This window comes from Protopterus annectens, chromosome 1.part0, assembly GCF_019279795.1.
Source record: "Protopterus annectens isolate FY-2018-M chromosome 1.part0, PAN1.0, whole genome shotgun sequence".
Lineage (NCBI taxonomy): Eukaryota > Metazoa > Chordata > Ceratodontiformes > Protopteridae > Protopterus > Protopterus annectens.
Window position 1 is genome coordinate 486,830,596 of NC_056725.1, and position 72,089 is coordinate 486,902,684.

The following is a 72,089-nucleotide window of genomic DNA, read 5'->3' on the forward strand; positions in this document are numbered from 1 at the left end:
AAAAAAAAAAAAAAAAAAAAAAAAAAAAAAAAAAAAAAAAAAAAAAAAAAAAAAAAAAAAAAAAAAAAAAAAAAAAAAAAAAAAAAAAAAAAAAAAAAAAAAAAAAAAAAAAAAAAAAAAAAAAAAAAAAAAAAAAAAAAAAAAAAAAAAAAAAAAAAAAAAAAAAAAAAAAAAAAAAAAAAAAAAAAAAAAAAAAAAAAAAAAAAAAAAAAAAAAAAAAAAAAAAAAAAAAAAAAAAAAAAAAAAAAAAATTTTTTTTTTTTTTTTTTTTTTTTTTTTTTTTTTTTTTTTTTTTTTTTTTTTTTTTTTTTTTTTTTTTTTTTTTTTTTTTTTTTTTTTTTTTTTTTTTTTTTTTTTTTTTTTTTTTTTTTTTTTTTTTTTTTTTTTTTTTTTTTTTTTTTTTTTTTTTTTTTTTTTTTTTTTTTTTTTTTTTTTTTTTTTTTTTTTTTTTTTTTTTTTTTTTTTTTTTTTTTTTTTTTTTTTTTTTTTTTTTTTTTTTTTTTTTTTTTTTTTTTTTTTTTTTTTTTTTTTTTTTTTTTTTTTTTTTTTTTTTTTTTTTTTTTTTTTTTTTTTTTTTTTTTTTTTTTTTTTTTTTTTTTTTTTTTTTTTTTTTTTTTTTTTTTTTTTTTTTTTTTTTTTTTTTTTTTTTTTTTTTTTTTTTTTTTTTTTTTTTTTTTTTTTTTTTTTTTTTTTTTTTTTTTTTTTTTTTTCAAAATTTGCTTTGGATGATTTTATGAGAGCTCTTAGTTTTTACTTATAGTGATCAAGGGTGTCTTACCTTTTAAGGATTTTGCTCTATCTTGTAGTAGCTTCCTCCTTTGTTGTAGAGTTTGTTTATGGCTGGGGTCCACCAGACTGGGCCTTGCTTTGGTACAAAGAGTCTTTGTGTTGCTTGGGATTGCCTTATCCATGCAGTCCTGCAGGTGCTGGTAGAAGGCATTTGTAAGTGATTCAGCGAGCTTGAGTACTGTTTTCATGGCTCGGGGCCCTTGAGGAGACCACACTAGTCTTCCAGAAGTGTGAGTCGGCTTTCAGTTCTTTACTGTGGTGCTTTTTTATTTCAAGGGTGGGGTGGGATGAGGACCTCCCAGCCTGAGATTGGTTGTGATCTGATCCTCACCAGTGAGGGGTATACTTGGGGTGTTGAACATTGTGCTCCCATGTTCGTGATGATGAGATAAGTATGTTTTTCTCCTCTTGTGGGGATGGGCTGGTTGTTCCATGGCATTTGGTTTATAGTTCCAGGAACTTTTAGGCTGGGGTGTTTGGGCTTGGTAGTGTTTGGTCTATATTAAGTGCATTGAAGTCACCTGTGCTGATGGTGTTTGGTATTTATCCCCTCTAGTGTTTCAGGAAGGCCATGTGAGGTTCCTGAGTTTGTGAGTGTACATATTGTACCACAATTTGCAAGAGCAGTCTTGCCTATGGTTAGTACCTGGATGGTCTCCGATGCGCGCATCGTGCGTTGCCACCAGTCTTGAGGTATGGTGTCTTCCAGTGAATATGATTACCCCCTCCTTTCTTAGTATTGTCAAGTTTTAGGGCGGGAAGCATGATAGAGGTACACACAATGGTAGTGCTGAGGGTGCCTGGGACTAGACAGGGTTTCTCTGCACAGACATCGATGTTCTCCATGCTGAGAAGGCCTGGAAATTCATGCATTTGAGATTTAGACTTCTGGCATTGACATTTTGTAGTTTTTCCTTTTTGTGTTCTAGGGTGGTAGGTTTGAATTTGAGCCTTGCTCAAAAGGCACTATGGGGGTGTGAGCCTTTGCCAATATCCACGAATCCCAGGGTGACAGGTGGCAGGTCCCTTATGACAGCGTGGCTTGTCACAGCATGTCATCCCAGGAGCAGACAGACGATGGATCCCCCTTTGAATGACACAGAGTTTAAGCCAATTGTTAAAGCTGATCGTATCTCTCTGTGTTAGCATCATTCTTGGTGAAGGTGAGACCACTGCTCAGGAGTCAGGTCCTTTCACCTGGGCTACATAATCAGAGGAAGCTCCTCCAATGTACTCTTTCATGTAGTCCAAGGAGGTGAAGTCTCAGGTCGTTTTTAAGTGGACAATGACCCAAATTAGGTATTTGTGCCTGCTGTTGAGACACCGATTAACGTTATGTGAAGTTCTGGCGCCCGACAGGCAGCTTACTGTGACCTTCTCCTTACCGCCGATGCTGGTGGTAAAGGACGTCAGTGTGTCTGACTATGGAGTCACCAATGACTGGTGTGTCTAGCATTGTGTTGACACGGCCTTAAGACATGACTGTTTGACCTCTGACTGTTTGATTACCATAATGTTTGCAGGTGTTGTATGTTCTGAAATTGGTGGTTGTTTGGTGTGTCTGCTTTGGTGGCCTCTGCTGTTTTGGTAGATTTTGATGAAACCGCTTGGTATATCTGTGTGTTTATATGTATAGTTTGAGGTTGTGATGGTACTATGTGAGACTGAGTCTATCGTGTGTGTGGTAACCTTCTCCTCCTGACTGGTCTTGCCAGTCCTATGTTGAAGAGCTTTCATATTCTGGTTGTTCCACAGAATCAGTTATTTTCATTTCTCTGTTAATTCACTGTGATGTTGTCAGGATTCCTGTCGTTAAATGATGACATACATTTCAGTTTCAGAACTCACATCCTTCTGCACATGTATGTTGATACAAACCCTGTTACTGTAACAGCATTCTACATTTATAACTACAGTACTTATATTATGTCCCTAGTCCTAGCCCATTGCCCCCTCCCATTTTGACATCCTTTGTCCAGCATTCTCACAGTAAGAGGTAGAGAGGTATGGTACTGAGGTATGACTGCACTACATGCTATGAGCATATAGATATCTATATAGCCATATCTCCACCTCTCTCTCTCTAATATATATATATATATATATATATATATATATATATATATATATATATATATGTGTGTGTGTGTGTGTGTGTGTGTGTGTGTGTGTGTGTACATAATTCCTTTTTAAATATCTACATCTATGGTTCTATGAAAATATATTTGTATATATTCTATATGTATTTGTTTGATATGTATATCTCAATATATCTGATGTATATACATTTGCAGATTTATCTATCACCATACACATCTCTAGGTCTATATTTATATATACTAAACATGACTGAATCCACAGTGTTTGTTCCCTACTATTTTATATCTGTACTGAATGATATATTTGCAAAAACAGCCTTCATTATGTCTCCAATGCTGCAGTGGCAAATTCTTCTGACTATGCTATACAGGGCTCTGGGTTCAAGACGTGGCGGGCCTGACTATTTTGTTACTGGACAGAACAGTGGCTGATGGAGACAGAGTGATTAAGGCAGTTTTAAGCAGTTGCAAGCAAGTTTGCATGGGTTTGCACGATGGTAAGCGATGCCAACACATGGTTAAATGGTTAAACGGGAAATTGCTTAATCTGTGTAGTCATAGCTTAACATCATGCAAACCCACTTACTACTGCTTAAAACAGGTTACTCCTATGTACTCCCGTGCTAATTTCTATAAAAGAGAAGAAAAACAGGGTGATAGGAAAGTGGTGAAAAAGGGGGCACACAGAGGGGAAAACAATATGACAGATAGCTAGGGATGTGCAGGACGGGTGTAGGGAAGGTCCATAGCTGTCCATTTCTGATACAACAACAGCTGTGCATTTGTACATATTTTGGAGGATAATTTATACACTCAAACCCCTGAGAGAGGGGTGAGGACAACAGTAATGTGTTGTTAAACCAATTAGACCAGATTACATCTGTCCAGTGGACATGCATGTGAAATGGACAGCTATGTATTGGGTGACTTTTTTGGGGGAACAGATTGCCCTTTTTTTTATAAGGTGAGAGTGGGATGTTGGGGAAGGATAGTAGGTACATTTTCGGAGGTAAGTTGGTTGGGAAGACAGACAAGACAGACAAGATAGCAGATGGGGCAGTATATGACACATGAGTGGGTAAACACCTTGGACGGGGAGGGTGGTTGGGAATCAGATGCCCACAATCCCCCATATGGATACAGTGGGACAGAGGTCCCCATCCATGGGCAGTCACCACTGAACCTTCACGGCCTCGAAGGTGGCTGTGCTAGGGGTTGAGCAGGAGGGGCAGACTGACCCTCAAGATGCACCACCCAGCCTTCAAGCTGGTGTAGCTGATCTCCAAACTCCTTTTGGAGAACACTACGCACCAATCCCTGGACCTGTGTATGGGTGACTGTCAACGCCCACTCCAGGGGGTGGGATGGGCCCCATCCCCTGAGGTGGTTCCACCCAAAGGTGGTACAGGGCCAGCAAATGAGGAGGTCTCAGGTTTGGTCTCAGATGTGCTGGGGCCCGGTGCTATGGCCAGCTGAGACAGGACAGGCAGATGCGCTGGGATCGGCCTTCTCAGACGTGCTATGGTGTTGCAGTTTTATAAGATATGTTGGTTAGTCATGAAAAACAGATTCCAGGATTAGTTATAATAGCATGCACAGGTATTCCCATTAACCCAAAATAAGAGTTTGAACAGTTGCATAGCAAACAGAACACATGCATATATGGAACAACAGTGAGCTTTATAACAGCATGCAGGTTATTAATAGCAACAGACCACCGATGATAGTATTTGAACAGGGAACATTAATAGTAAAGTGTTTAAATATTTGTAGAACAATAGGACACATGTCCCAACAGTAGGTTTGATGGAAAATGTACCCATTGATTTATGTGTTTAGATTATTGATGCAGATAGGGTGGGGGAGAGAGAGACATGTCAATTAGCTGTATAGGCTTCAATTGCTCACAACTTTAATGATCATTGCTCTAATCATTATTCTACAGGTATTACCTCACTTTGCATCAACCTATGGCCTTGGGTTGGGCAGTGGTATGTTTCTACACAGTGTATAATTACAGCCTTCTTACAGCTCATTTATACCTTTTCTTACCTGCAGACCTGTGGAGGAAATATCTGTTAACACTACCTGACTGTTTCAACGTTTCAACACATATTCACATAGTCAAGGTTATATATGTGCAGTCATAACTGTGTGCTGTGTGTGTGTGTGTGTGTGTGTGTGTGTGTGTGTGTGTGTGTACTAGTGCCATAATCCACCTTCATTTCTATTGGTCACTCTGGGTGACCACTAGCTGTGACATTGTGACTCTTGAGGGACATTTCTTGGGGGGGACTACTTGGTGTACATACTTCTCTTGCTGTGATTTGCAGCCTTGGGGTTGGACAGTGGGTGTTGTACACAGCGTATAATTACAGGCTTCTTACAGCTCATTTATACCTTTTCTTACCTGGCAGACCTGTGGAGGAAATTTCTGTTAATAATACTTGACTGTTTCTACACATCTTCACATATTCTTCGATGAGATTATGCATACAGCAGGATTCGAACCATGCCGGTTTGTGCAAAAATAGAACACAAGGCTGTGTTTCCTCACAATGAGCTCCTGAGGAACTGCTGTTTCCTTCTTGACTGTTTTCAGTATAATAGTGTGTTGTTTGGACAATCTCCCTTGTAATTCTGATATTCATGCATGTCAGATGCTTGTTATAATCTGTAGTCAGACCTTGGCATATTACAGTATGGAAAACAATGGTTAACACAGCATTACTATTCAGGGACCAGATCCTGGTGCATGGAACATTTCTTATAGCTAATCTGTTAACATCAACATTACATCTACATTCAAACTGCCATATAACAAAGTACACACAACATTGTATTTGAGTTTTGACAGTATGTTGGGGAACATAGGTTCATAGGTTCATAGGTTCATACTAGGCTATCTGCGAGGGCATTTACAAGCCTAGCCCATAGTTGTGGCTACGCCACCACTTTAGTATGGGAACTATACCCATTATTTTGCTGTGCCTCTGTTGAGCAGTGACACTGAGGTAATCCCTGGGGTATATCTGCGATCTCCCATCCATTGGTCAAGATTTCTCTTGAACAAGGCCAGTGCTCTGCCTCACATATACGGGATTTTATTCCACAGCATGGGAGTCTTTGGGTGATGAATCTATCCCTCCAACGTCCTATTAATAGCGGTTTAAGTCTGCCTTGTGGCTCTGATGGATCTAGATTTTTGAGGTGAAGCATATTCATCAAATCTGGGTTTGACATGGCCTTGTATGTTAGGCAAAGGTCACCTCTGAGCGTGACTGAATAGAGCTGGAGTTCTTTCAGTCGGGCAGCATAGGACAGATGTTTGAGACCCTTTATCCTTTTGGTGAGGAACTTTTGTGGCCTCTCCAGCTGCTGCAAGTGTCGGGTCAGATACATTCGAATGGGGCATTGTATCAATCATTGGTCTGATGGTGATGAGTATGGGAGACTGACCTCCTTGATCTAGATGAGAATCCCTTCATGATAAGGTGGGCAATGTAGAAGGTCTTCCTAACTACTTTAGCTACATGGGTGTCGAATGACAGACTACTATCAACCTGGGTCCCCAGGTCCCTGATAACTTCTTCTGTGCTCAGTGGATTGCCACCTATTTGGTAGCTAGGGTAACCTTGTTTCCCGAAGGGTATGACTATGCATTTTTTGGCATTTAACTTTAGGCCATGGCTCTGGCACCAGTTATCCGTTTCTGTGAGACCCTTCTGAAGGATATCTGTGTCAGATGTGTTTTCTGTGCCCAGTTTGCAGTCATCTGCAAACTTTGTGCATAACCCTCCTGTGTTTGCTTGTACTGGAAAAGTAGATGCCAAAGTGGGCCCAGGACTGAGCCCTGTGGTACACCACTTGTGACAGGCTTTGAGTCTGACATGGCCAGCAACTCTGACCCTGTGGGTTCTGTCACTCAGCCAGTTTGCAACCCATCTTGTGATGTATGGGTTAACATTTAAGCTGATGAGTTTCAATGATACCCGAGTGGGGTATTGTATCGCCTTGCCAGATCGAGGTAGGCTGTATGGACTGCCTTTCTCATCAATGGCTTTGGTGACTGTTTAAAAAGTCAACCAAGTTTGAAGGCATGATCTGCCTTTGACAAAGCCAAACTGGGATGGATCCAAAGTCTGCAAATTCCTATGTCTTTATTTATGAGGTCCATTATGATCCTCTCCATGGCTTTGCAGATAAGGCTTGTCAAGCTAATGGGCCTTTAATTTGCACGTTCGGTGTAGGCACCGCCTTTCTGCAGTGGGACCACAGTTGCAGTGCCACCCTGTATCCAGAGGTAAGACTATGATTAAACAGCTGTCCTAGCTGTGGGTTTAATTTGAGTTGTGGAGCACACAGCCGGACACCATCAGGTCCCATGGATGCTGTGTTTGTTTGGAGAGCAGTTCTCACTTGGGCGTTGGAGATGTTTGGGGGCTGCAATCTGGTATAGATATCTCTCCTTGGGGAGAAGTTTGCACTGAACCTGTCAGCCAGTATGTTGGCAATGTCTGTAGGATCAGTAATCTTCACATCATTTTGAACTAGTTCTGAGCATATCTGGGAGTTTCCTCCCAGGTTTCAAAGCTAAAGGCCTTATGATTGTCTTTTGAGTCTTTAGCTATTTCTCTCAAAATTTGCTTTGGATGATTTTATGAGAGCTCTTAGTTTTTACTTATAGTATAGCATATGGAACAACAGTGAGCTTTATAACAGCATGCAGGTTATTAATAGCAACAGACCACCGATGATAGTATTTGAACAGGGAACATTAATAGTAAAGTGTTTAAATATTTGTAGAACAATAGGACACATGTTCCAACAGTAGGTTTGGTGGAAAATGTACCCATTGATTTATGTGTTTAGATTATTGGTGCAGATAGGGTGGGGGAGAGAGAGACATGTCAATTAGCTGTATAGGCTTCAATTGCTCACAACTTTAATGATCATTGCTCTAATCATTATTCTACAGGTATTACCTCACTTTGCATCAACCTATGGCCTTGGGTTGGGCAGTGGTATGTTTCTACACAGTGTATAATTACAGGCTTCTTACAGCTCATTTATACCTTTTCTTACCTGGCAGACCTGCGGAGGAAATATCTGTTAACACTACCTGACTGTTTCAACGTTTCAACACATATTCACATAGTCAAGGTTATATATGTGCAGTCATAACTGTGCTGTGTGTGTGTGTGTGTGTGTGTGTGTGTGTGTGTGTGTGTGTGTGTGTGTGTGTGTGTGTGTGTACTAGTGCCATAATCCACCTTCATTTCTATTGGTCACTCTGGGTGACCACTAGCTGTGACATTGTGACTCTTGAGGGACATTTCTTGGGGGGGACTACTTGGTGTACATACTTCTCTTTGCTGTGATTTGCAGCCTTGGGGTTGGACAGTGGGTGTTGTACACAGTGTATAATTACAGGCTTCTTACAGCTCATTTATACCTTTTCTTACATTGCAGACCTGTATAGGAAATTTCTGTTAATAATACTTGACTGTTTCTACACATCTTCACATATTCTTCGATGAGATTATGCATACAGCAGGATTCGAACCATGCCGGTTTGTGCAAAAATAGAACACAAGGCTGTGTTTCCTCACAATGAGCTCCTGAGGAACTGCTGTTTCCTTCTTGACTGTTTTCAGTATAATAGTGTGTTGTTTGGACAATCTCCCTTGTAATTCTGATATTCATGCATGTCAGATGCTTGTTATAATCTGTAGTCAGACCTTGGCATATTACAGTATGGAAAACAATGGTTAACACAGCATTACTATTCAGGGACCAGATCCTGGTGCATGGAACATTTCTTATAGCTAATCTGTTAACATCAACATTACATCTACATTCAAACTGCCATATACCAAAGTACACACAACAGTGTGATATTTAGAGTTTTATTGACAAGTACTGCTACACTTTTACTGATATATATCCTGTACATCAGTATTACTCTGCTAATGTCTTGTTTATTCAGTGCAAACAGTACACATTACTAACTACTGGCAGGTGACATCCTACTGCATTCTATTTATTTGCTCTGACTACTGCTAGCTAGATTAGTACTCACCAGCCTTGCGACGCAGCCTTGGCAGCCTGCTGGCATGGGCTTCCAAGTTCGCAGCCCTCTCTTATGCATACCTTTCCATGTCATACTTAGGCTGGACTTTGATACATGAGAATTAATAGTGGTACTTATACACTGTTGGGACATTCTGTGCCGGAGCATCTTGGACCCCCTGCTCCAAGAGGTCCCTCTTCCTTTGCTTCAAGTCAGCATAGTGATGCCGGACCTGCTCATCTGTTCGAGGGATGCCAGTTGCACTGGTGAGGTCACGACCGAGATGGTCCCAGGCCTCTGGTTTGAATTGAGAGCCCTGGTACTGGTCCTGCAGCAGTTGCCCCTTCATGTTTTTTTACAAGGAGTCCAGACATGACCCTGGACTCCTGAATGCCCCAGTGCTGCACCTGAAAGTACACACCTTCTCCAACACCAGCCATAGTGCCTGCAGTGATCAGCTACAACTGGTTATGGTTGTATTCCTGCCTGTGGGGTTTAAGTAGGGCTGGATTCCCACCTTTTACCATGATTGGTCTATTTTGATAATGCTGAGCTAAGCTAAATGACGGGCAAACCCATTTAGCAGAGATAAGTATTGCTTATAAAGGTAGATACTAAGCACTGTTTACCAGTGCACAAATCCACTTAGCTATGCTTATTATTGGTAAAAATAACAGTTTAAGCCCTGTTTACTCTGGGTAAGCATAGCTGAACATAATTAAGTGATGTTCAGCTTTCATTTTATGGACTATCAGGATTGTGGGATCAATTCCTTCTTAATGCCATCTTATGATATGTATGTTTCCCTTCCATGACATCTTCCTATGTGTTTTCATAGCATTACATTATTTTGTGGCTATACTGTATGGGACACTTGTGTCTATATGTGGATTTCACATCTGTACAACACTGGCAACTCACATTTGGACCTGCTACACTACCCTGGTCAACAGGTATATGTTATTCACTATCTATTTTTAGAAAATATATATATTAATACTGTTTCACATATGAAAATGGATGGAGTACATTGGGGCCCAAACCATGAATGCCTGCATGTTAAGTGAAAGCTCTAACCACTACGCTATTCTGCTTTGACAATTTTGGCTGTATATTTCTATTTAGCTCCTTTAGATGTTTACACTCTGCTATGCATAGCTGCTCGGTGCACACACCCACTCAGCTACGCTTAAACTTTATTGGGGACAGAAAAAAAATTGAAATGGTGTTCTATTTTCATTTTCCTTTAGGGTATGCAGATAGCTTTCTGCCTCTTAGGGCAGGACATCTGGATGAAGCGTGACATGATGGGGGGACAAATAAGGACAGATTTTAGATATCGCTCTTGCCAACCTAGAAAGTTGATAGAATAACAAGCTTTGCATTGGCATGACTTTTCTGGAGGGTATAATGTCTGGCGCTCAAATGTCTCTCAATATCTGCCAACTGCAGTCTTTATTGATTTTCCATTAGTTTGCCTGACACCCATATTTTATGTAGAGTACACCAAAAATATGAGGCATACATCTGGGACATTCTGTGGAAATCTGCACGGCTGAGGGTTATGTATGTGTGCATTTGCACACATTTCCTGCTTCTGCAGCATGCAGAAGTGCCATACAGTGCTTTAGCAATACAGGGGCTGTGTCACAGAAGCTGCGATACACCCCCTGTATTAGATTCCTCTTGCCATTTTTATTTCAGTGTCCACGGACACTGAAATTATCTTTTTTACATTTCAATGTCCGTGGACACTGAGATACTGGCATATTAGATCTCAGCTCTTATATTATGCCAGTATGGCTTAGACAGTGCCGTACAGCACTTTCTGTGTGAGGGGATGTGTTTAGCATCTGTGCACTGCTCGGACACACCCTCTGTGCTCGTACATAGACTGTGTCTGTGTAGAGAGTACAGCAGCGCGCCTTCATGAATATGCAAGGAGTGCTGCTGTGCTGCATGGACACCATCCATTCCGTGCAAGAATAGTTTATTCTTACACAGACCTTTGGTGAATCCTGGGGATTATTTTTAATAATGGTCATTCATTGCAAAAAATAATTAAGTTGGCAAATCAGGGTAAATGCAACTTGCTTTCCTGGACTTAATGACTCTGTTTCTATTTTTTTCTGTATTGAAGCTGAAATTCTTGACTACTTAATTATGTAAATGTTTGGTTGATGGGTTACATGATTTAAAGTGTGTATTTAAAGTTGGTAATTTTTTATTCAATGTGTTCTGATGAAGTTCCTTAAAGTGTTTGAAGGAACAAAAGTGATTAACTTTTAATAAAGAATACCAGGTCATATTTTATTTCACCTACCTTGAGCACCTTACTTTATTTCTCTATTTGTGTATGTGTTTGCCTGAACAGGTATCTGCATACTGAGGGTAAATTTGTTGTGTAGTGCAGACTGCATGCAGGATCACTTTTTTCACAGAAATATCAGGGCTTCAGAGTAGAAGACTACCATTACAAGGTAAGGTAGCTGTAATTATGTCCTACCATTATACACAATAGCATTCATTCACTGGGATTTAAGTAATGATGATGGGTTTTATTTATTCAGGGTATTTTCTTTTGGTTTCTTTACAGGTGACATTTTATTAGGCTTTTCCACCACAGATATACCTCTGTCTGATATAGATGACTCAGACTCTGACAATGATGGCAGGCAAATTTTGCCATGGCCCTGGGTCACTATGTCAGTGTCACATATAGGCAATTTGTAGTTCAGATCTCCACCCATGTCAATAGACAAGGCCTCTGTATCTGTGGAACCCATCCCAGGCACACACACAGGAAGAAACAGAAAGGCAGAAAATGCAGACCGAGCTAGCCAGGAAGGGATATTTATCTGTATGTTACAGTCTCATGGATTGTTGCAAGTGGCTGTACACACAATGAGTACCAGTCCCAACAAAGCTAGCTCTCTTGATGTCAATGAAGCAGTGGAGGTGTAGGACCAATATATCTGGGCAGGATAACACTATCAGTCTTTGCTGAAATGGTGGGTGTGTGTGATGATGTGAGGGAGTGCATGTCCTATATGTGTGTTATCATAGACTTGTTTCATAGGAAGGTTCCATGACCCAGGTATCCCTGTGTACACAGTCAGCATGATAGACATGCTTCATATAAGTCTGTCTCCAGTTGTGAGGCTGGCATGAAAGGAAGAGGCCTCAGTAAATCACATGTAGTGCCACCAGTTTCACTCCACCTTCCAGTGCAGAGGGGAATAGGATAAGTCATTGTCATACTCAAAGGGGTGGAGCTCATGCCACAGTGCTGCACAGTACAGGACATCACTCTCCTTAACATAGCACTTCTTCCTCTAGGCAAGGTTTGGATGGTGCCTATGAGCTTCACAGGGCAGGACACTGCTACGGACTGTGGCATGTACTGTCAGTACACGATTATCCAGTAGATGTCTTGGACTTGTCGGTATAATCTCACGAAAGTGCTACAGCACCTACTGAGGATTATCTCAGTATACCCACATACTCACAAGTCCACAAGGCCTAACTCCACACACATGCACAACAATGGTGTCAGTGCTTCCTTCCTGCCCGTTGTATCATAGCTCCCCATATCTGATTACCTACAATATCAAGTCAGTTTCAAGAGTACAAATGCACAGACATTTGTCTGGGAATGACTCTAGGCACTGTGATCCTCCACATCTGTGTAAATAATGAGATATATGCCCTGCCCTCTCGACAGTTGCATTTTGGTAGCCTATATCTGATGCACAGTGTGACCAGTCTCTGCAAGGAAAAGCACAATCTAGATGAGGGTTTGCATGCATCACTTTTAATATACACTGTTTTATTCTATACCATAGTTATGAACCAGCCTCAGCATCAAGCAGTGCTATCACATACTGCATCAGCCTTCTTTGGGCATTGTCAGCTCCTGCAACCAAATTCTGCACAGGCTTCTCATCAGGCTCCTTCTCCACTGCCTGGAGTGGAACATTTTCCTCCTGAATGGGTATACCCTGCTGCAGTGGTTTTCTTAAAATTATGTTGTATAACAAAACAGGCTACAAATATATTACATGTGCCAGGATTATATTTAATGTCAGTGCCAGATATCTATAGATAGCAAAAGTGGGACTTCAGTAGGCCACACTCATGCTTTACAATGACCCAGGCTTGTGTGCCATGGTCTTGAGATTTCTGATAGCTAACATTAACCATGAATCTGGGGAATATCTGGCATTACCAGTAAAATGGTCCTGGATAAAACCATCCCACTTAGATAGCTCTAAGTCACATGTGTGTCATATGGGGAGAGTTGTGTATATTGCCTGGGTGTCCTACAAACACATTATATATTATCCCTTGTGCATTGCAGACCACCTGACAGTTGATGGAGTAGTAACCCTTGCAGTTAATATACCTTCTTCCCTTCTACACAGATTGAGAGTTTATTGAATTGCTGGTGGTACCTGTTGATCCCCAGTGCTTCAAGGAAATGGGCTGAGTCGTACAAAGGCTACATGGTTTTGTTTCTCTCAAATGTGGTTTTTGGAAACTACATATGCCCCCCCATTGTGGCAAGGCTTTATCCTTGAGGAAGATTTCTGAGATTCACCCACTGTGTCTACCCACTGCTCACTGAAAGGTGCTGGTAGCTAGTATTTACAAAGAAGCAATTACCATGGTATTCACAGGGATAAGTCTTCCATGCATTCCATGGGCCTGCAAATGAAGACAACATATCCTGACTAGAGCATAAAATATTAGAAGTGGATGGATATTGACAATGTACAGCACAGTGACTACCAGCAGTGAATAGTGACTATTGCATATCTGGGTTTGTTAATCCTGTGGCTACCATAACCCAAGATGTTTTTTTTTTGTCTATCTGTATAAATATATATATATATATATATATATATATATATATATATATATATATATATATATATATATATATATATATATATATATATATATATATATAACTATCTTTTTATTTTAATCATTCTGGCTTATTGTTTGCCCTCATATACCACCATTATAATATTCTGTGGGCTGAGGCATTTCTCAGTCTTCCCTGCATATGCTTAGTGAATCTGTAAATCACCCATTCTCATCTCTGATTTACCTGAATCCACTCCACTCAGACTCCAGTTCCAGTTTCTTTTATTGGCTCAACTGAAATGCATTTGATTCAGTCAGAGAGAGATGTCCTGGAGCTTCAGTCAAAATGAAAAGATGATACAATGTGGTCTTTTTGGAAAAGCCATTGATATTGTGAGGTAAGTGACATGTGTGTGTTCGTGTGGCTCAGAATAAGACATCTGTTTGCCTTGAAATTGGACCACTTTACCCTCAAAGTCACAAGAACATCAGAATCATGCTTTAGTTGGAATCCATCCAGCTCAACTTGGAGGGTTTCCAAAAACATTGTCCAGTAAATCACTAACAACTATAGTAAATCAATAATGCCAGTCATTATAGTCTCAAAACTCTTATTGTTCAGAAAACAGATACGAGTAAACTTCCTGTTTATGTGTTTTTTTTTTATTTGTTAGAACAAAACCCCTACACTTGACTACAAGAAGCAGCTCATTTCAAGCTTAGAACATTAATCTTCTTCACTGTCTGCCAGACCATCATTAACTTCCTCATTTTCTGATAAATTACAGAGGTCTACACTCAGTCAGTCAGCCAGTCAGTCAATAATACCAGTTATTAGAGTTTCATAGTTCTTATTGTTCAGAAAAATGCATGTCAATATCTGTTCAATGTTCTGTTAACTTTTAAAGTGAATTTGAGTACTCTGCCTTTTACTTTTCCCCAGTTATGCAGAACATTACTGATTTTGTCTCATATTTCTGTCCTATTCCTCAATAAGCTCTTTCTTGTAGTAAATCACTGTGTCTTACAATCAGTCAGTAATATCATTTGTAAGAGTTTCATAGTTCTTATTTCTGAAAATGCAGGTCCATGCAACACCTGATGTTCTGTTAAGTTTAGGTGAATTAAAGCCATCTGGCACTTAAGGCTGTTTATGAACTGCTTTCTGTAGTCAAAGCACAGGGTTTGAATACTTCCACCTCCATTTGAGTACTTTGGAGCTGGATTGCCACTAAAAAGGGGCACTTTATCCTGTAATTAACAAACAGAAAATATTTGAAATTTGTCCCTTTATAGATCTTTGCCCCCACACCCCACCCCAATTATATTTGGCTTTTTCTAAAATTCCTGAGAAAGAAGTTGAGTGTTATTTTGGTATGTCCTTTGTAAAATTTGTGATTTTCTGGCAAATTGCTGCAGGTTGCAGTTACTAAATAATGACATAAGATTCAGACATTGCATCCCTCAGAAAATGCTTGCTAATACAAAACTTGTCATTCTAACCTACAAAATATATGACAAATATTTAAAATCTCTGATTTTTGAGTTACTTTCTGTGATTCATGAGCTGATAAACTGAGAATGCAGAAGGAAGCTGTGATGGGTTGCACTTTATGATCCTGACAGCAATGAAGTGAAATACACTGACTTGGGGATTTTTCTCTGATTCCTGAAATAACTTGAAGATGGGAGAGCATGGGTAATACTATGAGTTGCACAGTGTGGTTCCAACAACAATAAGATATAATGCATTTCTCCGTTATTATTTATATATTTCCTCACCCATTGATCACAAGCAAACACCGGAGTGCATGCAGTCATTTAAAGGGTTGTAAGTGATGGTCACATTTGTGTGTGTGTCTAACCACTTGGTTCCTGCAAACTTTAGCAGTTACAGTGCAAAGGACGTAATCAATAATAATAAATGGAAGCATCATCTTAATATCTGACATGTTCTTTGAGTATGACTCTGGTTTACTTGTTTTTTTGTTTTGTTTTGTTTTGCTTTGTGATTGTTGACAGTGTGTTTATTATTTGGTTGTGAATAAACTAAACAACATGAAGTCCGTGAGTTTAATACTAATACTTTAAACATGAATATATTTTTCATTTAGCTTGTTTTTGCAGGCACACATATGTGAAATGCACTGTGTTGGGCTGCAACAGTTTGTACTTAGTGCAGATGAGTAAGGCTAAGAAGTTTTAATGATCTGCTTCCTGAGCTGTAAGATAATGGTTCCCTCACCTTCATTTGTCTAGTTTGTGACTCTGTCACTTCACCAGACCATGCTCATGAAATGCCCAAAAAATGAGACACTTCTGGGCTGTTAGAAGCTGTTAAAAGTGAGCACCGCACAGTTGCCTTTTTAATTCCTGTACTATTCAAATAGTCATTTGTTAGTGATTCAATTAGGGGGCTAGCTGACATTGCTGACACTCCAAAATGCTGACAACCATATGGCTGACACCATATGATCGACATTTGGAATGCCAACAATGCAGAACCGGCATCTCTCTATAGTGGGGAATGGAAAGATTTCCATTCCTACACTGTAGTACGATCTCAGAGTTGGTATATTAAAGTTACGGGGGTGTGGGGGGGGCAGACTCCCCCATGGTGGCTGCTAGCAGTTGAAAGGAAATTTTATTTTCCTTTTACATGGTCTACTTATAATGCCAAGATTTCGGATGTCAGTCATATGGTGTCGGCCATATGGTTGTCGGCATTCTGAAATGTCGGCACTGTGAAGTAGATCCATATATATATATATATATATATATATATATATATATATATATATATATATATACCTATGAATCCCAGCAAGCCTCTTGTAGGTTAAAGAGTTGGCAGATGCAATTTTAATAAATGTCAGTTTAAAGGGAAGAGAAGTTTACCATTGCATTAGCTAGATCTGTTTTCAATGTGAAAGTGTTTTGTTTAGCAAATGGCTATAGTGTTTTTGCTGTAAAATTTTAATAAAAGTTTTTTAATTAAATTCATATCTCTGTGCTCAATGTAAAAATAATGAACCATGAACTGATAGTCAAGAAATGGAATACTGGTGTCTGGCTGGGGACAGTGGTTACATTACCTTGCCTAGAGCCCAGCTTGACTTCAATCCACCTCTGAGTAGGATCCTAACTTACAAAAATAGGAAAAAAGATACATCTAGAATTTGTAGTCACTTAAAATGTGTTGCAATGCTACCATTCTAACCAACTTACTATTTTATTCACAGCAATCTTTTTCTGAAATTTTTAAAGATAGAGAAAGTTTATTTGATTTTTTCATCATACTAATCACCATGGCAGGTTTCTATCTATACATATGCAGTACACAAAAAATGCATCTTTATGAGCATATATGGTCACAAAAAACACACATACCAGTGCTCAGACACATGCACACATGTACACATGCATACAAAATCATCTGTACAAATTGAAGTGAAAATATCATGTGAAAACATCCCAGATATGTAGATAAAGAAATATAAATGCAAACAAGAAATATGTAGCAGTAACATCTGCATCCTGGACAGTTATTTATTTATTTATTTATATTTATTTATATTTGTTGATCGGGAGTGTCCGACTGGATGTAGGTCCATTTTCAGTGGAGTCCCGGGGAGAAAAGCTCCACAGTTAAAATGAACAGATAGTAGTTACATTGGATTACATAGCAATTAACAATTTACATAGCAATTACTTACAACATATTTACAGATGGAGAACATAGTACATCAGTAGTCAACTAGAATCTTTATCTGTGAAGTACATAACAGACATTAACATTAACAAATGTTAAAATAAGAAGTTCCTGCTGTATAAGTACTAGGCTTATGAGCATCTGAGCTTGCTATAATCAAGGTAGTTAGTGGAGTGGAAAAAAAGGTAGTGGTTGGATGGGGTGGGTGATATTAGAGTGGGAGTTGCAAGGGCATAGCCAGCATGTTTTTAGGTGCGCTTTTAGTAAAGTTTTGAAGTGGGTGCATGATGGTATGGAGGTAATTGTGGGTGGGAGGGAGTTCCATAATTTGGCTATGGTGCAAGAGAATAGTGCTTCACCAGCAAAGTTATTGGCTTTAGTGATCTGCAAGTGATTTTTGTTGCTGGATCTTAGTGGTCTGGCGGTGTGATAGGGTTGGAGTAGATTCTGGAGGGATGGGACATTTAGTGGATGATTTACTAGTTTGTGGCGAGTGAGAGCTGATACCATTGAAGGAGGTAAGGGAGTTCAAGCCAGCCCAGTTCAGCAAGTGAGAGACAGTGGTGACTACGGTAGGATGCCCCTGTGGCGAATTTGGCAATTTTGTTGTAGCAGGTCTCTAGCTTGTTTAGATCGCATTGCCTTAGGTTGGTATATACTGGAGAGGCATAAAGTAGGGTGGAGATAAGGTGGGGATTTGCTATTGAAATGTTTGCTGCTTGGGTGAGAAGATGCTTATTTCTGTATTATGCTCCTAGTTTTTTGTGGACTTTTTTTATGGTCATGGATATGTGAATGTCAAATGTTAGTTTATTGTCTATTTCCACTCCTAGCAGTTTGGTGTGTTCAGTTGGGTATATAGTGGTGTTGTCTTTTGCTGTGATGTTAAAGTGAGAGTTGTTTTGAGTATGTTTGGTGAGTTGGAAGATGAGTAGTTTAGTTTTGTTTGGGTTTGGGTTAAGTAATAATTGGGCATCGGATAACCAAGTTTCAGCAGAGGAAAAGGCTTCCTGTGTGACTTTTTGAAGTTTGGGTAGGGACTGGGCTGAGCAGATGATGGTCGAGTCATCTGCGTATTGTATGAGTGTGCCATGTGTGGTGGCAGAGGCTAGATTATTTGTGAAAACAGAGAAGAGTAGGGGTCTAAGGATGCATCCTTGGAGAACCCCTATGGAGACAGGTAGTTGGGGAGATATGTCATTCTGCCATACAACGCATTGCTGGCGGTCAGACAGATAACTCTGAAACCAGTTGGTCACTGATTGTGAGAAGGATAGGTTATTGAGGACAGAGATAAGTTGTTCCGTGGGACCATGTCAAATGCTTTAGATAGGTCTAGGAAAGTAGCAGAGGAGAGATAGCCATTGTTTTTATGCTGAAGGATAGTGTTAATAAAGGAGAGTAAGGCAGTAGTGGTGCTATGGTTTGATCAGAAACCATGCTGAGTATTGGAAAGGAGGTTGTTAGTAAGGAGGCAGTCTAAGACCTGAGATTGTATGCATCTCTCTAGTATTTTGGAGAGTGGAGAGAGAATAGCTATATAACTATGTATATAACTATACAGTTAGTATGTCAGATATAGGTCAGGCATATATTGAACTAGCCAAACCCATGACACAAACTAATGCATGATGGCAAGTGTAATAATACAGGTAGGGGATATATACTTGCAGTCACTGGGAATGTAGTGTAGACTAAATGGTCATTATAAGATGTTAACCAAGATTTTTTTACACCCTACAGTATGTGCATAAACCATGCAATTCCACACCTCAATGGGTATGTGTAACCTTAAATATTGTTGGGACATATGTCCTATTGTTTTATACATATTTGCATTGATGTTGATGCATGTGCCCTGTTCAAACACCACGTTCATGGTGGCCTGTTGCTACCAAACATCCCTGCATGTTGTTGGAATATCCACTGTCGTTCAATATATGCATGTGTTATGCTTGCTGTTCAACTGTTGGAACCTTGGTGTGTTGGGTTAATGGGAATATTACTGCATGCTGTTACAACTAATGTGGAATGCTGCTGTTTATGTTGTAATTAAACACACCTAATCACAGAACGTATGGGAAGGCCGGTTCCAGCAGACCCACCTGTCCCTCCTCAGTTGGTGACTGCACCTGGCACCAGCGGCTCTGGTCCCCAGCCCGGGCTCCCCTCCTCCATTGGTCCTGTGCCACCTTCGGGTGGAAGCACTGCAGGGAATGGGGCTCACCCCCCCATGCAAGCGTGGGCGAAGGAGGGCCACCTGTCACCCTTGCTAGGGTCCGGGCTGTGGTGCATAGGGAGATCCAGTGTTCAGTCGGTGATCCCCTACGCCAGCCCGAGGTGAGAGTGGCGCATCTCTCGGGTGAGCCTGCCCATCCTACACAGCCCTCAGCACAGCCACCCTCAGGGCTGTGAAGGTGCAGTGGTGACTGCCCATGATTGGGGATCTCAGTTCCACTGTTACCATCTGTGGGCTCATGGGCTTACGATTTCCAAGCATCCTTCCCCGTCAATTGTGTTCACCCACCACATGTGTCAAACTTTGCCCCTGTATGCATCTTGTTTGTCTTGTCTGTTTACCTCCCTAATCTACCTCCCCTAATATACCTACTTCCTCTACCTCATATTCCACTTTCACCTGAAAAAAAATAAAAATAAGGGCAATCTGTTCCCACAAAAAAATTACGCCCCATACATAGCTGCCCAATTTGCACACATGTCCGCTGGACATGTAAACTGATAATTCTAATTGGCAGTACAACATATTTTGTTGTCCTCACCCCTCTCTCAGGGGTGGAAGGTTTCAAATGTCACACCAAATTTCAAACATATGCACAGCTGTTGCTGGTAAAAAAATGGGCAGCTATGGACCCTCCCTACACCCATCCTGCTCATCCCGAGCTGGTTTCCCTACTGTCTTTCCCTCTTTGTGCCCCCTTTTTCACCACTTTCTATCTCCCCATTTCCTTTTCTTTAAAAGAAATTAGCGCGGGCGTTAGCGGGAGTAAGCACTTTTAAGCAGTAGTTAGCGGGGATGCGCGAGTGTGAGCGTGTGTGCGCTTAGCTAAGCATTGCTAAGCATCGTGCAAACCCACGCAAACCCGCTTACAACTGCTTAAAAGTGCCTTAGTCACTCTGTATGACAAGGCCCTTGTACTGCTCAGCAGCAAAAAAAAAATACCCTTGTCATTCTCAAACCTGGGACCTTGGACTCACCAGTCTGCATGAAGTACCACTACACCACAGCAGATATACAGTAATTTAGTGCTGAAAGCAATATATCATGCATTACCATGAGTGAATGTAAAGGGAAAATAGGAATGGCATAACACAAATCTTGTTCTGTGGGCCTTAACCAGCAGGTGTTGTGGAATTGCATGACGTGACTGTGGAAAGAGAATCAGCCATGATAGTAGGGCATAATGTTACAGTAGCACCTTACAAACTCCACACAGTATCAGAGCAGGATAAACACTGGCATATTTGCATAGGTCACAGGCCAGACCTCCCAACAGTGACTGCTCTACAGTGATGACCCTGATTTGTAAACAAATGTTAGCTGTGCCCCTCTGACTCCCTGTGAAATGTACTAACAGTAGGCAGAAAGGTGGGGAATCTCACTTAATGACAAATGTCAATAAGTGAGAGTAGACACTGCTTGCATGTCAGAAAAGGTGTAGTAATACATATGCTCTGAATCCCCCAAAGTCTGAACTGAAAAATGTCTGAAATATATCACAGGTGTATCCCAGTTATATTTACCTTTTTCAAATATATACATGAGAGTATCTGAGGCCTGGAAGAGTCAGAAATACACAGGCATATCAGCGTGTCTGCTGTTACACACTCTGCAAATAGCTGTAGAATGAATCCCACAAGCATGCCCTTATGTAGAAGTACAACACAGAAATATCAAAGGATGTAGCCATGTACTGCTAGCAACCACCTGTGACAATGCCATTGTTCAGGTGCTGGAAAGACTGCTGTGGTGCACAGTCAAAGAATACTAGGCTGACCTCTGTCTACCATCTGGATATGTCCACAGGTGGGAGCTACTCAGACTACTAGCCTTTATAGACTTACAGGTACATAGCAACTCTGCATGTTCAGTAAGATAAACATCACACAATAATAAATAATGCACTCTGCACTTCTGCACCACTACCCAAAGGTACTCTATACCCATGTAGTCAGGCACAACCAAGGGTGTAGGTAGGCATACACAGTAGTGAAATATGTACAGTTGTCCTGAGCAGACTGTGCTAATGTCAACACAAACAAACCACAAACTGTTCAGAAGTGAGTAACGTACTAATGACAGTGTAGCAGTTCACATACAGTGCATGTGCCTGATATTCATAATTGGTAGTACAACACGCTTAGTTGTCCTCACCCCTCTCTCAGGGGTGGAAGGTTTCAAATATCCCTCCTAATGTATTGCATATGCACAGCTGTTGCTGGTAAAGAAATGGGCAGCTATGGACCCTCTCCACACCCATCCTGTACATCCCGAGCTGGTTTCCCTACTCTCTTCCCTTCTTTGTGCACCCTGTATCACCACATTCCTATCTCCCCATTTACTTTTCTGTCAAAGAAATGAGCGCAGGGGTTAGCGGGAGTGAGCACTTGTAAACAGTAGTAAGTGGGTTTGCACCAGTGTGCACATGTGTGCGCTTAGCTTAGCATTGCTAAGATATGATAAACTAAGCCAAGCTTGGCTTAGTATTGCTAAAATAAAATAAGCTAGCTTAGCATCGCTAAGCATCACGCAAACCCACCCAAACCCGCTTACAACTGCTTAAACGTGCCTTAGTCACTCTGTATGACAAGGCCCTTGTACTGCTCAGCAGCAAAATAAAAATCCTTGTCAGTCTCGAACCCGGGACCGTGGATTCTCCAGTCTGCATGAAGTACCACTACACCACAGCAGATATACAATAGTTTGGTGCTAAAAGAAATATAACATGCATTACAATGAGTGAAAGTAAAGGGAAAATAGGAAAGCCATAGGAATACATTGCAATAACTACTGTTGTATGGCAGTTAATTATCTAATTCGAAAAGAAAGTACATACTCCCATGTATCCAGTGTTAGCATTAGGAGGTGTGAGTAAACCTACACACTGAGAAGAGTGCACTGGAAGAAGCAACAGTCAGGTGTCAGTACAACATGCATTTCACTGGCTACAACCCAGCTTCAGATATGAGACATATACCAACCTTCTGACTGAGACAACAGTGTCCAGAGCAAACAAGCATGGTCCCCACCTTGCAAAACTGAAAGGGCTATGCCTACCTAACCTATTATTTTATAGCAGTGTCCTGAAATCACAGTGAGAACTGCAATTACCACACAGCAGGCTGCATGCAATTACTAAATGGTGGGCACCAACTGGTGCAGAGGCCATCACATGCACATGTGCAGATACCTAGAAAAGCAGCCTGTATCTGCTGTCCACACATGCAATAATATCATTGCAACAACTGGGAGAGAGAGAGAGAGAGAGAGCGAGAAAGACAGACAGAGACAGGCAGACACAAACAGGCAGAAGGAGACACACACTGAAAACAAACAGCAACACACAGATGAAACAAAACCAAAAAAATAAATAAATAAATAAACAATAAAAAAACAACACCTACAACAGACGGAGGTGAGGAATACAAAGGTAAGGTATGTAACAGATATGTATTTGGTGACATCCAAAAGATGTGTCTGAAGGGTACTCTACATACTGTGAATCATCCATATGTGGCAGCAGTCCGTATCTATATGTACATGCACATTTGCATAGGGCAAAGGACATACTGCAACTGTTAATGAAGGCTGGACATAAGTATGTTGTTGAAGGCTGCTATGTGCACATATGTATGTAGGTTGTAGTGTGCGGCATTGCAGACAGCAAGCAGTGCCGGTATATGTCATGTGGTGTTAAATGCTGTGGGACTGAGCTACAGGCAGTGAGGCCTGCAACAGCTATATGGCCTGAGGACAGCAGAATGCATTCTGCACAACATTGTGCAATAGTATTACATAACCGTATGTCTCACAACTGTTGCATAATTGACATCCCCACCATGAAAGGTGGGCAGTATATGTGCCTATATGTGCAGCTATATGTACAGCAATGGATATTTACATGTATGTTTATATATACATGTATATATACATATATATGTGTGTATAGATATATAGATATATATATATGAATATATTTAGATATATATGGATATATATGGATAAATATAGATATATATATCGATATATATGGATATATATAGATATATATAGATGTATATGGATATTTATGGATATATGTAGATATATATAGATATATATAGACATATATAGATATGTATGGATATGTATGGATGTGTATGGATATGTATAGATATGTATAGATATGGATAGATATGGATAGATATGTATATATGTGTGTGTGTGTGTGTGTGTGTGTGTGTGTGTGTATATATATATATATATATATATATATATATATATATATATATGTATAAGAGAGAGTGAGGGGGACAAAGGGTCATATGTACTGCAACAGGTGCCTGTTGTCCAAGGCATGGACTGAACACCAGTGTTGATACCGCAGTGTCATACCCCATTCCAAAACACCTTACACAGTAACTGCCACATAGGTGGTAGCCTGCTTAACACTGATGGTGTCAGAAGGGTACATGGGACACAGGTGGACAGTAGGCTCCCTTTTGATAATCACAGTGACAACAGGAGTAATGTAATCTGTCTACATGGTACGTGTCATCACAAAAGGTGTGTCATCTAGGGAAATATAAGTCGGTGTTCCCCTCTACTCATCACAATGCCCCATGTGGTATGTACCTCACATGACAACTACAGCAAGTGGAAAGGCCACAGACATACCTAACAAAGAGTAATACTGCCCTCAAACACATGCCCTATGCAGACTGACTCACAAACCACAGCTAGAGTGCATTGCATACCGCCCACCCAGAGGTTAGCACTGCCGGACATACAGAGGTATGTCACACCCATAGCAGTCGGCCAACCACCTTGACAACACCTCACAATCCCTCCGGGCTACATGACCTAGGGCCCTAATTCTTGTCACCTCACTAAACAGCACATGCTGGAGGTACAGGTTCCTATCCACAAATATGCCATACTCTGGACTAAACCACCCAGCATGAACAAACAAGGATCCTTATTAGCAGATGTCATACATACCCCTGATGATTGTTTTGGAGATAGGTAATATGCCCTGGGAGTCACCTCTGTGTATCCGGTTGACAGGAGCAAGTGAAATCACATTACATGTGTGTCAAAGGCCAGTGTAGCATATGGCTAGGCTGATCTAGGCCCTTGGGCCAATAGCGTATTACCTACCTATGACACAATGCACACACACATGTACTCAGTGCAATACCTGCTATGTGAGGTGGAATGAGTGTGACAGTGACTGTGTGCAAGGTTTGTAAAGGTGTGATAGCTTAGTGTGAGGTTCTGTCTGTCATGGTAGTTTGTGTCCTAGGTGTGAGGCTGGAGAAAGATGTGTCAGTTATTGGGATGCAGACATAGTAGGATGGCATATGTTGTGACGTAGTTCCTTGTGCACAACTGTGGTGTCCCAATGTAGGCTGAAGCAATACATGTATGCTCAGTAAGTGGTACTGCTGGTGACTCCAGCTCATATATGAATTGTTGTACTACCTGAAGCTGTAGGCCTAAACAGCACAATATGGTGTATGTTCACAGTCCCTGGTAACACTGTCTTGTGTGTTTCCTGTAGTCTGCACAGATTACATACCACAGACATAGGTATCTGTAAGTAGGGGCACACAGTACTATAAGGTACGCAGGTAATGCTCATCTGTGTCGGCATACTTCTGTGTGTTGTATGTATGTCCAATGTGTGTTTAATGATGCCTGTACCATGCCCGCAATGACACGTGTGTTACAGGGTATGTGTGTGTACCTAGCAACATGTATACTCTGTTACAGCAGTATGCCAGCTATATTAACAACCGTGCACATATGTTAGGTAGGGGTATGGCATCAAAGGCTAGGGTGGTTTACCGGTAATACTGTAAATGTACATGACATTCATTGCATTGGATGACATATTTCTTAATGCATTAGCTTGATATATACCCCTGGGGTGAGGTTGTGCATTGTATCCCAAACAGTGTGCCGACTACTGGTGTATACTGGTGTGTTATATAGAGTGTTGCAGCCACTGTCAGCCAGTTGTGGGCTGAGCACTGATATGTGGTATTGAATGTGTGTCTCCTCTGATAGACAGATAGATGCTATATATGGCAGTTAAGTGATATCTGTACTTCATAATGTTAAGTGTGCCACATGACATGCTCACACATATCATTTAATTGTCTTCCAGGGTTATGACTCATCAACGTAATCCATCGTATTCAGCTGCGGAGGAGCAGGAAATTCTGAACAGCCTGGTTCAGCACTATAACCTGCTTTTTTCCAGGGCCAGCCAGCACCAGCATGACCGTACTGCACTGTGGCAAGACCTTGTTCACCGGGTAAATGACATAGGCATACATAACCTGACATATGAGCAGGTACGCCATCACTGCAGTGATTTAATTAGACATGTCCATTGGCGTGCATCTGATATCCATAGGCAACAGCTTGCCACAGGTGGTGGACCAGCCATACACCCCCCCCTCACCAGAGTGGAGGAGCTGCTCCTAAGCATGGTGGCTCCTGGCCTACAGCAGCAACAGCATCGCACATGTGTCATCATGGAGGCCGGAGCCACCCAGCAGGATGACATTGAGCGTGCAGGTAATACACCCTAGCTGTAGACTACCATTACCTGTATTGTTAGAATATGCATATGTGAGATGTGTACTGTGTGTTTAGCAGTTGTGCTGCCTAACATGTGCAATACTGATATTTGGAATAGTATCCGTACACCTGTGACTGTTGACTGTTGTTCCACTGTTGTTTAGCACACTCACAGTAGCAATGCCACAGTTGTGGCCACTGACAAACTGTGTCATATTCTTCTAGGCCCCTCTGGTGTGACAGCAGGGCAGACAATACATGATGGTGAGTTTGTTAACACTTTAATATTGGTAATGAAATGTGCATGTCATAGGTGAGGAGTAGGCCATGTACACGTAACACATCTACGCATAATGCATGCTGTGCATGTTTGCTGTGAGACATCAATCATCTCAGTAAAGTCAGTAGTTGCCTCAATCACATGCAATGCACAGTGCAGCAGACACAATTGTGGCAACACTGTACTGCACATTGGATATGCATAGTTGCTACAGCTGTACACAACAGAACACATTTATCATACGAAGTACACAAAAACATGTTACATTTGGCATTACCTCACACCCGCTGTAAGGTCACACTTCAGTATCCCACATGTCATGCACACGCACATGATGTACCTCAGGGATAGAGGCCTATCATGGGGCTGTGCAACACTCTGCAACACATAACACAGTCATGTTAGGCAATGCTCCCTATTGGGCACCTCACACACCCATGTACAAGGTGGCTGTGTAATTGTGAACGTAGCCACGGCACTGCAGTTCAGGTACAGCATGCTAGGCAGTGGTCTTGCACACATTAGTAGCTGTGAGTGACCACAAGATGCATGTTGATGATGGCACAGGGTACTACACACCATCCAGTTACAGTGACCACAGTACTACTCATAGCAGTCATTGCTTTGCACCTTAGTGTTGTGTGTGTGCAAACATATGCACCTATACATATGCATAGCATGTTGTCTGTGTGCTTACATATGGTAGTATACACAATATGCACAGCAGTCACCATCCACACAAAGTGTCACATATATGTCCTGGGATGCTAGTGGGTGTATAGGTCACTTGACACACATTGAGTATGTGTGGTGTTTAATATTGCAGTCGTGTAGCATGCCATGCCATGTCTGGCACCCACATATCTGCAATATGTCCCACACTCACCATAACCACTGTACACTGGCCATGTCGAGCATTGGGATTCCTTCATGTCAACATGCACCGCACATCCCGTTTGTGTACATAGCATGCATATGCTAGACCCGTGCCCACTATTATCTGCTATGGACACAGACACTGCACTCAGACATGGATATCTATGTGTCACACAGATAAAACATGCAGCCATGGCATGTATACTATGCGTGATGGTGCACTGGGCATTGCAGAGCTGATAATACCTGCACAGCAATGTTGTGTCCATGTACATATTGTGTTCCAGGGTGTAGCCAATCACTGAACAACTACACAGTTGCATAAAAGCCATGTATACTGCCATTTAATAGGAGCAGCTACACTTGCACTGCATGGTCTTGTGCAACACATATTCTGCATGCTGACACGTGTGTTGTGACTGTCTACCTTGTGATACTGACACCCACCTTCACCCACTATAGAGTATGTGTTGGATTGCTGGCATGTGTGTGTATGTACTGTAGTGAGGTGTGTATTAGTGTGCATGTGTGCATGTGTTCATGTGTGCATGTGTTCATGTGTGCATGTGTGCATGTGTGTATGTGTGCATGTGTGCATGTGTGCATGTGTGCATGTCTTCATGTGTTCATATGTTCATGTGTGCATGTGTACATGTGTTCATGTGCTCATGTGTTCATGTGTGCATGTGTGCATGTGTGCATGTGTGCATGTGTTCATGTGTGCATGTGTGCATGTGTTCATGTGTGCATGTGTGCATGTGTGCATGTGCAGAGCGTAACGTGTGTTTCCTGTCTTCCTCTCACAGGTGCTGAGTTAGGGGTTGGCCAAAGCAGCAGGCAACCTGAAGCCACTGCCACGAATAGTGGTGACGACACATGTATATTGGCACAGGAAGATTTGACTGTCAATGCATCCCTCACCACCAATGGCCATAGGTGAGGGACAGCATACAGTTGGCATTGACCAGGAGAGTGTGGTACCCATGGCACTTGCATACCCTCACAGCAGCCATAGCCGTAGACCTGGAATGGTACCACATAGGCAGAGGTCCAGGGGTTCTCGGGGGAGCACCACTGGTCATATTGCCCCTGGCAGGCATGCCCTCACAGGTCTTATGATGACCAATATGTTCTGGGCTGTAATGCAGGCTCAGGCACGTATGGAACGGTACACCAGGCAGGGACTTAGGGCGCAGAGGGCACATTACACCCCTATCAATGACAGCATCCGTGACCTTGCCAGTGCCATCCGGACTTACACCGAGGTCATTGATAGACATTGGGGAGACATTAGATGCCCTCCACAACATGTCTTCCATGAGCCAGGACCATGCAGGATGGTTGCGATGTAGACACGGACGCATGCCAGCAACAGCAACAGCTGGCAGTGGTCGCGGATGGTCCACAGTTCACAGCCGCTCCCGTAGTGGCAGTACCAGCCCCAGCAATGCTGGGGCTGGCCTGTCCACTGACCATCCCAGTAGACCACGTGCACGTGGCTCTGGCCAGTCCTAGCAGGAACGTGGGTCCAGTCATCATACCTCTGCCTCTCATGACAGTACCCAGTCAGGGTTGGTACCCAATACTGTCCGTAGCACCCCTGCCAGGCACAGGTACTGTGTCCATGGCCAGAGACAGTGATCTGTACAGCCTAGCAGATACAGTCTGTGGCTGTCCCACAAACTAATATATATGGCAGCCACATGGTGGAGCTGTGTGCATGCAGACACACACACATTAACCAAACAACTAGGGCTCACACATACACACACATTACATCAACATTGGCCCATGCTGTACTGTTGTCCCTCAGACACACACACACACACACACACACACACACACACACACACACACACACACACACACACACACACACATATACAGACATGTCGATTGGATGGGTCAATGTCAGACTCTGGCAAACAACATAACGCCCTGTGCATATGATGATACCTGTGTCGCCTCCTGTCATCTGCATCATTGACGGAGGGACAGGCTAACATGGTGCTGATGCACAGGGTGACACTATAGCAGTGTAGCAATTATAGCAAGTTGTCAACAAGGACGTGTAACGACATCCTTGTAGGTATATCTGAGTGGACATTATGCATCAAAGCTCTGATTGTCAATGTAGCATTGTTTACACCACTGTTAGGCCTGAGTATGTATTGTCCACCCATGTGCCACTTGGCTGAAGTGTAATGTGTTGCCAGCATGTGTTAGTGAGTGCACAGTAAGTGTGTGATGTGTGCAGTACAGATTAGCAAATGTACATCTGTGAACATGGTGGGTGTGCATTGTCTGCATGTACGTACATAGTGGACACATGGGATGTGTGGCATACTCTGTCATACACATTGTTAACGTCTCGTAGTATCTTTCAATGGCCAGTATGCATTCTACTACAGTTATGTACTAACATGGGTAGACGTGTGTATGACATGGGTTGACACTATGCTGTGGTTGATACCATTAATATCTGTCAATGATTTGCGGTTTGGTAGTATACACAACCTCAACAGCATGACTTTAAGCAATCATTGGATGATGTCCTGACAAATGACACACAGTAGTTGGGAACCCAGTAACAATTGGATCCTTCTGGTGCTACACTATAACACTAACCAGTGGTAATGACCGTCACCCATTCCTGTGACCACACCTGTTTGGCATATAGCCCCTTTAGGTACATGCATACACACTAGGGATATGTCCATCCAAATCTGGAAATGCATGGATTGGCCAACAATGCATTCCCTGGATGGGACACATATCCTACACAAGGGTATCATGCAGACAGATACCTGTTGTCTGATACATGCTGTATAGCAGTAAGTCGACTATGGCATAGTCATCCTCATGTACTACACATACTATCCCGTCAGTACCACACAAATGGTAGCCCTCAACATGTATGTTGGGTACCAATGTGTACATACAGCCTCATGTTATGTCATGTGTCCCTTGGTATCCACATATCCATAGGTATTGTGGAGTCCCAAGGTGTATCACATAAGACAATAGAGGCCTGACTGCATATCCACAAGGCAGTTGTACTGTCTATTCTTGGCAGACTTTGTTGTGTATGACCATGTCTGACATATACCCCAGGAATATACCCTCGCTCACACTACTCTTAAGTAACTGTCATGGGTGTGTGTGCCACAGATGACCTTGGCCACAGAACACGACAGTGGACGGCCTTGTCACATACATACATATGTGACCTATGATCTGAGAAGCTGCGGCAAGACCTGTCAATGGAAACAAATGTATTCTTGTAGTATGCAGGCTTCACACCCATATACTGATTGAGGGGACATGTACACATATATATTTGCCACGCAGATACCTGATGTGTGCAATGCACTTACTGTTGTAATCATACTATGCCATACCATAGTAAAAGCAAAACACACACCGCATTGACCAACAGTGACACACACACAGTCAACATTTGCAGGATTCAAATCCCTACCTAACTGTGTTATGATATTAGAAAGAGAAGCATTAACATGATGCACTATTTGCTTTACTGGCTGGCTTTCCTTCTCCGGCTGTATTTGTAGGATGGTGACATCATCAGACTTTCCAAAGAGGAATGTACTTCTTTTAGTGAGTTTTACCAGTCTCCAAAAAGGGGACACATCTCAAAGAAAACTGCATACACACACACACATTGTTTGCAGGATTCAAACCCCTACCTAACTATGTTATGATACTAGAAAGAGACGCATTAACACGGCACGCTATTTGCTTTACTGGCTGGTTTTCCTTCTCCTGCTGTATTTATAGGATGGTGACATCATCAGACTGGACATGGTGATGTGTGTACACTTTGTTTTATGCCATTCCAGGAATGGTCCATGTGTGTCAGCAGGTTTCAACAGCTTGAGCAAGACCTCAGAATCCTTACCTTGTGTGATCTATCTGTGGACAAATTGACATTCCGTCATATGTCAACACATATTATTTTTTATTTATTTTATTTTATTTTACATTTGTTGACTGGGCTAGTCTAGCTGGATATATGTCCATTTTCAGTAGAGGCCCGGGGAGAAAAGCTCCAGAAAGATAAGTACAATAGACGATATACAAAGACAAAAATAGGTACAGCATCATTAATGCTAAAAACAGGGCAATTAAATAGAGGTAGTACATGAAAATAGTCAAATACATAGAAAATACACCAATCATATAAAGTGGAAAAAAATTTTTTTTTTTTTTGCAACACACAGTGAAATACACATAAGCCTCAAATGTAATAGAGGTAGATATATCAATGTTAGAGAGAGGCATAGATTATAGGAAGTTTGGCAGAAGAAAAGGTGCATATTTATGCACAGCTTGTTGGTTTTGTGGATACTACATGTGTCTGGGATGTTGATAAAGGGCTATTCAAAGTCTATGTGACACATGTGTAGATGTGTTCATTGATGTATGTCCTGAGTGACTGCCTTGCAAACAGTCTAGCATATTTGGGAACCATGATCCGCACATGAACATACCACAGTTGGTAGGGTTGTGTGTATGTCAGCTTCCAATAGCTCTGTTTATGACTGCAACCATGATGGACTCCATGACCTTGCAGATCAGACTTCACAGGCATACTGGACTTGACTTCCCATGGTGTGCTGTGCACCAACACTTGTGGGGAGTGCCATATGTAGCTGTGACACATTCAACGGTTCCACATCCTGTGTAGGGGGTGAGGCTCAGCTGACTGTTCAGGTGCATGATCTGTTTGTTCTGTAGCTTGTGCATGACACATATTGGGAATCAATGTATTCCACTTGCTGCCATGCTTTTGGCAGTGGGGATAGCTGCTCATCCATTCTACATGTGATATCTCTTGGTATGATGATATGGACTATTGTCAGTGGGAGGTGGGTATGTACATATGGGCCTGTCTGTCATGATGTCGGCATTGTCACTCAGGTACAGTTGGCACTAACTCAGGACATATATGGGTGTACATTGCTATTTATGACATAGCTGAAGGAGGTGTCATGATTCAATCTGGACTCCTTCTCAGCTACTCTTTACAAAACACCAACAAACATGAGCACTAATCCCTGTTATACTCTTTTACATGCTTAACACCCTACTGATCCTTTGTGATCAGGCTACAGAGTATGTCATGATAATATCCTGGCATGTCCAGAGGTCGGTTTCGTGTGTACTCTCCAGTCCAGTTGATGGATATTGTGATATTGACACAATGTCACATCTGCCTCGTACACAGACAACCCTCTCCTCCTCCCAAAAAACTGAGATATATGTGTGAGATGCACCTATATAGACATACAAGGTGCTGAACTCTCTCTCGACCGATGACTGGCACAGTCTATCAGGTGATGAAGGTAACCACACACACCAAATATCAGTCTCACATATCCTCTAGCAACAGCACTCAATCCACATTGTCACACATAGACATACTCGGATGCTGTAAATGTACTCTACCTAAGCAGCAGAGACCTCCAAAGCAGACACTTACACAGTTGCTACCCCACTACAATACCCACATATCACATAGTTCACAATGTCAGTGTGCCACACAGTCACTGCCCTTCAGGCTAAACAACACACCTAATACACTTGTAATAGGCGACACTTATTGTCAGACACACTGACGTACCACTCACCAGCCCTAACAAGGGAATAGTCACTTTGGGCTGTCTGTTGGGTGCCAGGATCTGCCGCATAACAGAGGCAGTCAGGTCACTCCAAAGCAAGTATAGTACTGGCACTATCATTGTCCATGCTGATGTGTATAACCTCAGACGTTACTCCCTGGACCACATGACATGATACATGGGAGAACACTCTGATCATGTAGCCCAGGCCAGTATGACCCTGACCTTGTCAAGCATCTTACACCCACCAATTATGATGTCACAGTAAACGGACATACGTATCACATTTAACAGTTGCCTAACAAATTGGTTTAATTCATAGGGGATACAGTGTCTGTCAGCCTATGGTGACATGCTCAACATGCCACATAACTTCACTATGGACAGCTTGCACCTGTCACCTTTGGACTTTGGAATGCTGGCTAAGGCTCTTGCTACCACCATAGTGCCTTTTTTAATCAGGGCTCAGAAGACAAACCCACCTCCATAGACATTACAGGTTAAATGAAACTAAGGGTAATGCTGCTCAACAACAGTTGTGTTAACCTCATATTGCGGCCACTGAGGACTCTCCTCAGTATGGAGGATAGTGATATCTGCGCACTGACAGATGCCTGGTTCAGGCTCGCTTATGCAGACCAGCACTACCAGGTTATGTTTCATACCATGCTGTCTGACAACAAGTCTTGGAACAGACAACACAACTAGGGGGAGTATCCATATACATTACAGATACAGACAACTCCGGGTTAGTAGCACTGCACAAAGCATCACAGACCATACATATACAACCACCATTGTGCAATACTGCCTTTCAGTTTGTTGCCTGCTACAGAACACACTCCCAAACTCAGGAACCACACTCAGCTTTCGTGGGAACTATGAAGAATATGAAGGTCTCCACAAACACCATTATATTGTGTGACTTCATATACACAAATATTGACCGGGGGTACTACTCAAGCCCCGACACCCTCACCCAACAGTCGCTACAATTTGTAGACTCATATGCTATGGTGCAACCAGTCAGCATAGCCTCAAGGGGGAATACATATTGGACCTGATCATCACCAACATGGGGACTCTATGTTCCACAGCAGCGATATACCCCTCATTGGTAAGGCCAGAACATACATGTATCTCACTGGACATACATACACCCTCCACACACCCATCCTGGGTAATCTTGGTGAACTTCTCATGAGCCAATGTCTCACTTCACCGCAGCAAGGTGGCATCCTTCAGAGACCCTGAGACAGTGGCAAATACGGCTCACACTGCTGCATCCTTTACATACACATTCTATGGACACCTTGTGGACTGCATGGATTGTGCTATCCCAAATAACAACAGGACTCACTCCTCCAATGGCAGGGGACCTGTGTGTTAGACACTAGCCATTAATAAGCTGTACAACATCAGGAGGAAGCTACTACATGATAGAGCACAATCCCAGACTGGAAAGGCATCTGTAATCTGTACTAGCAGACAGCTACGATCACTCATGAACTTTTCTAAGGGCCGCTTCTACCGGACAATTGCAACAGACACATAGGACTATCACACGGCCTTCTTCAGTTATGTCAGGAACCTGGGTGGACACTCACTGATATGCTGTGAGTAACTGCATACTGACTAAATCTACCCTGAACCCACTGGCATTGCCAACATCCTGGCAAACAGGTTCAGTTCAGATGTCTCCCACCCATCCCCCCTAAGGAGAAACTATCCATCCCAACAGAGTATAACCTCCCTGACATCACACAGTAGCAGGTGAATGCTGCCCTCCCCAAAGCGTACATCACAGTATCAATGTGACCCGACAGTGTTCCAGCCTGCATCTTACACAAGCATCATGACAGACGTAACCCTCACATTACATCACTGTTCAATATCGGAGTTATCACAGGATATGTACCCAAGGAATGGCATACAGCGACAGTGGTCCCACTCCACAGAGTTGGTGCCACAACGGACCACAGACGATATTGCCCTATAAGCCTAAGTAGCCTGTTCTGCATAGCTATGGAGTGTATTGTCATGGGACTCATACACATAGACATCGGAAACCTACGGACACTGTTTCCTACACATTTCAGTGTTGTTGTGGGCAGATCTTGCCTCTTGAACCTGTTCGTATTCTTTAAATGGCTAACAGGTCCATCAACATAGGGACGGCTGTCCACACAGCCTACATGACCTTGCAAAACCCTTCAACACAATAACCCACTGGGCCATTATGCATAGGCTCATCAGCATCGATATGGATACATATCTCACACGATGGATTGATACCTGGATCAGGGATTGCACACACATGGTCAGACTTGCAGGAGCCATGTCTGACTATATACCAGTTACACTTGGCATCCCACACGGCTCTGTCCTGGGACCTCTCTTGTTCAGTATATATTTGTCTGATGTACAGGCTACCACAGGGGGAATATGACTGAACATGTTTGCACTTGACTGCAAACTGGGTGCCATGATCAACTCTCCAGCTGGCACATGCATACTCAAACAGGGTCTCACACAGATGGATGACTGGTGCCTGAGCCATGGCCTACAGCTAAATGCCATTAGTTGCATAGTCATCCCCTTTGGGAATAACAACAACAGAACAGAAAAAGGCAAGCCAGCAACAAGTGGACCGCTGATAAATAAGTAGTTTAATAATAAACTACTAAAGCAACATGAAAGCTTACAAACAAACCGGTTTCGGCCCGGATTTTAACCTGGCCTTCTTCAGTGTTTTACAGAGAAGCCAATCATGAAGTATTTTTATATAATCATGAAAAAATTATGATTGGTTGACAAGAAATACTATACTCATGAATATTCAACAAAAATGTACTCTCCAGATTTTTTATAAACATTCATTAAGCCCTGGGCTAAAGAGTGCACCAAGTTTGGTGATCCATTTCTTTTCTTTCACATCAAGTTTTTTATGCCAGCCACATTTGTTAGTTCTATCGCCAATAAGTTTGTCAATAATTGTAAAATGAAATTGTGCCCTATTATGTACAAGTGTATGTTTGTATAGGGCATTAGATGTTTTTTTACATCTAATGTCACTCAAATGTTCCGACACACGTAACCTAAGTGGTCGAGAGGTTTGCCCAACATAAAATGAGTGACAAGTGCAACATGCCATGTATATGGCCCAATCAGTATTACAGTTGGCAAAAAATTGAATGTCAAAATCTCTGTTACTATTTCTACTAGTGAATTCTTTTGTTTTCACCATATGTTTACAGTTGACACAATGACCACAAGGAAAACAACCAATGAGTTTGTCCCCCAAAATAGTCGTTTGATATACCTGGGGTAAAGTAGATTCGAAATGATGTTTATAATGATTGAAATGTCCCGCTAAATTCTTTCCTTTACGAAAGGAAAATGAACATTTATTAGGAATGAGTGTTTGGATTCTGGCATCAGCTTCCAATATATTCCAATTGTCCTTGATAATGTTCCTGAAATTATTAGTGTTTCTGCCAAATGTGGTTGTAAAACGCAATATGTTTTTCGTAATAGGTTTCTTTTTGTACGTCAGAAGATTTGATCTGTGTAAACCTGAAGAATAATTTCGAGCCATTGTAACATACCCTGAGTTCTAACCCCTATCAATAAATCTATTGTGTAAATCTTGAGCATGTTGAGCAAAACTAATATTGTCAGAACAGTTACGTCTGATTCTGATAAATTGTGATTTTGGGATGTTTTTGGCAATATGTTTTGGATGAAAGCTGGAGGCGTGGAGTATGGTGTTGTATTGGGGAAACTTCCTGTAGATTTCAGTTTTTAGAGTATTGTCCATATTCCTAGTTACCAAACATCCAAAAATGTTATGGATTTTTGATCATAAGTAATAGTGAACTGTATTCCCCATTTGTTATCATTCAAGTATTCCATAAATTCCTGAAGATATGAAACATCTGATCTCCACACCATCCAGCAATCATCCAAATATCTCCGCCAAATATCAATTTCAGGTAGAAACAAATTATGAGTATCATCATAAATCATAATTTGTTCTATATAAGCCATGAACAGATCAGCATATATAGGGGCAAAAGACTACATTGGTACATTGCTGTACCTCTGATCTGTAAGAAACATTCCTGATTGTAGAAAAAAACATTTTTAGTCAGCACATGCTCAGTCAGATTTAACAAAAAGGTATTAAATCCTGGTTGATACATATTAGATTTATAGAGCCAAAATTCAATAGCATCCAGTCCGGCCCAATGTGGAATATTAGTATATAATGAGCTCACATCCAATGTACAGAGCCACCAGTCCGAATCCAACTGCATATCATTAACAATACCCAAAAATTGAGTAGTGTCCTGTATTTGAGATCTAACAAATGACAACAGAGGCTTCAAATGCATAGTCAGAAATTCAGAAAGTGGCTCAGTAAGTGAGCCCATACCCGACACAATGGGCCTACCTGGTGGATGTGAAAGATCCTTATGTATTTTTGGCAAAAAATAAATATACTGTCTAATAGGGTCAGAGATTGTTAAATGATTTAATGTTTTTTTGGTTATAATCCCATTATCAAAAGCAGAATGTAAAAAACCATCAATTTCCTTTTTAAATACAGGGGTGGGATCCAGTGGCATTTTGGTGTAATATCGAGCATCATCCAATTGTTTATGTGCTCGATATCATAATAGCTCAATCCAACACAACCACTGCTCCCCTTTGTCTGCATTGATAATGACCAAATCTTTATTATGCACTAGTTCTTCCAAACAGGACATCTCACCATCAGTCATATTATTGGACATAGGTAAACAATGATTAAATTGAAAATGTAACTCATTACGTAGTACCACGGCGTAAAAATAAGTTGACAGTTGGATGCATAGGTGTGAATGATGAAGCATGATATTTAAAGGTATCCATTTGTAACTGTTCAACATCCCCTTTGTCCTGAAAAAAAAATTTGAGATTAATAAGTCTGCAAAATGAAAATAAATCTTATGCAAAATTATCCTCAGAAACAAAAAAACCCGGAATGAAAGATAATCCTTTATTTAGTAGAGATATTTGTTCAGCTGTAAGTACAGTGTTAGAAATATTACATACATTATTTACTTGTTCGTCAGTACTTCCATCAAATTTTGTAGACTTGTAACTTTTCTTGTGTTTCCTACCACCCCTCCTCCCTCTATGTTCCCTAAAGGGGGTGTATAGTTTTTTCGTTTGGGAGTTGGGGAATCCATGGTGGACTGTGTTTCTGTATCTGTCCCTGATGAGGTATCAGTCAGTAGATTCAATATTATTACCACGTCCTTTGAGTATAGAACGCGGACGTTTCCTTTTGGAATTAGATGAATTTTTATTTTTGTTTTTGTTGTACCCATCTTGGAATCTAACGTGTCTAATATTTTTAAAAGGTTGCCCCTTCTCATAATCAGAAAGATCACGAGAGAATTTTTTAAGTTTTCTTTCTTTTAGAACAGTGTCAAAATTTAATAATTCAGTACTAAGTTTTGATAATAAAGCAGGAAAGAAAGTGTCATTTTGATAATGATTACAGTCCTCAATAGACTTTAACACTTGAGTAGTTTCTTTATCAATAATCCTAATATAGTAATCAGATAAAGAACCGACAAACTTCATTGAACACTCTTGCTGAATGGAAGACCATTCTGTAGTTAAACTTTCATCAGGGTCAGCCACCAAAGGCTGAATTTTGACCCTCAGACCCCTAGGGCAAATGCCCTTAGCCAAATAAGCTTTGAGTAATTTGTGGTGCCAAACACAAGATCTAAGTGTTTTCATATTTTTGTTAAGTTCAGCAAAATGTTTTTCACATTTTTGTTCCGGCTTCATGGGAATAGTGTTCCCAGAGCCCACAGAATCATCACCAATGCCAAAGGGTGCAAGATCATCCTTATCCGATGATAAATCCAAAAATATTTTGTTCAAATCCATGATGGATTTATATTCAATAATGCTGAATCAATTACTGAATGCTAAATCAAAATAATATTATTAAATACAACCACATCCTGTGCGTAATTCTGATAATAGTCAAACAATAATGGCAATATACTGTTGGTGCCAAAGTTATACACCCTATAGCCACGTCATACACAGGACAATAATGGTATGATAGCTCCAGCAATAGTGGACAAAATTAAAGTCAAGTGTTAGGCACCCAAATTCTCAAATTAATACAAATAAAAATTATTTTGATGGAATTTATGGAATTTATGGAATACTTGAATGATAACAAATGGGGAATACAGTTCACTATTACTTATGATCAAAAATCCATAACTTTTTTGGATGTTTTGGTAACTAGGAATATGGACAATACTCTAAAAACTGAAATCTACAGGAAGTTTCCCCAATACAACACCATACTCCACGCCTCCAGCTTTCATCCAAAACATATCGCCAAAAACATCCCAAAATCACAATTTATCAGAATCAGACGTAACTGTTCTGACAATATTAGTTTTGCTCAACATGCTCAAGATTTACACAATAGATTTATTGATAGGGGTTATAACTCAGGGTATGTTACAATGACTCGAAATTATGCTTCAGGTTTACACAGATCAAATCTTCTGACGTACAAAAAGAAACCTATTACGAAAAACATATTGCGTTTTACAACCACATTTGGCAGAAACACTAATAATTTCATGAACATTATCAAGGACAATTGGAATATATTGGAAGCGGATGCCAGAATCCAAACACTCATTCCTAATAAATGTTCATTTTCCTTTCGTAAAGGAAAGAATTTAGCGGGACATTTCAATCATTATAAACATCATTTCGAATCTACTTTACCCCAGGTATATCAAACGACTATTTTGGGGGACAAACTCATTGGTTGTTTTCCTTGTGGTCATTGTGTCAACTGTAAACATATGGTGAAAACAAAAGAATTCACTAGTAGAAATAGTAACAGAGTTTTTGACATTCAATTTTTTGCCAACTGTAATACTGATTGGGCCATATATATGGCATGTTGCACTTGTCACTCATTTTATGTTGGGCAAACCTCTCGACCACTTAGGTTACGTGTGTCGGAACATTTGAGTGACATTAGATGTAAAAAAACATCTAATGCCCTATATAAACATACACTTGTACATAATAGGGCACAATTTCATTTTACAATTATTGACAAACTTATTGGCGATAGAACTAACAAATGTGGCTGGCATAAAAAACTTGATGTGAAAGAAAAGAAATGGATCACCACACTTGGTGCACTTTTTAGCCCAGGGCTTAATGAATGTTTATAAAAAATCTGGAGAGTACATTTTTGTTGAATATTCATGAGTATAGTATTTCTTGTCAACCAATCATAATTTTTTCATGATTATATAAAAATACTTCATGATTGGCTTCTCTGTAAAACACTGAAGAAGGCCAGGTTAAAATCTGGGCCGAAACCAGTTTGTTTGTAAGCTTTCATGTTGCTTTAGTAGTTTATTATTAAACTACTTATTTATCAGCGGTCCACTTGTTGCTGGCTTGCCTTTTTCTGTTTTTGATACTTCTCTAGCCGTGCAACTCCTTACGTGCAGGGGTTATTTTTGGAATAACAACAAGCCCACACATTACCACATAGGTAGTACTCCATTACATACGGTAGGAGTTGTTAGGGGTTGGGGACATGACATGTCCATACTGTCGCCTTTGACATTCACGTTGCCAAAGTGGTTGGACACACCTTCTATGCGGGCCACCTTAACCCATATGGTTTCACATCTAGCTCGAGTGAGGTCATTGTGCCCCTATACTCATCACATCCATGCTTGGTTACAATGCCACATTTGGGGTGTACCTTACCCGACACCTGCAGCAACTGTACTGGCCACGGAAGTTCCTCACCAAGCAGATCTAGGGACTCACACAGATGCCCTGCACAGTTCAGATGCAGTAACTCCAGCTCTACTCAGTCGCTTACCACCTACTCAGATATGATGTGTGCCTGTTGTTTACAGATATACCCAACCCAGAATTACTGGACATGCTCCACCTCAGGATATCTGACTCCCTTGGAGCTACACACTCCAGGGATGTATACCTCAGCAGAGATGTTAATAGAACATTGTGGAGGGACAGATTCTTATCCGAGAGGCTCCAATCACTCCAGAATGTAATTCCACATTGACATAGGCAGATCCACCCACTGACCACCTACTGGATACATCTTGATGACTGTATGTGTGATCGTATGTTTACATCTGGGATATCTTCTGTGTCCCTGCTAGACAGAGGCACACTAGCCTAAACGTACATGGGCTATCTTGTGTGACCTACTATTCACACACACAGTGTAGTAATCTGACAGGGTTGTGAATGCCAAACACACTCTGGCTAGGCTTGTACTTGCCCTAGGGCAGATAGCCTAGTATCGACCTCTGAACCTATGCTAATGTTCAAGATGCACAATGTTTATTGCTGATACTGTTTGCAGGTCTTTATCATCTTTGCTTTACCAGTTTCTATGAACAACTTCGGTATCTGCAGAACATATTTGATTATGACAGGGTTCCACTATATTATAGATGTGTCTGTTGTCATATAGCTGTGTGCACAGGGCGGATTGCTGTATAGTGACAGGTTCCTTGGTTAACACATGCAACTGCCAGATATGCGTGGCCCACTGCTGTACTCAGACATGGCCTAAGTGTGTGAGCATGCCCAGTTCTGCCATTCCGTGTTTTGTTGCCTGACATTTGTCTCATTTATTCAAGTGTGTGAGCATGTCCAGTGTGACCTTTCAGTATGTTGCTATCTGAGGTCCACTACATTTGTTGATGTGTGCGAACATGACCGATATTAACATTTATACAGTGTGTGTTGGAAGTCAGGTTCTGTTCTCACTGCAGGACTCACCTTTGTGTCATAAATCAACAAGGATTATGCTGTGCCTGCAGGGTTTCCATGAAATAATTTGCATAGACTTATCAACATTCCTTCATACAGGCTGACCACTGCAATACTGTCATGGTTTAGTGGTTCAGTACTTTGGCTATAGTGCACAGTATCCTGGGTTCGAGGCCCATCACTGCTTTATATTTTCATACTGAGCAGACCAGACTGCTTAAGGGCCAGTTAAGCAAATATGAGCATGTTGGCTTTTGTTCAGCTATGCCCTACTTAGACTAGGCTTGTCTGACATTGCTCAGTATTCACCAACATTGCTGGACATTGCCCAATATTACTGAACATTGAACACAGTTGTGCTAGTTGGTGTGTGGGATTTTGTTTGCATATACTACATGGTGGTAAATGCTGTTTAGCAGTGCTTTATATTGCTTAACACATGGCAATCATGCCTTAAGTGGTGTTACAGGGCTGCCTATGTTGGATGCACATACTACAAGCCCTGTACATGTCTGAAAGCAGGTTGTGTCAACTTAGGCATCCCTTTTACTATATGTGCGAGTCGGAGAGAGGTATCATTTCCAGAGTTCCTACTGAGCCAGTGTATGTGCTATGCGTTACCTCTTTGCCAAGGCCAAAGCATACTGGGCACGCCTCCTTCTGCCTACTGGGGCAGGCTCAGGTTATTCCTCCTCCAAGTCACACTCTGCCTGTGATGGCCTTGGCAATGGTGGGGGGCTATTTGGCCCAGGCCTATGCTGGTCCTGCTGCAGCTGTTTTCACAGGATCATATTATGTAGCATAGCACATACCATGACAATTTGGGTACATTTAGTTGGTGAGTCCTGCAAGGCTCCACCAGATGTGTCCAGGCACCGGAATCATGACTTGAGCATACCAAACACACACTCGATTACATTAAGTGTTTGTGCGTGTGCCTTATTATGGCATTCCTGTTCAGGTGTGTGTGCGTTTCTGATGGGTGTCATCAGCCACGGCTCCATTGCATAGCCAGTATCCCCCACTTGGAGACCATGTGGGATGTCCCCATTGGCAAATGTGTGGTACAGCTGCATCAGATGCCAGATATGGGAATCATGGTAGCTTCCAGGGCAGCCTGCCCACACATTCAGTATTATGCCCTGGGCATCACACACGACCTGGCAGTTGATGGAGGGGAAACCCTTGCGGTTGAAGTAGACCCTACCCCGCTCACCGGCTGGTGCTTTGATGTGTATGTGCGTGCAGTCAATTGCACCCACTACCTCAGGGTATTCCGCTATTTGCTGGAAGAGACGCATATTTCTGGCCAATAACTCACGGGAATTAGGGAAATATACATGATCACCGACATGTGCTGACATGGCATCAAGGAACTGGTATAGTACCCTTGATGCTGATGCCTGTGATATCCCCATCATATCACCAGTTGGTCTCTGGAAGGTACCTGTTGCTAATATTCTTAGGCCAACACATACCTTGGTTTCCATTGGGATGGGTTGCCCTCTGTTGGTTCTGTGTGTGAGGCGTGGCCTGCACAGCTCAACAATTTGCTGCAGGAGGTCTCTGTCCACTCTATAGCGCTCCACTATCTCCAGCTCATGTAGCCCCTGGTAGGTTACCCTGGGCCTGTACACTCTTCTCCGTCTCCTCACTGTGGGTTGTCCAGCAGCATTTCCATTGTCACCACCCTCAGCATGTTGCATATGTCGCCTTATAACAGCAATGGCAGCCCCTAACATTTCTTTGTCTCAGTAAAGCTTTTTCAGTTTTCACTTCTATTAGCTTACTGCAGTGTCTGTTGTGAGAAACATAATGGACTCTTGTTTGCAGAGTTTTAAGTGCTAGGCTGGGCTGGACTAGTGTACTGCCTGTGTAATTGCCTGATTCTGATTGTTTTCACCTGCTAGCTCTGCTAGTACTCCCTGGTAACTTCCTACTATTTGTTGTGCTTCCTTTTTTCATTCTGTTTCCTCAGGGGGGAGTACCGCACACACAAGCACAAACATGCGCACAGCAGCTAACACATGCGCACACATGCTTACATGGAGTACAACTTGCTTATTTGAGTTAAAATGCGTGCACACCAGTGCAAACGCACTTATAACCCTTTAAACAGCCTTATACATGCTTACTCCAGCTTAAACGCGCGCACTCATGCTTACACACGCGCACTCTGTTTTACTCGGGTTTACAGGTGCACACACGCGTGCATACCTGCTCAGCAAGAAACTTTGGTGTTATCCACGTCACACACCTTCCATTTCTTGCCTTTCCCTAGCCTATCTGTTGACACACCTCTTTCCATGATGTGTAAATGACAGCTGACACATGCCACTCTTATCCAATGAGCTTCACTTCTTTCATACATACCCCTCTCATGAGGTCACCTATCTTCTACGCTGTTACTCCCCATATCCTACTCCTGCACTCCACTGACTGTGCTCATTTGCTATGTAAACTTGCGATTCACTATCCTAATGCTCATTTACATAGAATTGCCTACTAATGCTTGGTTACATGTCTTAGACTGAGCTTCCCCCCTTGGCAACCTCTACGCAGTGGCCATGTTGTCTTCAGCCTGCCATTCCCTTGCATTGTACATTGACAATTTCAATAAAATCCACATTTGTGGGTTTTAATTTTTAGTATTCTGAGTTTTGGAGCACAGCCCGTTTGCACGGCGCTGCGCTACGCTTAAACATCTGAAATCGGTGAAAAAAAATTATTTTTATTTTCATATTGCATCAGAAAACATTTCACATGGCCATATATTTGGCCATTGGCATGCTTCCTGCACTGGATGCAACCTTTATTTGGAGCTGTCACAGCTCCGTTTTGCTATTTGCAGAATGGTACTCAGTGGTCAACTGAGTACATTTCTGCAAATAACACCACTCTTACTCGGACAGGTTTGGGTTTCCTGAATCGCAAATCTACCTCATTTACATGCCTTTCGCCTGCAATTGAGGTAATTTGCATATCCCAGCCCTGTCCGTGTAAGAGCCATTTTAGGAGCTCTCTTACATGCCCCTACAGGCTGTTCCTGGATCGCTCGTTGGACATGATGGCTGCATGGAGTCTTACTCTACTCTAAGACTCCATGCAAGCCTTCGTGAATCCGGCCCATAATGTGTCATCACATGGCATTTCAGGTGCTAACATTTCATTTGGGAACCCACATAAACACAAAAACTCTTGACTATTGCACTGATATATTTTAGATGTATAGAATTTGTATTTCTCATTAGTAACAGCGGGGCAGTTCCTGTGTACATTTTGTAGAAAACATGATCAGGCAATTTTCCGGTAAATCTCCTGTCCTATAATTTTAGTTATAATCATCTACATGCCATTAGCAGGCAGTCTAAGAAAAAAACTGACATATACAGAATAAGTCAGAATACTAAAATATAGCTGGTATAACAATATACTACTAAAGTAATGACAACAGAAACAACCTTTTTTTACTTTTCTCTGATTGTCTGCCCAAGAGGATCTGGAATAAAAATAGCATTCATATAAATGTCTCTGCAACATGCCCTGACTATTTATTCTTTTATTTATACTTTTAGATTATCTCAGCCATTCAGTAAGGATTAATATTTCAGAAAATCATCCACTTCAAATTCAACTCTCTCCAGTGTCCTTGAAATGTCACTAAAATAACAGGAGGCATTCAAAGGTAAGGCATACAATATTTCTGGCATCAGAAAAGGGCAATGTTATAAGGGAATCTCAACTGTCCCCAGTACTATGAAGATAAAAAATACCAACTGAATTATTCCATGTCTAAATTTGTTCTTTAGACAGTGATTTCCTTGCTAAATACAGAACATACCATCAGGTCTTACCAGCTTTCTCTCTACCATATGGAGTAGTGTGACTATAAAAACAGGGAAAGGAGACATGAGACACTGCACACTGAAAGTGACAAGCTGCTCCCAGTAGTGCAACGTAATTGCTAGAAAATGATATAGCCAGAGCCATCAATCCATAACAAGAATGAAATGCAGTCTGCAGTGGGAATGTCTGCACTGTCATTTTATTGCCATTGAAATAGCAATACTGTTGTTTCCTCACTGCTGAACAACACAGTTTTAGTATTTAGTATTTTTCTCCAGAAGACTCTAAATTGTGTGTTTTACATCACAAAATGGTGTTTCTAAGTGACAGTTATTTTTTGCTGCTTTGCTTAATATGGTGTTTCTTCTTACAGTATAGTTATGCTTCTTTATTCATATGTATTTCACGCCTTACAGCAAAATATCTGTTCTGCCTGCTGTTGCATGTCATACTATGCTGTGAATTCCAGATGATAAATCCCAGGAAAAAGTCCTTCCCCTTGCTTTAGCAGCTGCCAGGGCATGTGTTGATAATCAGCTGCTTCCTGACACCACCTCTGTCACATCTCATCTCTCTTCAATGGATGACATGTGACATCTGCTCTTGGTTAGGAAGTATAACAATTCAGTGGGAAAATGTGTATGGCCTGTACAGCAATCATCTAAAAAACAACATCAAATTAGTTAGGATGGTTATGATAAAGTGCACTTCTTTTAGGTGTTGCCTTTCAGTGACTTGGCCCATCTACCTCCCCACCCACCCACCTCCGGGCCGTCTGATCTGTGTTTTTTTCAGAGAACACAGTAGCTACCTTTCAGTGCCACTTTGCAAACATGCTACCAACAAAGATGTGATTCATTTGCTTTGAAGAACAAATCATTTATACAGTGACAATCATTTATTATATGTTAGTTTCCTGGTACAAATTCAAAGAGGGGGCATATGAAAAGGATTTAAAAATAATACATACATAGGCACATAGTAACAATGAATGTGAGAACACGCATGCTTGTGTACTAGGAGCCAAAAGCAGTCAGCTACTCAAACTGGATTACAAGAATATTATGAGATACATATGTTCATCAATGATGCTGCACTAATTGCTCCTGCAATCTTGACACAGAAAATCATGCTCACTTTAGATCTTTGATTTTAATTTTCTTTTCTTTTTTTATTATCTTATTCTTCAGAATGAGTAAAAAAAATGCAAGCATTTTTAAATCCAGACCACTGTTTTTAAGACTGCTATCTTCCTATGTAGTTTTTTGATACACATACAAAGTCATGCACAGCTTCAAAATGAAAACTCAATGCTACTGAAGAGTGACATGATGTTTTGTCAGCCAGTACATTGTCACTTTACATTTCAAAGACCTGAATGTTCGAATGGCATTCTTTACATGGAAGATGGTGGGGGGGTAAAAGTAAAATGTGTAATACACAAAACTGTATTTTGTCTATTGTTAATGCTTTGAGCTCTGCTCCCTTCTCTTCCGTTAAATCCATAGCTCTGTGACATCATTGCTATTTTAGAGTAGTAGATCCTTGACTTTCAGGTTAGTTAAATATGGGAATGGATTCTAAAGGAACTGCAAACTGTTTTTTGATTGGTGTATGCGAATAAAGATGGCCACAAGCCTTTGCAGTCAACCATAGTCTGTACACTGCATTCCAACACATGGCATCTGTATAACAGTCCTATCTAGAGGAAAAAGTTGGCAAAGCATAAAAAAAAATCCTGTGGCTGAAAGTTTTTTTGGTCAAATGTGAAAAAAGCCAGAATATATGATAGAAAATTAGCGGATCGTTTATACTAGCTATTTGTCTGTGTGAGATCACAGTGGACTGGGGATTGGGGAATTTTCCCTTTCCACATTGCAGGGTGATATCAGAGTTGATATATATCGCTAAAATGGGTGTGAAGGTGTAGGTGTGCCCCCTTGCAAAAAAAAACGTTTTAGAGATTTTTTTGATAGGTTTTATTTTCAAGCAATTGCTCTTGACCAGATTAAGTTTAATGTTTTGTTTGGTCAACTAAGCAACATATATCCATATATGTATATATCTATATATCTGTAGCTATATATATATGTGCACACACAAACACACGTGCTTATCCGCATGTCTTCATAAAATGTAAGCTAACATACTGCAAAGGAACCCTGCCTGAAGTATGCTTGCCTAAACCCTATGTGATAATGAAGAACTGGATATGTACTCATCTCTAGACTGCATACTCATCATCTTATTATGTGAACCTGCTTTGCTTTGTTGCAATTTCACAGTCCACAACTGTTCTCAGATAGAAGTGGAATGCCCAAAGTCCACCATTTTGACATACATTGCAGCAATTATAGTAGAATACAAGTCCTTCCGCTAGTACCCTGGTTATTTGCATATCTGAGTATGTAAACAATGAATATTTGTGTAAGTTGCAGTTAGCATGGAGAGCTAAAGTTGTTAGTGAGCTGATTTCTGTATTCAGGGTACACTATTTGATTCATTCCATCTTCATGTGCCTATTATATGATTCTACAAGTCACTTAATCAGACAATACTTCAGTGTCACCACTGAAAAAGGGCTATTTGTCCAGAAAGTTTACCCAGTCAGCAAACAGGGAAAATACAAAAAAGTAGTGACTGCCTTATCAGTTCTAATCATGATATTCTCCCCAACATGTATGCCATGGTTGGCTTTGGGTAAAAATGAAGCCGTAGTGCAAGGGATCAGTGATGTTACCTCTTCACCTACCCACCCCACAACCATTTCCTGAAGCCCACATTCACCAGAACTAGACTGAAACTTACTTGGATTGGTAATTAACCTATTACTGGAAACTGAGAGAACACCTGAAACTATACCAACGCTGTTATTTTATGTTACTGATGGACTGACTCCGGTCAAGGAATATTTGCATTCCACCAGCAGTAATGGCAATGACATGCACCAGTTTCAGCAGCAGTAGCAAAACCTCTCAGGGCAGGCAGCATAACAAAACAATGAAAGCTTTGTTTTCTTTTCCATTTTTCCCAAGGGGTGACTAACTCTCTCCTGCCATTCAAATGAAAACTACTATGTCTTCCCTGCAGGCACTCCAGGGATGCTGTTTTTATAGCTTCTCACTCCAGATGTTCATCATATTGATCACTGCTGCAGTAGACTAAGCTATATGGGTTAAATGCTATTAAGGATATAATGGTCAGCCAGCTTCCACAGCTTTAGAGCACCATCTACATTCCTGAACTGTCAAGCAGCTTGAGCTGACTAAAAGACAATTTGGGGTGCAAAGCCCTTCAGAACATTACTGCCACTGCAAAGTATGCTACTCTGAGGCATTTGAGGATCAACAGTCGGCTTGTACTTTCCTTTGCTGGACAGATACATTCCCGTTTTGGAAAAAAAACTTCAATTTTCTTAAATTTATTGATGTTTTATTACTGTCCTCTTCAAGAAAGTTATTTTAAAGCAAGGAGTGTTGTGTTTTAATGGACTGTCTCAAGACTGTAACATAAGCACTTGTTTCTTCTGTTAGTTTAAAAATAGCATTAACTAGCTGAAAACATATTTTCTGTGAAGAAACTGTTTTTATATTTCTTTGGTGGGGCTAACATAGTGTTTGAAAGTCTTTTTACCATTTTTTTGATATCTAAAAACATGTATGTCTAAAAAGAGGTAACTTTTGTGGACTGATAGTTTTACTAGCATTTGCTGCTTGTCTTCCCTGTGAAAGAGACACCATTTTTAGCTTGATCACAGAAGAGTACCAGTCCCATAGTCAGTTCTTCCAGCCACAAAAAGAAAAGGTTAAGCAAACAGCATTTGCCAGCACAACAGGCTTGCAATTTGCCTCATCCTCTAGTGAGTGACTCTGCTGTGGCCATTTGTTGTACCTCAGACCACTCATCTTTACCCCAATTCACTCTGGTGTAGCACCTACAGCCACTATGTACCACATGCTAGCCATATCCTCTGAGGCTGTGTGTGTGTGTGTGTGTGTGTGTGTGTGTGTGTGTGTGTGTGTGTGTGTGTGTGTGTGTGTGTGTGTGTGTGTGTGTGTGTGTGTGTGTGTGTGTGTGTGTGTGTGTGTGTGTGTGTGTGTGTGTGTGTGTGTGTGTGTGTGTGTTACTGTCTGCAATTTTCCTGTTAGTCAGTCAGCTACCCCTAAAAAGGCAGATAGAATATATAAAATTGATTTGTCTTTAAATTTTTTACACTATTCCAAAACCTGACACAGCGGCTATAACCTTAAATGACCCCACTGCTGCCAAGGAATTAATTAATTCCAGTCCGAATCTTCCTGATTAAGATGGGAAAATTATTAATAAATATAGAAATGATTACATACTTCTGCAACTTTGGTTTTCAAAATTTTAAATTGTCAAGTTCATATGCTAAAGTTTGTTCTGACAAATTCTGAAAGTATACGTAATTTTTTATCTGCAGTTTTTTTATTTTTTTTGGCTTTAAATAAGTTAGTTTCTTCTTTTTCACAGGTCACTACTCATTGTTTGCAGTGTGTGTATGTTTTGAAGCAAATTCTTCCAGGGCTTTGGTCTCTGTTACAGTATTAAGGAGGTTTACATGCAAGCATTCTTAGAACTTATGGAAGGTGTTAGGAATTACATTTTGAATTCTCCCTTGGATAGAAATTTAGTGTGTGGCCTCTCTGTTGCAGACTTGATAAAAGAGTGATGAAAGGGGAAGCTGATCTACAGACTTGCTATGATTTTTCAGTTCTCCTTTTCCAAATTATCCAATGAATTTTCTTTCTCTTCTTCCATTTTTGGCAGAAAACAGAATAAACATTCTTAACAGAATTCAGGTAAATGGAAGTTTAAGAAGGAATGGCAAGGGAATTCCAAAAATAAGTCTATAACCTCCCAAAACCAATAAGAGTCCAATATGCTTGAATGACTCTTGAATAGATTTTATGACCCACTATCACACTGGCACTCTTTTTCTTCCAGAAATTCTTAATCTTTGTTTTTCTGTTTGGCAACAGATTGCTTTAGTCAAATGGGTTCCAAATATCTTTCATCAATGTTACAGAAGTCAGTAAGAGAAAATTATTTTCCAGGAAGTTATTCCTCATTCTCCAGGTCAGACTCTTTTGCTTCCACCTGTTTTTCATCACATGCTGTTACAAGGACTAATAGAACCATTTTGTCCTTCTGAAGTGGAGAGCATACCTCTCAACCTCTTAGAGTAAGAAATCTGGACAAAGCTATGAAAAAAGTGGTACAAATTTTGAATATGGCTTTTACAGACTTAGAAAGTTGATAGAATAGCAGGTTTTGCATTAGCATGACTTTTCTGACAGATATGAAGTCTAAAACTCAAATGTCTGTCATTATTTTTTAACATCAATCTTTAATGATTTGTCACTAATTTGCAAGAAAGCCACAATTTTATGAAAAACAGTCCAAATTATAAGGCAAACATCTGGACATTCTTCAAAAATCTGTACAGTTGAGAGGTATGGTGGAGAGGGGTTTTTATTCAAAGATGTTCATAGTGCCAAAGAAAGAAAATGCTTTTAGACCTTTTCTAGATCTTTCCTTCCTAAACCTGCTTGTGACAGTGCCCTAACAGATAATGATGTCACTCACAAACTGTTATCTTTTTTCCTCTTTCAATGTTTCTGGTAACACTAGTCTCATAAGATGCTTAACATCACATCCCTGTTCACACAAAATTGAGATTTTTTTTTTAAGTTTTACATGTGTGGATCACACTGTCAGTTCTCTGCCTTAACCTTTGAACTATTTACTGCACCAAGAGTGTTCACAAAATGTCTACCTCAAGCTATAGCTCATTGCAGTCTACAGGGTACCACAAATTGCCATAGTTAAATGACTTACTTATCTTTTCAGAGTATTTTTTTTAAGTGTCAGAAATCTCACTCTTGAGTGAGAGATCTCTTATATAAGTTGGGATTCCCTGAGAACATTCATAACCATTTTTTGACTGCCTCATACAGATTGTGTACCTGGGATGTCAGCTATACACCTCAGTTCAAAGATCTTTTCTTCCACAGGAGAAATAGATTATTTAGATCTGTTTCTAATGGTTTTCATTCATATTTTCCACTCAGACGTCAGGCACTACAAGGGAATATCTTAGGATTTTGGCACTGATTGCATTTACAATTGTCATGATACCCCTGGCAATACTCCAGGTGAAAAAGATGCAGCGGTATCTGAAATTTCTTTGGTGCTAGCATAAACACCCCTTCTCATTTCAAATCCCAGTGCTGGGGTTTGTCAGAAATGAAATCTTTTGGTGGAGACAATAGATATCCTTAAATCGATGTCTCCCCTCCTCCCTCCCTGCTCCAAAGGAGGCAGTCACCACAGGAATTGCAGATGTTGCTTGGGGAGCAGTTTCAGGAGGGATAAAAGTTCAGGGGTATGGGACAACAAGCACAGATGCAAGCACATAAATGTCTACGAGATGCTTGCTTTAATCAAGGCACTCAACTTTCTGAGCCATATTTGGCCACCAGAACCTCATCAAAGTTGTTTCGGACAATACCACAATCATGTGGTACATCAACAACCAAGGGGGAACCAGGTCATATCCCTTTTGTTGACCATGTTAGCTTGGGATATAGCTTCACAGCACAATCTCACTCTTCAGACATCCCTCTGGTTTACCTTGACTTTGCAGAGTAATATTTTGAGACGGACAAGCTTTGCAGGACCAGGGCAGACCCTCAGGAATGAAAACCTTATCAGTGAGTCATCCAACATTTGATACATCTGTGGGGAGTTCCTCAAGTAGACCCTTTCTCCCTCCTATTTGAATAATCATCTGGCAAGATTCTGTTCCAAGACTCTGTGCAAGAAAGCCTGTAAGACAGACATGTTTTGTTTTCTTCGAACAGGGATGTCCCTGTATGCTTTTCCACCCTTTCCACTAATATCCAGGGTACTTCTGAAGATTCAGAAGGCATCTCCCAAGATCATTGTGGTGACTCCCTTGGACCTAGGCAACTGCGGTTCTCCCTTCTTTGGAAATGGCCAGGGGAAATTACCACAACCTTCCACAAAGACTGGATGCACTCATACAAGAACAGAGGTGTTTGATACTCCAATATCAATCATTTTTAATTGAATGCATGAATGATAAGGTCTTAATTCCTTTTAGGTACCTGTTTACCGAGGATGTACAGCAGGTACTAATGAAGGCAAAAAAGCCTGCTACTAGAAAATTGTATATTAGCAAATGAAAAAACTGTTTTCTAGTCGGTGCCAACAACATAACTAGTAACCATTCAGGCTAGTTGCTCTCTGGTTCCTCAATATTTGTTTGAGTTGCTTTCCTATAGCCTTTCTGATTCCTCTGTCAAGGTCTGTTTATCAGCCATTTCAACATATCTATCCATAGATCCTCCAGTTTTAAGGCAGTCTTGTATCAAAATGTTCTTGAAAGGGGTTTTGCATAAAAGGCTGCCAAGGAAACCAGTGGCCCCTGACCTAGGATCTTAATTTTGTGTTAGAGAAGCTAACAGTTGCTCAATTTGAACCAACTAATCTGGCTGACTTGAGGGTCTTAACATGGAAAACAGTTTTACTGATTGTTCTAACCTCTGCAAGAAGGGTGCCTGAGCTGCAAGATCTAATGGTGAGTCAGCCCATACCTCATTTTCCACAAGGACAGGATTAGTCTGAGAACTAGTCCCTCTTTTATGCCTAAAGCTGTATTCAACTTTACTTTAAGCTAAACTATCCATCTCCCCATTTTCCTTTGCTAAATCTAAAATGAGGGAGAAAAGATACGCCATACCATGGATGTCCACAGATAACTCAGGTCTTGTCTTGACAGAACTATATCTGTCAGATCTCTGGATCAATTTTTTATTTCTTGTCAAGGTAAGAAGAGGACAACCTGTGTCAAAACAGACTATTTCCAAATGGCTAACTAAGGCTATTACCTATTGTTATACTCACAATAACAAATCTATTCCAGGCAGGGTCAAGGCCCTTTCTAACAGGGCCTTAGCTTCATCTATGGCTTTTTGGAAAGGGTTGTATTCTAGAAATATTCTAGAAACTGCTACTTGGTCCTCTGTATATACTTTTACAAAGTCCTATAAGCTTGATTCCTTCTCTACATCCAGATCAAGCTTTGTGAGGACAAATCTTCAGGGGATCCTAGACTCTATGGCTTTTTGGAAAGGGATGGATTCTAGAAATATTCTAGAAGTTGCTGTTTGGCCCTCCATACATATGTTTACAAAGCACCATGAAGTTAATTCCTTCTCTAGGTCCAGATCAAGCTTTGTGAGGACGATTCTCCAGGGGGTGCTGAACTCTTCTTCTTCCACCCACGGAATGTAGTTAGCCATGGTAATCTACCAGGTTAGCTAAGACTACTGCATCAGTGATCGATATGCTAAGCATAGTACAGTTGTGTAAGTTAACTTACCATAACAGTAGATGTTTGAATGATGCAGTTGTCACTCCTTCCACCCCCCTTGATTTTTGGTGTCTTTTTTGTGGTAGGGTATGGGCCTTCATGTTTTGTTGCTCCTAGCATAGGCCTTTCAGTGCTCAGACTCCATCTTTCTGCTGACAGGAAAGCTCTGAAGGGCTTTGCACAACATTCTTGTCTTTTAGTCAGCTCAGCTCGAGCTGCTTGACAGTTTGCAGGCATGTAAGGTGCCTTGAAGCTTTGGAAGCTAGCCAGCTGTTAGATGCTTGGCAGGATATAACCCATATAGCTAAGACTGCTATAGCAGTGATCATTCACAGGTATGCTTTTATCATAAGTTCAACTTGCACAACGGTACTTTCTTCGAACGGAAGACAAAACAACACTGATGCCACATAAATACAAACTGTGGTCTACATCTTAGAAATAGATGACAAACACTGTTCAACATCCAAAGCATAAGGACTTTGTTCTAAACACCATGCAATTATTGTGGCAATCTATTTTTCATAGAGTTTAGGTGTGGCAGTTTGTTGATGTAAAATGATGCTCTCCAAACATTGGAAATTTAGGAGGCAGGATTGAATGTTTAACACTGTACAAGACTTGCCTAGGAACTGTATTCTTTTTTGCTCCTGCATTGGCAAGGGCAAGGTGACAGAATGAATGAATGGATCAGCTAATAGCATCCCCCTAACTGTAACTGTTCTGGGCCAATGTTCAAAAACTCTCTCTCAGTCCATCACCCTGCAGAATCATAGCAACGATCTTCAAACAGCAAAGCCTAGGGTCCAAATTCATAGTACTCATAATTTACCTATGCATAAAATTGCATTTAAGACCAACAAAACATGAGCTTAAAATCCTTAAAATATTGCATAGCTAATGTCAGAGTTACATAACAGCTCCAGTTGTACAGCATTTGCATTCAACTCTTGAAAGCAGAATTAGAAATGTAGAATGAATCCAGAACATTTGCCTGCATGAAGTTAAATACTTTAATAAGGAAAAGAAATATGCAACATAGGTAGGTGTGTGTGTGTGTGTGTGTGTGTGTGTGTGTGTGTGTGTGTGTGTGTGTGTGTGTGTGTGTGTGTGTGTGTGTGTGTGTGTATGTATGTCTGTGTGTATGACTGTGGGTGTGTGCGTGTGTTTATACATATATATATATATATATATATATATATATATATATATATATATATATATATATATATATATGGTTCTAGGTTATAACACCGACAGCACATAACATCGCCAACGACATCACCGACACCACATCATCGACAGTTCACAAACATGACACCGCACACACTCAACACATCATCACAACAACCAATAAACAAAACAAATTCCTGACCAAAACCACACACACAACACAAGCACACCTAAATCTTAACAAACAAACACTAAACCTTACATACACAACTATCCACAACCCTAACCGAAACCCTAACCCTAAGGTCCGTCACTATCGCACACTAACCTAACCCGCGCCCTAACCCTAACTCACTTAAACCGCCCCTAACCCAAATAAATTCACTACTGCACCCTTACCTAACCCGCACCCTAACCCTAACTCACTTAACCCGCCCCTAACCCAAAACATTCACTACTGCACCCTTACCTAACCCGTGCCCTAACCCTAACTCACTAAACCCACCCCTACCCCTACAGACCGTCAACATCGCACACTTACCTTACTCGCACTCTAACGTCCGTCACTACCGCATACTTACACATCCTTTCCCCATCTCGGTGTTCTCCGCGTCGGTGTTTTCATCCGTCGATCTTCTGGCGTCGGTGATTTCACTGTCGGTCTTCTCATCTGTCGAAGTTGTAACCCAGACCCATATATATATATATATATATATATATATATATATCTGTGTGTGTGTGTGTGTGTGTGTGTGTGTGTGTGTGTGTGTGTGTGTGTGTGTGTGTGTGTGTATAACTACTCGGAAAACTGATATCAATTAAGGGTGAAAGTGCTCATCTGTTTATCTTTTATTTTCAATGAAAAAGTATGAATTTTAAACAAGTTATAAGTGCTCGATTACTTTGAAGTCTCAACTTGTCTTCAGTTCATGACTATTTTTTCCCTGATTTCAAGGAGTCTCAGCTAGCAATTTCATTCCTCACAAAGCACCAGTTTTCCCTGTGTTTTAATGTTTTTCCTTAGTGGTGGGAAACAATTTATCCTGTAAGGCTAGGAAACTATTCCAAATCACTAGAAGGACCTGTTTTGTACACAGGCACACATATATATTTTATTATTATTTGTATTTATTAACCATGGTAGAGCACTGATCTCTATGGACCTTTTTCAGACAGTGCAGGAGCGATGGTCAGTTAAGATACATGCTCAAAGTCATACAGCTAGGCAATACAGGTTGAGGAAATCAAACCCCAGACCACTGGACCACAGGAGTCAGCTCATTAACAACTCCTTACCAACTGCCAGAAAGTCACCTCACTACAAGGATGGAAGGATTTTACATATATATATATATGTGTGTGTGTGTGTGTGTGTGTGTGTGTGTGTGTGTGCGCGCGCGAGTACGTAGGGAGTACATAAACCTACGCAGGTCCTTATAAGCTAACTAAAAAAAAGATATAAAATAAATGAAAATAAGATACATAATTCAGTAGAACAATTTCTGTCACAAATAGTGCCCTGATTTAAGACACTCCTTAAGCAGTTCCAGATTCATCCTTGCAAATAATGGTGCCCAATCTTTTTGGTGTATTAAGCTTTAGAAAGACCCATGACCCAGAGCTTAAGAAACTAGCTAGGAGCTCTCTACTGTTGACCCTTGGATCGAATACGTGATTTCTCTCCCATTTATCAGCTGAACCCTTGAACATTGTTATGGCATTTACTCTCTAAAATAAGCAAGTTCTACAGAGATCTACCCCTAACAGCAAAGCTGTTACATTTTGATTCTAGCTTCATTTTTAGGTAAATACATCTGGTAGTTGTTACTTGTGTTTAAGTTATGTGATACAAAACTGATACCCTAAGATGCTACTAAGTGGTCATACTTAAACACCATCGCAAGTCATCTCTTAATATCCTATAACTGATAGTAAGATTTAGAATTGTGGTCTGTTAGCATAGCTGATATACTTTAGTAAAGATATTTTCCTAGTAAATTAGTTTTGAATTATTTGCACAAACGTTTAAGCTGCCTTAAGGAATAGGTGCATGATGACCTATAGTACTCAACATTTCCTGTAATATAAGTAATAATATAATATAATATAACATAATATAATATAATATAATATAATATAATATAATATAATATAATATAATATAATATAATATAATATAAGAGGAGCAGGATGTCCTGTTTTCTGCTAGTGGTTGTTCTAAATATGTCATGGATATCCCATAGCACTTTCTTAGAATCGCACACGTTTTATGGTCATACTTAAGTACATTGTCAATTATTACCCCTAAGTTGAATATCTATTATGAAATAATAATACATAACAGAAAATCTGATTAGGGGTAGCATCTATTATCTAAGGGAAATATTGATTTTCTGTTCCTAAATGCTAACCTTACATTACTGACTACTGACTAGTATATGTTCTGTTAGCAAATAGTATCCATAACTGATCAATACTGTGTGTTTGTTAATTTAAACTATGACCACAGTAGTCTACTGATACAAGGTTATCCTGTTTTTCCATCTGAGAAATTAAGAAAAGACTTACAGTTTCAGAGCAGTCCTTGGTCAATTGTGATTGTTTCTTAACACATACTTGTCTTGCTTTGTGATTGTTTCCAGCCTCTCATACAAGACCCCAACAGGGTCTCTACCCGCTTCGCTCCCCACCCTGCCCCCTATTCCCTCCCGCCCAGTGGTCCCACCTTTATTGCACTCAAACCCCTCCCATCTTTCCAATAGCCAACCACAGCGCTAACCCAACACTACCTCCTCCATATTCCCTCTACTTTCACACGTCCTCAACTGACATGTACAAGCATACCTTTCCTTTGCTCACTGCATGCACTCCCCTTGCATATCTTACATCCTACCAAAGCTCCATCATTCCCCCACTTAACCACTACCACTGAACTACTACTCACACCACCACCCATGTCTCACCCACTCAGCTCCCCTCCCACCAGCTCAAGAACCATCCCTATGCACCCCCCACATATTCTACCAACTATATTACTCAAACATAAAGCATCCCTACAACTTAACATAGTAACCCTCCCACCATACCTATTACCCACAGAGCACAATCATAAAGTTTCCATTATAAACAAACACATTCAAAAACTGAGAAAACTAATAATCTCATGCATATCAAAACTAGCCCTAAGTGGAGACATCCACCCCAACCCTGGCCCTACCATCTCCAACCCCAATCCTCATAATCAGACTAGAAACCACAACTTCTCCCGTATTACAGCCAACAGAAAGCCAAGTGACTTCCTTCTGCTAAGCCTAAATATTAGAAGTATATCCAACAAAGTCCATGAACTCCATGCCACCATTGACTTATACTCCCCAGATATTGTCATCCTGACAGAAACCTGTCTAAAACCTCACATTACCAGTGAGCAAATACTCCCTACAGGTTACGGCATACTAAGAGTAGACCGGCTAAACAAAAAAGGAGGTGGTGTAGCTATAATATTTAAACAGCATCTAAACATCCAGATCTTAAAATCATCAGCTCCACAAATAGGCAATTAAGAAATAATATATACCAACCTCAAAATTAACCAAAACAAAACCATCAACATAATTGGATGCTACTTCCCACCTGGTCAAAACATCCCTCCACTAGAAAACCTCCTCAGCTGGTCTACCCACCATCTCTCCCAAGAAACTATCATCTTAGGTGATTTCAATATTTACTGGCAATCCTGTTCTGGCAACAATCCAACCCATCATGTACACCTTCATGGCTTCACCCAACTAGTCCAGTCACCAACAAGGATAAATAAAAACTCCAGGAAGCACACTACCCTGGATTGGATACTAGTCAGTAAGAACTCCCAGTCATATATAACAGGCTGCTTATCAGATAGCCTCAGTGATCACTCCCCAACATTCCTACTCAAAAAATACCTGTACCAAGCTAAACCTGTCATCTATCGTCAAATACGTAAAAAATTTAACTTTAACCCACTCACATTCATCTCATCCCTCAAAGAATGTAACTGGCATGCTCTAAAGTACCTCAGTCTAGATGATGCAGTTGAATTTTTTAATACTACCTTCCTGAACATTCTTAATTACCATGCCCCCATAAGATTTTCCAGAACCAAAGCACAACCCTCCCCATGGCTACAGAAAACCACTAAGTCAGAAATGAAAAACAGGGATAAAGCCTGGGAGCACTGGCACAAAACAAAAACCCCCGCAGCTAGACAAACATTCCTAGAACTACACAATAGAGTCAAAAAGCTAATAAAATGGGACAAATTCCAATACTACCAGTCTGCCCTAAACTCCTCACAACACAGCCCCAAACAATTCTGGTCCTCCATAAACTCCATCCTCCACCCAGGTAAAGTCAGTACCCCTCCTCCTAACATCCCTCACTCCTCAGAAAATATTGCTACCTCATTCAACACACACTTCACCCAAACCATACTATCACTAGCTAAACAACACAACCCCCCCCTCCAACCCACACCTTCAACTAGTAATCTCCCCACTGCCTTCTCTTTTTCTCCTGTACCTACCTCCAACATAAAAAAACTCTTAACTAAACTTGAACCCACCAAATTAGCAGCAGACAACCTCCCACGTGAATACCTACAAATCGCAGCTGATGCTCTGGCCTACCCAGTATCCATCTTGATTAACCGATCTCTGTCAGAAAGTTACGTTCCCACATTGTGGAAAGTCTCACATATAATTACCCTCAACAAAGGCGGACCCTCTGCAGAACTAACCAATTACCGCCCCATAGCTATTCTCTCTCCACTCTCCAAAATACTAGAGAGATGCATACACTCTCAGGTCTCACACTACCTCCTTACTAACAACCTCCTTTCCAGTACTCAACATGGTTTCCGACCAAACCATAGCACCACCACTGCCTTACTCTCCTTTACTAACACTATCCTTCAGCATAAAAACAATGGCTGTCTCTCCTCTGCTACTTTCCTAGACATATCTAAAGCATTTGACATGGTCCCAGACAAACAACTTATCTCTGTCCTCAATAACCTATCCTTCTCACAATCAGTCACCAACTGGTTTCAGAGTTACCTGTCTGACCGCCAACAATCCGTTGTATGGCAGAATGACATATCTCCCCAACTACCTGTCTCCATAGGGGTCCCCCAAGGATCCATCCTTGGACACCTACTTTTCTCTATTTACACCAATAATCTAGCCTCTGCCACCAAACATGGCACACTCATCCAATACGCAGATAACTCAACCATCATCTGCTCAGCCCAGTCCCTACCCAAACTGCAAAAATTCACACAGGAAGCCTTTTCCTCTGTTGAAACATGGTTATCTGATGCCCAATTAATACTCAACCCAAACAAAACTAAACTACTCATCTTCCAACCCACCAAACATACTCAAAACAACTCTCACTTTAACATCACAGCAAAAGACAACACCACTATATACCCAACTGAACACACCAAATCGCTAGGAGTGGAAATAGACAATAAACTAAAATTTGACATTCACATATCCATGACCATAAAAAAAGTCCACAAAAACTAGGAGCATTATACAGAAATAAACAATTTCTCACCAAAGCAGCAAAGATTTCAATAGCAAATTCCCACCTTATCTCCACCCTACTTTATGCCTCTCCAGTATATACCAACCTAAGACAATGTGATCTAAACAAGCTAGAGACCTGCTACAACAAAATCGCCAAATTCGCCACAGGGCATCCTACCGTAGTCACCACTGTCTCTCACTTGCTGAACTGGGCTGGCTTGAACTCCCTCACCTCCTTCAGTGGTATCAACTCTCACTCGCCCACAAACTAGTAAACCATCCACTAAATGTCCCATCCCTCCAGAATCTACTCCAACCCTATCGCACCACCAGACCACTAAGATCCAGCAACAAAAATCACTTGCAGATCACTAAAGCCAATAACTCTGCTGGTGAAGCACTATTATCTTGCGCCATAGCCAAATTATGGAACTCACTCCCACCCACAATTACCTCCGTACCATCATGCACCAACATCAAAACTTTATTAAAAGCGCACCTAAAAACATGCTGGCTATGCCCTTGCAACTCCCACTCTAATATCATCCACCCCATCCAACTACTACCTTTCTTTCACCTCCACTAACTACCTTGATGATAGCAAGCTCAGATGCTCATAAGCCTAGTACTTATTATACAGCAGGAACTTCTCATTGTTACATTTGTTAATGCCTGTTATGTACTTCACAGATAAAGATTCTAGTTGTCTACTGATGTACTATGTTCTTCATTTGTAAATATGTTGTAAGTAATTTCTATGTTAAATTGTTAATCGCTATGTAATCCAATGTAACTACTGTCTGTTTATTTTACTGTGAAGCTTTTCGCCCCGGGCCTCCGCTGAAAATGGACCCACGTCTAGTCGGACACTCCCGGTCAACAAATTTAAATAAATGATAAATAACATATTTACTATTCACACTTTACACCTTCAATCTATTAACCAATATTATATAGTTTATTATGTACCCATTTTTGTTCCTCAGCATCTCAAAACAAAATTGATTTGAGTGGAACTGGATCAAATGATTTTGACAAGTCCAGATATATATTGTCTGCATTAACACCTTGGCCAAGTACTTTAATCAGGCTGCAATAAAAGTGCAAAGAATGTGTCATGCATTAATATCTCTGCAGTTAAGCCATGCTCTGAAGTGCCATGGTTTTGTTTGGCTCCCTCAAGAGGTTTCCCTAAGATCACTTTTTTCACATATGCTTGTCAGCCCGATTGGTCTATATTGCTCAGATGATTGACATTGCTGCTTTTTCAAATTATTATTGTTGCTGTTTTCCACACTACTTGCATACACATTTCTGGGACAATTTATTCTCTTAAGCACTGGCTAAATAGAATATTAATGATGAAACTAGGTTTCCTCCCTTCTGAAACTGTCCTGATTTGTTGAAGGGACTCTTTAACATCTATCTTCAAAACTATTGGCAAGGTAATATTAACCAAACATAACAGTTAACAGTTAACTTAAATAATTTCCTCACCAAGACTCATGCAAGCACATGGGATGCTCTTTATTCTGTGTCTTCCAAACATAATTCAGTCTTAGGCACTTGAATAAACCTTTGGTGTCTTGTTGCATCAAGAAATGCAAAGTCACAGCCTCACAAATAAAGCACCTGTCACATAATATCTGTTAAGTGACATAAATCCATGATGATAAAAATGGTTCTGGATTCTCATCACAATGACTTCTAGCAGCAGTACCGAAATTCCAGACCAGGACTCCTGTTTCTGACCATTTTGTCATTGGTTCATCTTTCACTTATAACAGATCACCAAGAATCTTCTGGATTGTTAAGCAAGTGACTTCAGCCATAGTGTGAATATACCAGCCTAATAAAGCTTCTTGTATCAAGTTGCCACTCATTACATAGGACTCAGGTAATTCACTTAAATGGGACCATTTTCTGTTTCCTGCTTCTATATGTTTATCCATTGTCCAATACTGTTCTGCTGTTTCAGATAGTCTACTTAGCCGATCTCTGGTGTGTTAAGTGGCCGTACATTTGCATACAAGTACCCCCTACTATGGATTTTCTGCTGAACTCATCATACTATGTTAGGATTGACCCACACAGCTTGAAACTAATGACTTTGAACCCACACAAATGTATGTAAGCCCTAGACAGACCACCTGCATGGTGTTGTTAAACAGCGGGACAGGAATAAATTCAAAAGCAGAATATTTGCAGTATTATAGCCTACAAACATAATTTGATGCAACCTTTCTTCTACTAGTAAAGCCATTGAAGTGGGGATCATAATCAATAACCAATGTAAATTCTCTACTTTGCAGATTGCACCAAAGGGACCCTGAAAATCCTATTTTACCACCAGTCATTATGTCTCAGTAGTGGAATATCTACTCTGAGTTTTACCTGACATTGTGCACAACTAGCAGGCTGAATCTTCATCAGTATCAATACTCTGCGTAAACAGTGCCCCTAATTTAACCTCCAGGATATCTGTATAAAAGGTGAAAGACTTGGGAATGAAAGGTAATACTAGAAGTGTCTCTGCAGAAAGGCTTCATTTGCAGCTCCTAAAAGGTTCTTCTTGCATTTTCCTGTTAGTTAGGTTTGTTGGAAACAGGATATAGAAGTGAGTTCTGGGATTAATGTTTGGTAATTCCTGCAAGTCCTAGAAAGACCTTTACTTCTTGATTTTTGTTGCTGTTGTTGTTGTTTTTTTGTTTTTTTTTCTTTGTCTGAGGAACGGGAGATTCTTTTGCAGCCTTTAATTTCTCTCTCTGGGACTTAATTACACCCCCCCTCCAGTAACATAACCCAAGCTTCGAACTGCAATCATGCCAGCCTTGAATTCTGAAATTTTGAGAGCCAGCCTAGCCTACATCATGAAGTCCAACATGGTCTGAATGTATGGGAATGAAAGTACCAATCATCAAAGAGGTAACTGTATAATTCAAGTAAACCACTGCATAAAACTGATGGGGTCTTTACACTCAGTCCATCAGTACTTGATATATGGCTGTGATACTACAGAACAAAGGGAAAGATGGTATATTGGAATAGATAATCTGCATTAGGGAATGCAGTCTTCACCTTGGGCTCTTTCATTAAAAGAATCTGTCAATATCATGTGATAAGATCCAGGTTGATGAGGAACTTGGCTTTACCAACCAACTCCACTAGTTAATATAACCCAGGCACAAGACAGCTATTCAATTTGGAGATACTGTTTAGTTAATGAAAATCATTACAGGATCAGACAGAACCATTTGGTTTTGGCAATGGCACAATAGGGATAGTCCACTTACTTTTCAGCTATTCTATATCTCCCAGTCTTAACATTTTCTTAATCTCTTCTTGTACTGCGGGTTTCTGGGGTTCTTCTGTTACACAAAGATTTAAACAGATTTTTTTCCTTTGAAATATTTTCTGTTCAATACATAATAATGTAGGTTTGGCTTGGTGGTTCAGAAAAGAGGTTTCTATTTTTCAAAATAAATTATTGAATCTCCTACTTCAATGACTGATAGATGGTGTTGTCCATGTCTGCTTGAGATGTGTTCAACAATCATTTTTTTTACTCTTTGTCATTACTCTTTGACCCAGTATTAATCCCATTTATTCAGGGTTCTTTCTAGGGCTTCAACATATTTATCCGAAATATTTTTTCAAAGTACCTCTTCCCATTGTGCTGACTTATAGTTTACCTTGCGTACCTGTTTGATGACTTCATAGGTTCCCTGCCATTTGGCCAGGAACTTATTTTCACTTGTGGCCACAGAATCAAACCTTGTTCTCCCATCTGGATTGCTCTGCACCACTCGTTTCTGTCATATACACCATTGCTGACTATCTTCTGCCCCTTCCATGTGTTCTCACACTGTGAGTATTGTTATCTTCATCCTTTCTTGTAAACCTGCATATACTACTGCACTTCTTCTTCTTCTTTCGGCTTTTCCCAGTTAGGGGTTGCCACAGCGGATCACCTCTTTCCATTTCTTCCTGTCCTCTGCATCTTGCTCTGTCACACCAACCACCTTCATGTCCTCCCTAACCACATCCATAAACCTTATCTTAAGCCTTCCTTTTTTCCTCTTACCCGGCAGCTTCATCCTCACATCCTTTTCCCAATATACCCAGCATCCCTCCGCAGCACATGTCCAAACCAATGCAATCTCGCCTCTCTGGCTTTGTCTCCAAACTGTTCAACCTGGGCTGACCCTCTAATATACTTATTCCTAATACTGTCTACCCTTGTCACGCCCAGTGTAAATCTTAACATCTTTAACTCTGCCACATCCAGCTCTGACTCTTGCCTTTTTGTCAATGCCACTGTCTCCAACCCATATAACATAGCTGGTCTCACTACACTTTTGTAGACCTTCCCTTTCACTCTTACTGGTACTTGTCTGTCACAAATCACTCCTGACACTCTTCTCCACCCACTCCACCCTGCCTGTACTCTCTTCTTCACCTCTCTTCCACACTTGCCATTACTCTGAACTGTTGATTCCAAGTATTTAAACTCATCCACCTTTGCCAACTCTACTCCCTGCATCCTCACCATTCCTCTATCCTCCCTTTCATTCACACACATATATTCCATCATTGTCCGGCTGACCTTCATTCCTCTCCTCTCTAGAGCATTTCTCCACCTCTCCAGGGTCTCCTCAACCTATTTCCTACTCTCACTACATATCACAATGTCATCTGTAAACATCATAGTCCACGGGGACTCCTGTCTGATCTCGTCTGTCAACCTGTCCATCACCAGTGCAAATAAGAAAGGGCTCAGAGTTGATCCTTGATGTAATCCCACCTTCACCTTAAATGCATGTGTCTTCCACGGCAGATCTCACTGCTGTCACACTACCCTTGTACATATCCTGTACCACTCTTACATACTTCTCTGCCACTGCCGACTTCTTCATACAATACCACAACTCCTCTCTAGGCACCCTGTCATATGCTTTCTCTAAGTCCACAAAGACACAATGCAACTCCTTCTGACCTTCTCTGTACTTCTCCATCAACACTCTCAGAGCAAACATCACATCTGTAGTGCTCTTTCCTGGCATGAAACCATACTGCTGATCACTAATCATCACCTCCCTTCTTAACCTAGCTTCCACTACTCTTTCCCATAACTTCATGCCGTAATTGATCAGTTTTATCCCTCTGTAGTTACTACAGCTCTGCACATCACCCTTATTCTTAAAAATCAGTACCAAGACACTTTTTCTCCACTCCTCAGGCATCCTCTCACTTTCCAAGATTTCATTAAACAATCTGGTTAAAAATGCCACTGCCATTTCTCCTAAACACCTCCAAGCTTCCACAGGTATGTCATCTGGACCAACAGCCTTTCCAATCTTCATCCTCTTCATAGCTATCCTTACTTCCACCTTGCTAATCCATTGCACTTCCTGATTCACTATCCCCACATCATCCAGCCTTCTCTCTCTCTCTCTCTCTCATTCTCTTCATTCATCAGCCCCTCAAAAACACTCCTTCCATCTGTTCAACACATTCACTTCACTAGTGAGTACATTTCCCTCATTATCTTTTATCACCCTTACCTGCTGCACATCTTTCCTAGCTCGGTCCCTCTGTCTAGCCAATCAGTACAGGTCCTTTTCTCCCTCCTTAGTGTCCAACCTTTCATACAACTCTTCATATGCCTTATCCTTAGCCTTCACCACCTCTCTCTTTGCCAGGCACCTCGTCTCCTTATACTCCTGTCTACTTTCTTCATCTCTCTGACAATCCCACTTCTTCTTTGCCAACCTCTTTCTCGGTATACTATCCTGTACTTCCTCATTCCACCAACAGGTCTCCTTGTCCTCCTTCCTCTGTCCAGATGTCACACCAAGCACCTTTCTAGAAGTCTACCTTACTAGTTCTGCTGTAGTTACCCAGCTATTCAGTAACACTTCACTGCCACCCAGTGCCTGTCTTAACTCTTCTCTGAACTCCACCTCACAATCACCCTTTTTCAATTTCCACCATTTGATCCTTGGTGCAGCCCTCACACTCCTCCTCCTCTTCTAGATCACCAATGTCATTCTACAGACCACCATTCTATGCTGCTTAACTACACTTTCCCCCGTCACCACTTTACAGTCTCCAATCTCCTTCAAACTGGCCCTACTGCATAGGATATAATCCACCTGTGTGCATCTCCCTCCACTCTTGTATGTCACCCTATGCTCCTCCCTCTTGTTAAAATACGTATTCACCACAGCCACGCCCATCCTTTTTGCAAAATCCACTATCAACTGACCTTCTGCATTCCTTTCCTTAACACCATAAATATACATCACTTTCTCATCCCCTCTGTTCCCTTCACTAACATACCCATTGAAATCTGCTCCAATCACCACTCTTTTACCCTTGGGTACAGTCATCACCACTTCATCCAACTCACTCCAAAATTTTATTTTCTCATCCATTGCACACCCAACTTGTGGAGCATATGCACTAACAACATTCATCATTACACCATCAATTTCCAGCTTCATAAACATCACTCTCTTTTCACCTCCAAAACACTTTTGGTATACCGTTCCTTCAGGATAACCCCTAATCCATTTCTCCTCCCATCCACACCATGATAGAACAATTTGAACCCACCTGGAATACACCTGGCCTTACTTCCCTTCCACCTGATCTCTTGTACACACAATATATCTACCTTCCTTCTGTCCAACATATCAGCTAGCTCTCTCCCTATACCAGACATGCTGCCAACATTCAAAGTTCCTACCCTCACTACCACACTCCTAACCTTTCTCCTCTCTTCCTGCCTTCTGCCATGCCTTCCCCCTCTTCTTCTCCTCCTTCGGCCAACAGTAGCCCAATTTTTGGCCCGCACCCTGTCAGCTAACAGTACTGGTGGTGGTCATTGTTAACCTGGGCCTCCACCGATCTGGTATTTAAATCTGTATTGGTTTCTGCATATCTCATTTAGCAGATGTTTTAAGCCAGATGCCCTTCCTGACACAACCCTCCCCATTTATCCGGGCTTGGGACTGGCACAAAGAAATGCACTGGCTTGTGCATCCCCAGTGGCTGGGTTTGCATATACTACTGTACTACAGTCTCAAAAGGGTTCCCTCAGGGGGCGGAGCCTAGATGGCCAACTGAGAGCAGTGAATTTTGAGAGCTCCATAAACTAGTATAATAATATAGGAAAACTTTATTATTTTCATAGATTAGTACTAAGCTAACTGCCCTTTTGAGCTTAGTCAATTATCCCTGGTGAGACTCAAACCCTGCATCTTGTGTTTGTAAGGAAACTACCTTAGCCATTAGGCCATCCTCTCAACCCTAAACTTTTCTACCCTTTCCATAGCAGAGGATGGTTTCAATCCATCGACCTCTGGGTTATAGGCCCAGCACACTTCCGCTGCTCTAAATAAATTGCCTGTTTTGGGACTCAAACCCTAAGCACATGCATTTAAAGCTGCTACTTTAACCACTATACTATCATTGCATAGTTTAAAACATCAGAAATCTATAGATAAACTACTAAACTACACAAATATCAATTTTGGTGGAGATATACAAACATTTTCCTGTCAAGTAACTTGAAGATATATTGAGTCACTGAATATGAACAACTCAAACAGTGGCAGCTCATGATATCAGACTGCATGATTGCAGCCCCCCCCCCAGCTGTGAACCACAATGGTACAGTCCTACAAATCTTTCATTAAGTTCCATACAAAGTGAATCCAGACTGCTGCCTTACCAGTCCGGATTCAGGAAGAAGGAAGCAGACTGCTGATTCCCCAGAAGTCTATGTAGTGCTAACTGCATAGACTGGAAGGGGACTGGACTGTAGAGCCAGCAGTCTTGTACTATATGGATTACTGCAAGTACAGGAAAAATGTACAACATGAAGAAGTGTGAATGCCACAGTTAGTTTATACAGGTGACTAGAGAGAACACAGGATACCTGCTGGTGGACTTGAACCCTGTACCTTGAGTATAGGTAACAAGAGCCTGAATTCCCTACCCACCACCATTTGTGAAATGTTTACACATTTACCTCATACTTTGATCTGTTCTGTTCTTCATAAAATCTGTAGATTCTGAGGTGGTATTTCCTTAAATAGTCGATGGTACAGTAGTAGTATTATTGTATCACAGCTGGAGGTTCTCTGGTTTGATTCTTGGCTGGGCTGCCTTCTGGCAAATCATTTAGGAATTAAGTCACTAAATAATGACAGACACTGAGTTTTAGACTTCATAACCTTCAGAACAAATGCATCCAAATCAAGACCTGTTATTCTATCAACTGTCTCAGTTTATACAACTGCAATTTTTAATAATGTTTATATGTTCCCCCCAATATATTAGGCCTTGTCCAGATTTCCTGCATTAACAGGTTGAGAAGTATGTGCAAATAAATTGCTTTATAGAATTAGGCATATCCAAACCTCTCAACTGTCCCATATTTTGGCCCAAAATGTTGCTCTTCCCCTAATAATCCCTCTGCAAAATGGCAATTTTGGAAGAAAATGCGGAGGGCTTACAGCTAATAAATGTAATAATCAGAGTTATACATTACTTTTATTTCAGAAATGCATGAAGGTCATTTTATTTTGTCAGCTGCTCAAGTTAGCAGTTCTAATATTTAAAAAGTTTCCCTTCATTAACAGGTTGTCAGCTGTATTGTGTGGCTATTTTATATTTTTGCATCACATCTTTGGTCCATTTTTCATAAAATCGTGTTTTTTTTTGGCAAATTAGTGGCAAGTCATTAAAGACTGAAGTTAGAAAATAATGACAGACATTTGAGTTTCAGATTTCATACCCTTCAGAAAATTCATACTACTATTCTATTATCTTTCTAAGTTTATAAGAGGAATATTTAAAAATTGTCTTTATTTTTGGTCCTTTGTCCCACTTCTATGTATGGCTTTGTCCAGAGTTCTTGCTCTGAGGTTGAGAGGTATGACAAATGTGTCAGGGCCATCATGGTCAGCCAGAGACATTTCAAATTGTGACATACTTGTTGCACCCCACTCCCCTATGTAGTGACTCTGGATATGTCCAAGCAAGGCAAGGAACAGTTCTGCAGTGTAAATGTGCAGAGTATCCCCCCATCCAAGGTAGATACATGTACTACAGTGGCTTTTCATCTGTCCTTGATTTTGCAGAATGTTCTGGTTTCTGTCATATTTTTATATTGCTGATTTAAGCTTATTATTATTCAGAAAGTGCCTGTTGCTCTGTGTTTAAGTAGCGGTGTTTTATTGACCATCAGGTAAGCTTGTCTGAGATTGTAAGATGCAAGTAAGCTTTAATAAGCATACTGTTAAAGAATTCCCAACACTGAAAGCCTTTCTGTTGCTGCCATGCAGAGAATACTTAAATAACTAGATAACGTATAAGCCATGGGTATTGAAATGCATATGACAGTATTTGTAATAAAGGACAGGATTACATTATTTTAAGAAGCTCATTTCATTTGTTGGAGACTTGCAGTCATCTTTGCAGGCTTTACCCATAATCTAAACAAAATGCCAATCTCTCATGTATGGTCCATAACCTGTGCAGTAATCCTTTAAGCAATGTATCTTCAGCTTATTTCTTGTTTGCTTTTCATTTTTTACTTTGATCATGTTTTCCCCATGAAACAAGTAGATAGATGTTGTCAGGCAGCAGGTCTTTTTTGGATAAAAAACATTTTTACAAGTGGGGATATCGCAGAGATTGCTACTTTCAGTATGTTACTTGGTACTTCCATAAAGCTGAATATAAATTCTAATTAGAACTGTAGTGCAAGGAGAAGTGGGTTGAGTTGAGTGCTGCTTGTTTTTCTTATACTTGATTTTGACTGGCATTCCAGTAATGTATTTAAAAAGCAATTTATTTTTCTCTGCCTCGCAACCTTTTAGTTTCCATCTAAATATTAAGTAAGCTGTCATGCAGCCAATGCATTGAAATATTTTTTTTCTTCTACACTTTATTTTGTCTTGATTGGACTCTCATAATGACAGCTTGGAACCCAGGGTAGCATATTTAATTAACGTTACACCCCCAGATTCAACAAAGCAGGACTAGTGTAGGAGATCCAGCAGGCAATATGTTTGCTGTGCGCTCCTGCACTAGTCCTGCACAGACTCAGCTTCTGTATGCAGATTTCCCCATTTGCAGGTGAAATCCATGCAAATGAGGTGAATTTGCAATACAGTAAGCTGGCAGCTGGCCATGTAGGACTAGTGTAATCTGCAGAAATATAGTTGGTTAGTAACCGAGTACATTTCTGCAAACTACAAAATGGAGCCATGACAACTCCAAATAAAAGGTGGATATTATGTTGAAAGCATACCAATGGCCACGTATATGGCCATTGGCATGGAAAACTGTTGCAAAAAAAAATAACTTTTATTTTTTTTAGCCGATTTCAGCTGTTTAAGCATAGGGCAGCGGCGTGCAAACGGGATCGGGTGAAAAATAAAAAAAAAAAAAAAAACTAAAATAAGCATTCCAACCAAAATCACTATTTTGCCATTATACTCAATGGAAGACAGAAGACAACATGGTCAGTGAATAGTGGGCTGCTAAGGGGGGAGGCTCAGTGTGGGACCTGTAACTATGCATCAGCAGGCAATCCTATGCAAATGAGGGGAATGATACTGAATCCCAGATTTCCCCTCAATGCTAGTCAGCACCCAACAGTGTAAGAGCAGGAATAGCTTGGTGTAAGCCTAGGAGTTAGTTGATGTCATGGGGGGGTGTGTGTCAGGCATACTGTAAGCGGATTGGAGACCTGCTGCTCGGGTTTGTCCTTAGCTTAGCAGAGCTAAGCAAGGGGGTGTGTCTGAGGCTGCCTAGCACTCTTTACATTGCCTAAGCGGGTGTGCACTCCGGGCACTGGGTTTTAAAGGGAAAAAAAAAGTAAACCAGGAAATAGCAGCTCTGTTCACATTTGAGCACTGTGTTTGCATGGCATGCCCCCAGGCTTAAACAGGAAGGCAATGGGAAGGGAAAACAGCAGTAGGAAGGTAATCAGGGAGAACTAGCATAGCTGGCAGGTGAAATGTATCAGAA